The sequence below is a fragment of the Bufo bufo genome, chromosome 3 (assembly GCF_905171765.1).
Source record: "Bufo bufo chromosome 3, aBufBuf1.1, whole genome shotgun sequence".
Classification (NCBI taxonomy): Eukaryota; Metazoa; Chordata; class Amphibia; order Anura; family Bufonidae; genus Bufo; species Bufo bufo.
Genome location: NC_053391.1, coordinates 191896571 through 191968659, shown reverse-complemented (window position 1 = coordinate 191968659; position 72089 = coordinate 191896571). Strand labels below are relative to the sequence as shown.

Here is a 72089-nt window from a genome sequence, read left to right as displayed (position 1 = left end):
TGTAAGAGTGCCTGCATGTATGACAGTGTGTGTATGTGAGAGTGCCTGCATGTATGACAGTCTGTGTATGTGAGAGTGCCTGCATGTATGACAGTGTGTGTATGTAAGAGTGCCTGCATGTATGACAGTGTGTGTATGTAAGAGTGCCTGCATGTATGACAGTGTGTGTATGTAAGAGTGCCTGCATGTATGACAGTGTGTGTATGTGAGAGTGCCTGCATGTATGACAGTGTGTGTATGTAAGAGTGCCTGCATGTATGACAGTGTGTGTATGTAAGAGTGCCTGCATGTATGACAGTGTGTGTATGTGAGAGTGCCTGCATGTATGACAGTGTGTGTATGTAAGAGTGCCTGCATGTATGACAGTGTGTGTATGTGAGAGTGCCTGCATGTATGACAGTCTGTGTATGTAAGAGTGCCTGCAGGTATGACAGTGTGTGTGTGTGTGTGTGTGTAAGAGTGCCTGCATGTATGACAGTGTGTGTGTGTGTGTGTAAGAGTGCCTGCATGTATGACAGTGTGTGTATGTAAGAGTGCCTGCATGTATGACAGTGTGTGTATGTAAGAGTGCCTGCATGTATGACAGTGTGTGTATGTAAGAGTGCCTGCATGTATGACAGTGTGTGTATGTAAGAGTGCCTGCATGTATGACAGTGTGTGTATGTGAGAGTGCCTGCATGTATGACAGTCTGTGTATGTGAGAGTGCCTGCATGTATGACAGTGTGTGTATGTAAGAGTGCCTGCATGTATGACAGTGTGTGTATGTAAGAGTGCCTGCATGTATGACAGTGTGTGTATGTAAGAGTGCCTGCATGTATGACAGTCTGTGTATGTGAGAGTGCCTGTGAGGATGTGTGAAAAAGATCCATTCATTTCAAAGGGGCTACAAATGATGCAGACAGCACACTGCGTGTTGTCCGTATCCGTACTTCTGTTCCGCGGCCCTGCAAAAAAGATAGAACATGTCATATTCCTGTCCGCAATTGCGGACAAGAATCAGCATTTTCTATCATAGGACGCACGTGGGCAGTCTCCGTGTTTTGCGGATCCACAATTTGCAAGCTGCAAAACACATATGGCCGTCTAAATGGTCCCTTAGGCTAGCACCACAAGGGGGCTGTGGCAATGCATTGCAGCATTGTGCTGCTGTGATCCTTGGTTGCATGACACATTGTTGGCCAAAAGCACTATGCAGCCTTATATGCTCCTTGGTCTTCCAGGATTATGCACGTATTGTATATGTTTATGTCTGTATGTGTGGTTTCGGGAGGGTGGGGGCCCAGGCACATTCTTTGCACAGGGGCCCTCTGCTGTCTGTGTCCGCCCCTGGCCCTAGGCACCCCAGTCTGACACTGCTAACTATCTAAAGTGTTTGGGGGTGTCCTGAGTCCTAATCGATGGCAGATGTTGGGGAATAAAAGGCATTGGGCATGTTGAATTTCAATATCCTTTGTTTTCATGAGAGGAAAGCTGCTGCCAGACACTTCCTCATTGATAACATTTTCACCCTCAGCCGAGTATGCATGTGTATGGTCGGGGTCAGTACTGTAGAAATAGCTATCTAAGGTGAACAGCCACTTTAAGACTCTATTGCTTAGTGTTTATGGGGCAGTGTAAGTAGAACTAAAGAGTTGTGTTTTTAAATGATGCTGAACCTTTTAATGACCAGGCCTGACAAGGCCTTAATAACCAGACCCTTTTTTGTGCCTTTTTTTATTTGTTGGGCTACCAAATAATTTTTGAAGCTTTTTTTTTAAGTGACACCTAGGGCTTTTTATTAATATGTACTATTTAATATCTTTATTTGCGGAATACTGTGCAAAAAATAAAAATGTCATTTTATTCTAAGTACAGTATACTTCCTTAGTCTTTAACCCCTTAGGGACCCATGACGTATCGTTACGGCATGGTTCCCGAGTCCTTAAGGACCCATGACGTACCGGTACGTCATGTGTTGCTCCGATCACCGCCGCCCGGCTTTTCTAAGTTGCGGCGGCGGTGGTGCCATCGGGTCCCCATGGGGCTGTGGTGACGAGCCTGTGAGATCCAGCCCCCTGGATCTCACAGGCCGGAAGCTGTATGAGTAATACTCGTATAGATCATACCAGTGTATCACTGTACAGCAGCGGCGGCATGAAGCGCACGGCGTCATAGCAACCAATGACGCTGTGCGCTCCTGCTGTCAGCAGGAATCCCCGCCGGGTTACCACGGACCGCTCTCGGCCGCGGAACACGGCCGTGTGCATGAGGCCTAACTCATACAGCCAATGCATTCCAATACAGAAGTATTGGAATGCATTGTAAAGGATTAGACCCCCAAAAGTTCAAGTCCCAAAGTGGGGCAAAAAATAAAGTGAAAAAAAAAGTTGAAAAATTAAAGTTTTCCCCCAAAAAATTTAAAGTTTCAAGTAAAAATAAACAAAAACGTCATTTTCCCCAAATAAAGTAAAAAATATCACATGACCTAACCCCTCAGATGAACATCGTAAAAAATTAAAAATTAAAAACTGTGCTAAATAAACAATTTTTTTGTCACCTTACATCACAAAAAGTACAACAGCAAGCGATCAAAAAGGCGTTTGCCCACCAAAATAGTACCAATCTAACAGTCACCTCATCCCGCAAAAAATGAGCCACTACCTGAGACAATCGACCAAAAAATAAAAAAACTATGGCTCAGAATATGGAGACACTAAAACATAATTTTTTTTGTTTTAAAAAATCTGTTATTGTGTAAAACTTACATAAATAAAAAAAAAGTATACATATTAGGTATCGCCGCGTTCGTATAGACCGGCTCTATAAAAATATCACATGACCTAACCCCTCAGATGAACACCGTAAAAAATAAAAAATAAAAACTGTGCTGAATAAACAATTTTTTGTCACCTTTCATCACAAAAAGTGTAATAGCAAGCGATCAAAAAGTCACACGCACCCCAAAATAGTGCCAATAAAACCGTCATCTCATCCCGCAAAAATCATACCCTACCCAAAAATTGAAAAAATTATGGCTCTCAGACTATGGAAACACTAAAACATGATTTTTTTTGTTTCAAAAAAGAAATCATTGTGTAAAACTTACATAAATAAAAAAAAGTATACATATCCGTGACAACCTGGTCTATAAAAATATCACATGATCTAACCTGTCAGATGAATGTTGTAAATAACAAAAAAACGGTGCCAAAACAGCTATTTCTTGTTACCTTGCCTCACAAAAAGTGCAATATAGAGCAACCAAAAATCATATGTACCCTAAACTAGTACCAACAAAACTGCCACCCTATCCCGTAGTTTCTAAAATGGGGTCACTTTTTTGAAGTTTCTACTCTAGGGGTGCATCAGGGGGGCTTAAAATGGGACATGGTGTAAAAAAAAAAACAGTCCAGCAAAATCTGCCTTTTAAAAAACCGTATGGCATTCCTTTCCTTCTGCGCCCTGCCGTGTGCCCGTACAGCAGTTTACGACCACATATGGGGTGTTTCTGTAAACTACAGAGTCAGGGCCATAAATATTGAGTTTTGTTTGGCTGTTAACCCTTGCTTTGTTACTGGGAAAAATGGATTAAAATGGAAAATTTGGCAAAAAAATTTAATTCTGAAATTTCATCTCCATTTGCCAATAACTCTTGTGGAACACCTAAAGGGTTAACAACATTTGTAAAATCAGTTTTGAATACCTTGAGGGGTGTAGTTTCTTAGATGGGGTCCTTTTTGGGTGGTTTCTATTATGTAAGCCTCGCAAAGTGACTTCAGACCTGAACTGGTCCCTAAAAATTGGGTTTTTGAAAACTTCTGAAAAATTTCAAGATTTGCTTCTAAACTTCTAAGCCTTGTAACATCCCCAAAAAATAAAATATCATTCCCAAAATGATCCAAACATGAAGTAGACATATGGGGAATGTAAAGTAATAACTATTTTTGGAGGTATTACTATGTATTATAGAAGTAGAGAAATTGAAACTTGGAAATTTGAAATTTTTTTGAAATTTTGGGTAAATTTGGCATTTTTTTATAAATAAAAATGATTTTTTTTTTACTTCATTTTACCAGTGTCATGAAGTACAATATGTGACAAAAAAACTATCTCAGAATGGCCTGGATAAGTCAAAGCATTTTAAAGTTATCAGCACTTAAAGTGACACTGGTCAGATTTGCAAAAAATGGCCAAGTCCTTAAGGTGAAATATCCTTAAGGGGTTAAATATGTAAATTGACACCAATATAAAAATATGCAAAATGACACCAATTTAAACTATTAAAATGGGTTCTCTATTTTGTGTTGGTCATTTGGATATACAGTCCTGATCAAAAGTTTAAGACCACTTGAAAAATGGCAAAAAAATCATATTTAGCATGGCTGGATCGTAACAAGGTTCCAAGTAGAGCTTCAACATGCAACAAGAAGAAATGGGAGTGAGACAAAACATTTTTTGAGCATTCAATTTAATGAAAACAACGAATAAACTGAAATGTTGAAGCATGTTGAAGCTCTACTTGGAACCTTGTTAAGATCCAACAATGTAAAATATGATTTTTGCCATTTTTCAAGTGTTCTTAAACTTTTGATCAGGACTGTATATACAGTATGTATAGTTTACGTTATCAGGGCGACTATGGTAGTAGTTTCAGTTGGTGTGGACATTTTTATTTGTTTTCTCTTATTTGCATTTTATTATTTTAATATATATATATATATTTTTTTTTTATATATATATATTTTTTATATAAAATGTTCCCTAAGAGGTCATTAAACACCTCTAGGCTTCCTATGCAGATTCATACAGGCCATAGGTAGAAGGAGCAAGGCAAGTCTGGGCTGCTTCTGCCTTTGATATGGTCCTCCATTCAAAAGTACTACATAGCAGCTTCATGAGCTGCCTGTATGCCACATACATGCTTAGATCCACATTCTGACACAGCACTTGTGAGGCGCAGAAGAGGACAAGCCTACTTCTTGTATAACTGTTTCTGGGGTTTATCACTTTTTTATGCTAGCCTTTAATAATATTTTCATAAATATGCAGTGATGACTGAGATTGCCATATTAAAAGTGTTGTTTTGTATAGCTGGGAGGTTAGCCAAAGGACCTCGGTGCTAGAGGACCCACAGACCTGGAGTAATTATTCTAATTTAACAATGCAAAACTGATTAAGACTGTCAGCCCACAGGCAAATTTCCTTTTGTGTTTTGTTTCTATTATTAATGTATGAGAAACTACAGAGAGATGACTGTATCATACAATGACAACCAGTTCTTAGCCAAAAATACTGCACTGGTTATATTACTCCCCTAATTCTAGGAGTTCTTCTTGCTCCCAGGCGTTGTTCATAACTCATACATATTAAAGAACAACCACTGCCTGGCAGATAAAATCTTTTTAACACATACGCAATAGAGCAATAAACAGTTACATTACATCCATCTCTTTAATTTGAAGTAAATGCCACACAATATAACTAACAGCTTTTATCCTCTCTGCTGCCAAAACCTGGAAGGAATTCAGCCAGTCACCAAGGAGAGTCATTGTACAGATTTGTATGATGTAGTTGACTGGCATGCAGAAAAAAAACAACACTTGTCAGATTAAGTGGTAATAGCTTTTGGAATGGTTTTACTTATCTAAACCATTCTGAGATACTTTTCTCAAGACACAACATACTTCATGTGAGTGGTAAATTTGAGTTGATATGTTTTACTTTTATTTATACAAAGAGTCAAAAATCTTACAGAAAGGTTTGAAAAATTATTTGAATTTCTCTGCTTTTAAGACAGATGGTGATACCTCATACTTATTAATTAACATTTACCATGTATCTAGTTTATTGGCATCATTTTAATGGCATTTTTTTTTTATGTTTAGGACTTTTTAGAGGACTTTGAATTTTAGAAGCAATTTTTCAAATTTTCAGGAAATGTTTAGTGGAGCAATTCAATTCTGAAGTGACTTTGAGGAACGTACATAATAGAAACCACCGGTAAATTACCTCATTTTAGAAACTACACCTCTCACATTATTCAAAACTAATTTCAGAAACTTTACTAAGCTTTATGTGTTTAGTAAAGGAATTAAAGCAAAATAGAGGTGAAATTTAAAAATTTCATTTTTTAAAAAAGATTTTCCATTGAAATCCATTTTTCTTGTAACACGGCGAAGGTTAACAGCAAAACAAACCTCAATATTTATTTCCCTGATTCTGCACTTTACAGAAGCACCCCACATGGGCCCACAGTAGGGCACCATAAGGGAAGGAGCGCCATATGGTTTTTGGAGGCCAGGTTTTGCTGGAATGGTTTTTGCCTACTATGTCGTATTTGAAAAGACCCTGAGGTACCCATTCAACAGCCACCCACCATTTTAGAAAATGCACCTCCAATGAATTTCTCAAGGGGTGTAGTGCACACTTTTACCCAACAGGCATTTCAGATAATTTATGAACACTTGGCTATGACAATGAAAAATTAATTTTTGTACAATAAAATGTTGAGTTGGGGCCTAATTTTTTTACTTTTACACAAGGTAACATCCCACAGTTGGTTATACATTTTCTTCTAAATATGGTAACATGCATAAGTGGTCATAGATGTTTTATAGGCACACAGCAGGGCTCAGAAGGGTAGGTGCACCATATGGTTTTTGGAAGGCAGATTTTGGTAGAATGGTTTTTGAGCTCTATTTCGCATTAACTACCAACATGTTCTCTTTGAGGAGATCCTTGCTGTCTCCCTTTCTGAGTGGTTGCCAAGCAGAGACCTAGGGAGGCTTCTATGATTTTTGCATACTCTGCTCAAGATACAGTACCTCTGGAACTTAGGGATTTAAACAGTGGACTGCTGGTGTAATACTTATCCATATAGAAGTGGTAACCCTGGTCATGTAAGTCATGCAGTAAGTCCTACACTGTTTTCCCAATAACTCCTAGGACTGTTGGCATTCATAGTGTTCAATCTGTATGTCCCCCTCTTCATAAACCCAGAACCTGTGTGTGTTCCTAGAGATATTCTCACATAGCTTACACACTTTAATACCAAATCTTGCCCTTTTGTTGGGCAGGTAATGGCAGAATTTTACCCTCCCTTGAAAACGTTCAAGGGACACCTCAACAAACTTGGTGTTAAAGAGATCAAGAACTGGCCTAGTTTTAAAGGGTGGGCATTGTGCAGGGGCGGACATACCGCCTGTGCAGCTGGTTCAGCTGCACAGGGGCCCAGAGTGTGAGGGGGGCCCAGCCTGGACTGGCCCACTGGGGAGATCGTGACTAACAAATCAGTTTTATGAGTTGCCGGTAAGCTCCTCCCACTGTGCGATTGCACACAGTAGGAAAAGTAGCTGGCTGCAGTGGGGCCCCCTTCCTGAACTTCAGAGGGACTGAGAGATGATCTGCTGGTCAGGGGCTCAATAGCAGCGCTGATTCATAGGAGGGCTGGCAGGTTATAGTGTAATCAGGACTCCTGGTCAGTAAGGCTGGATCCACAGGGTCTGATTTTTTAAAAATCTAGGCAAAAAACACCGCATTTTGCCGCGATTTTATCAAAAATAGGACCTTGTGGACCCAACCTTACTGACCAGGAGAGCTGATTGGTCTACAAACTGTCACTCAAAAGAACCGACAGCCTCTCCTCCAATGAGCCAGCTCTGCTAGAAGGAAGGGCTGCTGCTGTGTGAAGACCGAGCCCTGCTACTGAGAGGGGGAGGAGCCTGGCTGAGGACACAAGAACCAGCAATACAGCCAGGAGGTGAGGAAGGGATCTGTATGTAATGTAATGTAAAAGAGTGCCTGTGTTCTGCCAGATGTCGATACCTTGCGAAAAGTCTATACCGAAGTGACGCGGCCGCACCGGAATCAGCTGGAATTGCGGACAAGAATCGTCATTTTATATCATAGGACGCACGTGGGCAGTCTCCGTGTTTTGCGGATCCGCAATTTGCAAACTGCAAAACACATATGGCCGTCTAAATGGTCCCTTAGGCTAGCACCACAAGGTGGCTGTGGCAATGCATTGCAGCATTGTTCTGCTGTGATCCTTGGTTGCATGACACATTGTTGGCCAAAAGCACTATGCAGCCTTATATGCTCCTTGGTCTTCCAGGATTATGCACGTATTGTATATGTTTATGTCTGTATGTGTGGTTTTGGGAGGGTGGGGGCCCAGGCACATTCTTTGCACAGGGGCCCTCTACTGTCTGTGTCCGCCCCTGGCATTGTGCATTATCATTACAATGTAAAAATGTTCACATTTTTTTAATCATTTTCAGGTCATGGTCATACAGTAAATTGGAGTGTGGTACAAAATGTTTTTACTCCAATACTTTTGAAATGCTACACTGTACCTTTTCTACAAGGCCCATATGCAGCACAAGACCACAAAAAGTTATAATCTCTGCTTCCTTTACTGGGCTCCACCTCTGGGGTCAAGCAAATGATGATCTTGGATGTTGGGCAATAAATTTCTGTGCATATAAATTAGTTTTGGCAACCATAAAATTTACAAAATCTTCAGAGAAGAATATTTTGAAAAAATCATGTTCTGTGAAGCCCACAGTGTCAACCTAGATTAACGAGATGCTGAATTTGAGGCTAATAAACCTCAGGGGGGTGGGGTCCATATGGGACCATTTTTGGCTTGGCTGTTGTCCTGGGGCACCTTCTTGATGGTCCCTCAACGCTGGACATCCTCTTCTCCGTCATTTGCCATATCAGTGTCAGAGGCAATGATAATTCATGCCTCCTCAGCTTTATACCGTCTTTGGGATGATTGGACCATTTTATTTTTTGGAGAGGTGTGTAAAGTGTGTGATTCAACATGTGTAGAGTTAGTAGTTCATTTTATTTATTCACAGGGGGGCGTATAATGTGATTTGTACACATGAAGGGACTGTAATAAATGTAAAATATAATTTAGGAGGAAGAAAAAAATAAAAGAAAAAGATAATTTAGTAACAAAAAAAGAAATGGAAAAAATGTATAACAATTTGGTAACCAAATTTCCTACAGTAAAAAAGAAAAAAGCCTGCATGGAAAACTGAGCACAGATGTGATCAGTTAGAGATGGTACTGATCAGTGTGCAGCATTTGCAGGACGCATGAAAGCTGATATTTTGTGTGTGCAAAACCTGTGTGTGCAAAACCTGTACAATCAGGAGGTGGTGGAAGAAGTGGAGACAAGTCCCATCAGATTCACCTGTCTCACAGAATGCGCAGGGATCAGCCTGTCAGTGCTTTAAAAGTACTGAATCCTAGACCAGAAGTGACAGCCCACTGAAATCAGCAGTCCAGGGCAGCATAGCGGCCGATTCCTGGCATTCTATGCTAGAACAGCCTACCGAAGAGCACAGCCACAAATGTGAACCTAGCCTTAACTTCTGGAGTAGTGGAAAGGGGCCAAATTCTGCTCTTGCAAGGGGGTCAACTGCTTTAAGTACTTCCACCAACTCAACTGGTAATCATGCTTTCATAGGAACATATACAGAAATGTAGAAATGCTGATTCAATTCTATTTTCAGAAACAATTCTAAATTGCCTGAGAACAATCCATTCATAAAACTGGCTAAATGGAAAAAGGGTAGGCCCTTCTAAGATATAGCTGAGAGGTCTTTCTCTGACCTCCCATTGTATTTCTGAATGCAAGGCTTACAATAGATGTCTAGACTCTTGTGCACCACTCCCCTTCGCTGCACTTTTCCATGAGAAATACATTCATTCTTCTTTTCCCAGCCCTTGATGTTACCCTGATGATCCCTTTTCCTTCATAGTTTTGAACATTGTCTTTCCAATACACTGTTATTCATAAGCAGTAGTGTTCTTTATAAAGCAATAAACATATTGGGGGTAGATTTATTTATACTGTTGTACTTTGCCAAGAATACAAATCACAGTCTTCATATTAGACAGATTTACTATTCTGGTGCATGGACCTTGGAATACCGTAAGTCTTTCGCTAGATTTACACAAAAATTTCATTTGTGCATAAAAAATTTGTCCATGCACCTGAATTTTCTCTGTGTGCCAAAAATGTGTCTGTGCGCAAAAAAAGCCTAGTGTAATTAAACCATCTATAACTTGGCATAGTTTCACTCCAAAAATGCACCAATTTTTTTTTCAGTTTCCCAGGAACCGCTTTGTGACGCAGTGTGGAGGGACGCATTATCCTGCTGGAAGAGGTCACTGGGAATTAGGGAATTCTGTTGTCAGGAAGGGGATACTTGGCATACAACAATGTTTAGGTAGGTGGCATATGTTCAAATTGATAAGAATTCTGCTTATATGAGTATTTATGAGCTGTCAGGGGTGCGGAGGTAAGGGCTTAAAGAGGTTTTCCAAGATTTTGATACTGATGACCTATCCTCAGGATCTGATTGGTGGGGGTCTGACACCCGGGACCCCTGTCAATCAGCTGTTTAAGAAGGCACCAGCACTCCAGTTAGCGCTGCAGCCTTCTCATAGCTTACCAAGAACAGTGCCGTACATTGTATAGCGGCTGTACTTGGTATCGTGCTCAGCCCCATAGAAGTAAATAGGTCTAAGTGCGATATCAAGCACAGCCGCTATACAATGTACGATGCTGTGCTTGGTAAGCTGCAAGAAGGCCGCTGAGCTCACAGGGGCTCTGGTGCCATCTCAAACAGCTGATTGGCAGGGGTTCTGGGTGTCAGACCCCCACTGATTAGATACTGATGACCTAGGATAGGTCATCAGTAGAGATGAGCGAATTTCATATTTTGAAATTCGTTCATGTTTCGTTTACTGGTAAAATGTGAATTGCGTTATGGATTCTGTTACCATGGACCATAACGCAATTCTATGACGGAATGCGTTATTCATTCCGTCATAATAGAAGTCTATGGGCTGCAAAACTGATCCGTCCCGTTTCCGTTATGCAGGGGAGTCCGAGCCTGTGGACACATAATGCACACAGAGACATTTCCTTTATTTGCGGCCCCATTGTAGTGAATAGTTCTACCACAAAAAGTAGTAGTTTACTATTACAGGGGCGTAGCTAGAACTGACTGGGCCCCACAGCAAATTTTTGTGCAGGGCCCCTCCCCAACTTATTGGACGCACTCATACACGCTCTCACCACATACATGGATGCACTCATCACATACATGGACGCACTCATATAGGCAATCACCACATATATGGACGCCATCATATAGGCACTCACCACATACATGGAGGCCATCATACAGGCACCCACCACATACATGGACGCACTCATACACGCTCTCACCACATACATGGATGCACTCATCACATACATGGACGCACTCATATAGGCACTCACCACATACATGGACGCACTCATACACGCACTCACCACATACAGTCAGGTCCAGAAATATTGGGACATTGACACAATTCCAACATTTTTGGCTCTATACACCACCACAATGGATTTGAAATTAAACAAACAAGATGTGCTTTAACTGCAGACTGTGAGCTTTAATTTGAGGGTATTTACATCCAAATCAGGTGAACGGTGTAGGAATTACAACAGTTTGCATATGTGCCTCCCACTTGTTGAGGAACCAAAAGTAATGGGAAAGAATAATAATCATAAATCAAACTTTCACTTTTTAATACTTGGTTGCAAATCCTTTGCAGTCAATTACAGCCTGAAGTCTGGAACGCATAGACATCACCAGACGCTGGGTTTCATCCCTGGTGATGCTCTGCCAGGTCTCTACTGCAACTATCTTCAGTTCCTGCTTGTTCTTGGGGCATTTTCCCTTCAGTTTTGTATTCAGCAAGTGAAATGCTTGCCTAATCGGATTCAGGTCAGGTGATTGACTTGGCCATTGCATAACATTCCACTTCTTTCCCTTAAAAAACTCTTTGGTTGGTTTTGCAGTATGCTTTGGGTCATTGTCATTGTGAAGCGCCGTCCAATGAGTTCTGAAGCATTTGGCTGAATATGAGCAGATAATATTGCCCGAAACACTTCAGAATTCATCCTGCTGCTTTTGTCAGCAGTCACATCATCAATAAATACAAGAGAACCAGTTCCATTGGCAGCCATACATGCCCACGCCATGACACTACCACCACCATGCTTCACTGATGAGGTGGTATGCTTAGGATCATGAGCAGTTCCTTTCCTTTTCCATACTCTTCTCTTCCCATCACTCTGGTACAAGTTGATCTTGTTCTCATCTGTCCATAGGATGTTGTTCAAGAACTGTGAAGGCTTTTTCAGATGTCGTTTGGCAAACTCTAATCTGGCCTTCCTGTTTTTGAGGCTCACCAATGGTTTACATCTTGTGGTTAACCCTCTGTATTCATTCTGGTGAAGTCTTCTCTTGATTGTTTACTTTAACACACATACATCTACCTCCTGGAGAGTGTTCTTGATCTGGCCAACTGTTGTGAAGGGTGTTTTCTTCACCAGGGAAAGAATTCTTCGGTCATCCATCACAGTTGTTTTCAGTGGTCTTCCGGGTCTTTTGGTGTTGCTGAGCTGACTAGTGTGTTCCTTCTTTTTAAGAATATTCCAAACAGTTGTTTTGGCCACGCCTAATGTTTTTGCTATCTCTCTGATGGGTTTGTTTTGTTTTTTCAGCCTAATGATGGCTTGCTTCACTGATAGTGACAGCTCTTTGGATCTCATCTTGAGAGTTGACAGCAACAGATTCCAAATGCAAATAACACACTTGAAATGAACTCTGGACCTTTTATCTGCTCATTGCAATTGGGATAATGAGGGAATAACACACACCTGGCCATGGAACAGCTGAGAAGCCAATTGTCCCATTACATTTGGTCCCTTAACAAGTGGGAGGCACATATGCAAACTGTTGTAATTCCTGAACTGTTCACCTGATTTGGATGTAAATACCCTCAAATTAAAGCTGACGGTCTGCAGTTAAAGCACATCTTGTTTGTTTCATTTCAAATCCATTGTGGTGGTGTATAGAGTAAAAAAATGTTAGAATTGTGTTGATGTGCCAATATTTATGGACCTGACTGTACATGGACGCACTCATACAGGCACTTACCACATACATGGACGCACTAATACATGCACTCACCAAATACATGGACGCACTCATACAGGCCCTAACCACATACATGGACGCACTCATACATGCACTCACCACTTACATGGACGCAGTCATACAGGCACTCACCACATACATGGACGCAGTCATACACGCACTCACCACATACATGGATACACTCACACAGGCACTCACTACATACATGGACGCACTCATACACGCACTCACCACATACATGGATACAGTCATACAGGCACTCACCACATACATGGACCCACTTATACACACACTCACCACATACATGGATGCACTCATACACACACTCACCACATACATGGATGCACTCATACACGCACTCACCACATACATGGACGCACTTACCACATACATAGACGCACTCCTATACGCACTCACCACATACATGGACGCACTCATACAGGCACTCACCACATACATGGACGCAGTCATACACGCACTCACCACATACATGGATACACTCACACAGGCACTCACTACATACATGGACGCACTCATACACGCACTCACCACATACATGGATACACTCACACAGGCACTCACCACATACATGGACGCACTCATACACGCACTCACCACATACATGGATACAGTCATACAGGCACTCACCACATACATGGACCCACTTATACACACACTCACCACATACATGGATGCACTCATACACGCACTCACCACATACATGGACGCACTCACCACATACATGGATGCACTCATACACGCACTGACCACATATATGGATGCATTTATACAGTTGGGACTCACCACATACATTGATGCACTCATACACCCACTCATCACATACATGGATGGACTCACATACGCACTCACCACATATATAGACATATATACTGTTAATACAACTTATTAAAAAAAAAATACTATTCTTTTATAAATTCCAAATCCGAAATGACTAGTTTATAAGCGCTGCCCATGGATACGGCCGCGGCTAGCCGGCCGCATCCATTGGCCGCGCTTGCGCACTCCTTCCCTGGTGATCTAGTGGCGGCTGCAATTCTCATCGAGATCGCGCACGTCTCCGGGCCGTCCGCGCATGCGCAGATCTATTTTCCTTTGAGCCGCGTTGAAGCGCAGCAAAAAGCAAAATAGATCTGCGCATGCGTGACCGGCCGATTACTTCGTGGAAGGAAGAGAGGACTCAGAGAGCAGGCGGCGTGGGAGAGACAGCGGGGTGAGTATTTGTTATATATGAGATTGGGGGCTGATGGAGGCACTTGAGGGGGAAGACAGAGTGACTTTTGGGGTGGATGGATGATGATGGGGGGCTATATGAGGCTGATGGGGGGGCTAAATGAGGCTAATGGGGGAGGGCTAAATGAGGCTAATGGGGGGGCTAAATGAGGCTAATGGGGGCGCTATATGAGGCTGATGGGGGGCTAAATGAGGCTAATGGGGGCGCTATATGAGGCTGATGGGGGGGCTATATGAGGCTGATGGGGGGGCTATATGAGGCTGATGGGGGCTATATGAGGCTGATGGGGGCTATATGAGGCTGATGGGGGACATATGAGGCTGATGGGGGGCTATATGAGGCTGATGGGGGCTATATGAGGCTGATGGGGGCTATATGAGGCTGATGGGGGCTATATGAGGCTGATGGGGGCTATATGAGGCTGATGGGGGACATATGAGGCTGATGGTGGCGATATGAGGCTGATGGGGGCTATATGAGCATGATGGGAGCTATATGAGCATGATGGTGGCTATATGAGGCTGATGGGGGGCTATATGAGGCTGATGGGGGCTATATGAGGCTGATGGGGGCTATATGAGCATGATGGGAGCTATATGAGGCTGATGGTGGCTATATGAGGCTGATGGGGGACATATGAGGCTGATGGGGGACATATGAGGCTGATGGGGGGCTATATGAGGCTGATGGGGGCTATATGAGGCTGATGGGGGTATATGAGGCTGATGGGGGCTATATGAGGCTGAGGGGGGACATATGAGGCTGATGGGGGGCTATATGAGGCTGATGGGGGCTATATGAGGCTGATGGGGGCTATATGAGCATGATGGTGGCTATATGAGGCTGATGGGGGGCTATATGAGGCTGATGGGGGCTATATGAGGCTGATGGGGGCTATATGAGGCTGATGGGAGCTATATGAGGCTGATGGTGGCTATATGAGGCTGATGGGGGACATATGAGGCTGATGGGGGGCTATATGAGGCTGATGGGGGCTATATGAGGCTGAGGGGGGACATATGAGGCTGATGGGGGGCTATATGAGGCTGATGGGGGCTATATGAGGCTGATGGGGGCTATATGAGGCTGATGGGGGCTATATGAGGCTGATGGGGGCTATATGAGCATGATGGGGGACATATGAGGCTGATGGGGGACATATGAGGCTGATGGGGGGCTATATGAGGCTGATGGGGGCTATATGAGGCTGATGGGGGCTATATGAGCATGATGGGGGACATATGAGGCTGATGGGGGACATATGAGGCTGATGGGGGACATATGAGGCTGATGGGGGACATATGAGGCTGATGGGGGCTATATGAGCATGATGGGGGACATATAAGGCTGATGGGGGGCTATATGAGGCTGATGGGGGCTATATGAGGCTGATGGGGGCTATATGATGCTGAGGGGGGACATATGAGGCTGATGGTGGCGATATGAGGCTGATGGGGGCTATATGAGCATGATGGTGGCTATATGAGGCTGATGGGGGGCTATATGAGGCTGAGGGGGGCTATATGAGGCTGCTGGGGGACATATGAGGCTGATGGGGGACATATGAGGCTGATGGGGGCTATATGAGGCTGATGGGGGGCTATATGAGCATGATGGGAGCTATATGAGGCTGATGGTGGCTATATGAGGCTGATGGGGGGCTATATGAGGCTGATGGGGGCTATATGAGCATGATGGGAGCTATATGAGGCTGATGGTGGACATATGAGGCTGATGGGGGCTATATGAGGCTGATGGTGGACATATGAGGCTGATGGGGGGGCTATATGAGGCTGATGGGGGCTATATGAGGCTGGTGGGGGCTATATGAGCATGATGGGAGCTATATGAGGCTGATGGGGGACATATGAGGCTAATGGGGGACATATGAGGCTGATGGGGGACATATGAGGCTGATGGGGGACATATGAGGCTGATGGTGGCTATATGAGCATGATGGTGGCTATATGAGGCTGATGGGGGCTATATGAGCATGATGGCGGCTATGAGGCTGATGGGGGCTATATGAGCATGATGGGGGACATATGAGGCTGATGGGGGCTATATGAGGCTGATGGTGGCGATATGAGGCTGATGGGGGCTATATGAGCATGATGGTGGCTATATGATGCTGATGGGGGCTATATGAGCATGATGGGGGACATATGAGGCTGATGGGGGCTATATGAGTGAGTGTGGAGGGAATTATCTATATAGGACATATATAGAATGGTGGTGCAATAGTACTAGTGTAGGAGTGAAAAACACTGATATGTAGCAGAGCCAGGTATGCGCTGGTACATCCTCAGTGATTGGTGTGGAGGGAATTATCTATATAGGACATATATAGAATGGTGGTGCAATAGTACTAGTGTAGGAGTGAAAATCACTGATATGTAGCAGAGCCAGGAATGCGCTAGTACATCCTCAGTGATTGGTGTGGAGGGAATTATCTATATAGGACATATATAGAATGGTGGTGCAATAGTACTAGTGTAGGAGGGAAAAACACTGATATGTAGCAGAGCCAGGCATGCGCTAGTACATCCTCAGTGATTGGTGTGGAGGGAATTATCTATATATGACATACACTGTGTGCAGAATTATTAGGCAAATGAGTATTTTGACCACATCATCCTCTTTATGCATGTTGTCTTACTCCAAGCTGTATAGGCTCGAAAGCCTACTACCAATTAGGCATATTAGGTGATGTGCATCTCTGTAATGAGAAGGGGTGTGGTCTAATGACATCAACACCCTATATCAGGTGTGCATAATTATTAGGCAACTTCCTTTCCTTTGGCAAAATGGGTCAAAAGAAGGACTTGACAGGCTCAGAAAAGTCAAAAATAGTGAGATATCTTGCAGAGGGATGCAGCACTCTTAAAATTGCAAAGCTTCTGAAGCGTGATCATCGAACAATCAAGCGTTTCATTCAAAATAGTCAACAGGGTCGCAAGAAGCGTGTGGAAAAACCAAGGTGCAAAATAACTGCCCATGAACTGAGAAAAGTCAAGCGTGCAGCTGCCAAGATGCCACTTGCCACCAGTTTGGCCATATTTCAGAGCTGCAACATCACTGGAGTGCCCAAAAGCACAAGGTGTGCAATACTCAGAGACATGGCCAAGGTAAGAAAGGCTGAAAGATGACCACCACTGAACAAGACACACAAGCTGAAACGTCAAGACTGGGCCAAGAAATATCTCATGACTGATTTTTCTAAGGTTTTATGGACTGATGAAATGAGAGTGAGTCTTGATGGGCCAGATGGATGGGTCCGTGGCTGGATTGGTAAAGGGCAGAGAGCTCCAGTCCGACTCAGACGCCAGCAAGGTGGAGGTGGAGTACTGGTTTGGGCTGGTATCATCAAAGATGAGCTTGTGGGGCCTTTTCGGGTTGAGGATGGAGTCAAGCCAGGGCCGGTGCAAGGATTTTTTCCGCCCTAGGCAAAATAAAAATTGCGGCCCCCCCCTTATCAGATGATCTGCCCATATCATGACATCACATATGTTCCACCCCTTTCTCAGCTTTTAAATTAAAAGAACTGCTATGTTTCCCTTAGGGTTAATCCAGCTTCTTATAGCTGTCTCTTTTTGCGGAACGGAATTGCGGGCCCATACATTTCTATGGGATCCGCAATTCCGATCCTGAAAAAAATAGAACATGTCCTATTCTTGTCCGCAATAGCGGACAAGAATAGGCATATTCTCTTAGTGCCCGCAAAATGCGGAACGCACATTGCTGCTGTCCGTGTTTTGTGGATCCGCAAAACACACATGGATGTGTGAATGGACCCTAAATGTGAGGTAAATTAGTCTCCAATGTAGTATTAATAACTAAACAATTACATAATAAACATATTGCATTATCTACTTACCACCAGGACAATAAGATGATCTGGTCTCTGGCTGCAGTCTGGCTCTTGGTCTGGCTCTGGGGACTCCCTTGTCACTCTCTTCTCCCTCCTCCCTTGTCACTCTCTTCTCCCCCCCCCCCCCCTTGTCACTCTCTCCCCCCCCCCCTCCCTTGTCACACTCATTCCAGCCCCCCCTCCCTTGTCACACTCATTCCAGCCCCCCCTCCCTTGTCACTCTCTTCTCCCCCCCTCCCTTGTCACACTCATTCCAGCCCCCCCTCCCTTGTCACTCATTTTATCCCCCCCTCCCTTGTCACTCTCATTGCAGCCCCCCCTTATCACTCTGATTGCAGCCCCCCCTTGTCACTCTCATTGCAGCCCCCCCCCCTTGTCACTCTCATTGCAGCCCCCCCCCCTTGTCACTCTCATTGCAGCCCCCCCTTGTCACTCTCATTGCAGCCCCCCCCTTGTCACTCTCATTGCAGCCCCCCCCTTGTCACTCTCATTGCAGCCCCCCCCCCTTGTCACTCTCATTGCAGCCCCCCCCCTTGTCACTCTCATTGCAGCCCCCCCCTTGTCACTCTCATTGCAGCCCCCCCCCCTTGTCACTCTCATTGCAGCCCCCCCCTTGTCACTCTCATTGCAGCCCCCCCCCTTGTCACTCTCATTGCAGCCCCCCCTTGTCACTCTCATTGCAGCCCCCCCCTTGTCACTCTCATTGCAGCTCCCCCCCTTGTCACTCTCATTGCAGCCCCCCCCCCCTTGTCACTCTCATTGCAGCCCCCCCCTTGTCACTCTCATTGCAGACCCCCCCCCTTGTCACTCTCATTGCAGCCAGCCCCCCTCCCCCCGTCACCTCTAGTGTAGCGTGGCCGAGCTCTGTTCGGTCCGCGGTACAGGAGCATTTGTTTCCTGTACCCGGCCGGACTAACAGGAAGTGCACACTAAGTGAGCACTTCCTGTCAGTCCGGCCGGCCGGGTACAGGAAACAAAAGCTCCTGTACCGCGGACCTAACAGAGCTCGGCCACGGCACGGACACAGCAAAGAGCAGACACAGAATGACAGCAGGCGCAGGCTGGCTGCGCAGCACTGAGCCGGCGGCCGGAGATTCTTTAGAGCGGCAAGCGCTCAGCCGCTCAGGAGGCGCAGCATGAGGGGCGCCGCCGGCCGGCCGAACTTATATAACCAACTTTTTTTTTTTTTACACTGCAACGTGCGCCCCCTGCTAAATGGCGCCCTAGGCGACTGCCTAAGTCGCCTTACTGGTAGCGCCGGCCCTGAGTCAAGCTCAACTCCCAGTCCTACTGCCAGTTTCTGGAAGCCACCTTCTTCAAGCAGTGGTACAGGAAGAAGTCTGCATCCTTCAAGAAAAACATGATTTTCATGCAGGACAATGCTCCATCACACACGTCCAAGTACTCCACAGCGTGGCTGGCAAGAAAGGGTATAAAAGAAGAAAATCTAATGACATGGCCTCCTTGTTCACCTGATCTGAACCCCATTGAGAACCTGTGGTCCATCATCAAATGTGAGATTTACAAGGAGGGAAAACAGTACACCTCTCTGAACAGTGTCTGGGAGGCTGTGGTTGCTGCTGCACGCAATGTTGATGGTGAACAGATAAAAACACTGACAGAATCCATGGATGGCAGGCTTTTGAGTGTCCTTGCAAAGAAAGGTGGCTATATTGGTCACTGATTAGTTTTTGTTTTGTTTTTGAATGTCAGAAATGTATATTTGTGAATGTTGAGATGTTATATTGGTTTCACTGGTAAAAATAAATAATTGAAATGGGTATATATTTGTTTTTTGTTAAGTTGCCTAATAATTATGCACAGTAATAGTCACCTGCAACACAGATATCCCCCTAAAATAGCTAAAACTAAAAACAAACTAAAAACTACTTCCAAAAATATTCAGCTTTGATATTAATGAGTTTTTGGGTTTATTGAGAACATGGTTGTTGTTCAATAATAAAATTAATCCTCAAAAATACAACTTGCCTAATAATTCTGCACTCCCTGTATTCAGAATGGTGGTGCAATAGTACTAGTGTAGGAGTGAAAATCACTGATATGAAGCAGAGCCAGGAATGCGCTTGTACATCCTCACATTGGTGTGGAGGGAATTAGGTATATATGACATATAGAAAATGGTGGTGCAATAGTACTAGTGTAGGAGTGAAAATCACTGATATGTAGCAGAGCCAGGAATGCGCTTGTACATCCTCAGTGATTGGTGTGGAGGCGAATTATCTATATATGAAATATATAGAATGGTGGTGCAATAGTACTAGTGTAGGAGTGAAAATCACTGATATGTAGCAGAGCCAGGTATGCGCTGGTACATCCTTAGTGATTGGTGTGGAGGGAATTATCTATATAGGACATATATAGAATGGTGGTGCAATAGTACTAGTGTAGGAGTGAAAATCACTGATATGTAGCAGAGCCAGGAATGCGCTTGTACATCCTCAGTGATTGGTGTGGAGGGAATTATCTATATAGGACATATATAGAATGGTGGTGCAATAGTACTAGTGTAGGAGTGAAAATCACTGATATGTAGCAGAGCCAGGAATGCGCTTGTACATCCTCAGTGATTGGTGTGGAGGGAATTATCTATATATGACATATATAGAATGGTGGTGCAATAGTACTAGTGTAGGAGTGAAAATCACTGATATGTAGCAGAGCCAGGTATGCGCTAGTACATCCTCATTGATTGGTGTGGAGGGAATTATCTATATATGACATATATAGAATGGTGGTGCAATAGTACTAGTGTAGGAGTGAAAATCACTGATATGTAGCAGAGCCAGGAATGCGCTTGTACATCCTCAGTGATTGGTGTGGAGGGAATTATCTATATATGACATATATAGAATGTTGGTGCAATAGTACTAGTGTAGGAGGGAAAATCACTGATATGTAGCAGAGCCAGGAATGCACTAGTACATCCTCAGTGATTGGTGTGGAGGGAATTATCTATATATGACATATATAGAATGGTGGTGCAATAGTACTAGTGTAGGAGTGAAAATCACTCATATGTAGCAGAGCCAGGTATGCGCTGGTACATCCTTAGTGATTGGTGTGGAGGGAATTATCTATATAGGACATATATAGAATGGTGGTGCAATAGTACTAGTGTAGGAGTGAAAATCACTGATATGTAGCAGAGCCAGGCATGCGCTTGTACATCCCCAGTGATTGGTGTGGAGGGAATTATCTATATATGACATATATAGAATGTTGGTGCAATAGTACTAGTGTAGGAGGGAAAATCACTGATATGTAGCAGAGCCAGGAATGCACTAGTACATCCTCAGTGATTGGTGTGGAGGGAATTATCTATATATGACATATATAGAATGGTGGTGCAATAGTACTAGTGTAGGAGTGAAAATCACTGATATGTAGCAGAGCCAGGTATGCGCTGGTACATCCTCAGTGATTGGTGTGGAGGGAATTATCTATAAAGGACATATATAGAATGGTGGTGCAATAGTACTAGTGTAGGAGTGAAAAACACTCATATGTAGCAGAGCCAGGTATGCGCTTGTACATCCTCAGTGATTGGTGTGGAGGGAATTATCTATATAGGACATATATAGAATGGTGGTGCAATAGTATCTATGACATAAGTAATAAGTCAGTGATAATATCTGAGACCGGGAAAGCTGGGTAATAAGTCAGTGATAATATCAGACACCGGGAAAGCTGTGTAATAAGTCAGTGATAATATCTGAGACCGGGAAAGCTGGGTAATAAATCAGTGATAATATCTGAGACCGGGAAAGCTGGGTAATAAGTCAGTGATAATATCTGAGACCGGGAAAGCTGGGTAATAAGTCAGTGAATATATCTATCTATATCTAGCACAGATCATATGGCTACTAGCTAACATGCATTTGGGCTGTAGTGATTTATTGTTTTTGCTGCACAGAATGGGTTTGTTAGGCTACTTTCACACTTGCGGCAGGACGGATGCTGTTCACCATGTCGGATCCGTCCTGCGGCTATTTCGCCGTGCCGCCGCTCCGTCCCCATTGACTATAATGGGGACCGGGGCGGAGCTCCGGCGCAGCACGGCGAAAGCCGCTGGACTAAAAAGCCTGACATGCAGTAATTTTAGTCCGGCGGCTTTTTGCCGTGCACCGCCGGAGCTCCGCCCCGTCCCCTTTATAGTCAATGGGGACGGAGCGGCAGCACGGCGAAATAGCCGCAAGTGTGAAAGTAGCCTAACACAGGTTTTATGTGTAAAAGTGTATTAGAATGCAGGACAGCTACAAGTTACTACTACATTAGTTCACTAGCATTGGTCTGTGGTCACTGAGTGATTCCCCAGCAGGGGGATGGGCTTTACATACTCTGCAGGCTCCAGAAAGATGACTCATCCACATGAACGAGCACGCAAGGACTGAGCTCTCAGGGTGAGTCATGAGGAGGCGTGGCCTTCACTCAACTGCCGGAGCCAAACCAGGAAGTTATCAGGACATTTACTGCTCGTAAGATTGAAAAGGCAAGATGGGAATACCCCTTTAAGGGAACACAAAAATAACACATCCTAGATCTGAATTAATTAAATATTCTTCTGAAATACTTTGTTCTTTACATAGTTGAATGTGCTGACAACAAAATCACACAAAAGAAAAAAATGGAAATCAAATTTTTTAACCCATGGAGGTCTGGATTTGGAGTCACCCTCAAAATTAAAGTGGAAAAACACACTACAGGCTGATCCAACTTTGATGTAATGTGCTTAAAACAAGTCAAAATGAGGCTCAGTAGTGTGTGTGGCCTCCACGTGCCTGTATGACCTCCCTACAACGCCTGTGCATGCTCCTGATGAGGTGGCGGACGGTCTCCTGAGGGATCTCCTGCTAGACCTAGACTAAAGCATCTGCCAACTCCTGGACAGTCTGTGGTGCAACGTGACGTTGGTGGATAGAGCGAGACGTGATGTCCCAGATGTGCTCAATTGGATTCAGGTCTGGGGAACGGGCGGGCCAGTCCATAGCATTAATGCCTTCGTCTTGCAGGAACTGCTGACACACTCCAGCCACATGAGGTCTAGCATTGTCTTGCATTAGGAGGAACCCAGGGCCAACCGCACCTTCATATGGTCTCACAAGGGGTCTGAGGATCTGATCTCGGTACCTAATGGCAGTCAGGCTACCTCTGGCGAGCACATGGAGGGCTGTGCGGCCCTCCAAAGAAATGCCACCCCACACCATTACTGACCTAATGCCAAACCGGTCATGCTGGAGGATGTTGCAGGCAGCAGAACGTTCTCCATGGCGTCTCCAGACTCTGTCACGTCTGTCACATGTGCTCAGTGTGAACCTGCTTTCCTCTGTGAAGAGCACAGGGCGCCAGTGGCGAATTTGCCAATTTTGGTGTTTTCTGGCAAATGCCAAACGTCCTGCACGGTGTTGGGCTGTAAGCACAACCCCCACCTGTGGACGTCGGGCCCTCATATCACCCTCATGGAGTCTGTTTCTGACCATTTGAGCAGACACATGCACATTTGTGGCCTGCTGGAGATCATTTTGCAGGGCTCTGGCAGTGCTCCTCCTGTTCCTCCTTGCACAAAGGCGGAGGTAGCGGTCCTGCTGCTGGGTTGTTGCCCTCCTACGGCCTCCTCCACGTCTCCTGATGTACTGGCCTGTCTCCTGGTAGCGCCTCCATGCTCTGGACACTACGCTGACAGACACAGCAAACCTTCTTGCCACAGCTCGCATTGATGTGCCATCATGGATAAGCTGCACTACCTGAGCCACTTGTGTGGGTTGTAGACTCCGTCTCATGCTACCACTAGAGTGAAAGCACCGCCAGCATTCAAAAGTGACCAAAACATCAGCCAGGAAGCATAGGAACTGAGAAGTGGTCAGGTCACCACCTGCAGAACCACTCCTTTATTGGCGGTTTGGCGGTTTGGCAGTGTCTTGCTACTTGCCTATAATTTCCACCTGTTGTCTATCCCATTTGCACAACAGCATGTGAAATTGATTGTCACTCAGTGTTGCTTCCTAAGTGGACAGTTTGATTTCACAGAAGTGTGATTGACTTGGAGTTACATTGTGTTGTTTAAGTGTTCCCTTTATTTTTTTGAGCAGTGTATATATATATATATATATATACACACATACATACACACACGAACATACACGTCGTTATACACCTATTTCTACACACAGACACTTACCTTTCCTGTAGACAGTTGATGTCTGGTCCTCACAGGCAGCCTGGAGAAGTAGGTGCCATCACCCCTCTGTGCCATCCAGGGACAGCAGTGGAGGGGTTAATCAGTAACCTACTATGGGGGGGTCAGAGAACAAGACACATGGGGGGTAGGCATTCTAGAGCTCTGAGTGCTAGAGCAGCCAGCCTGCTCTACAGTAGCTTCACACTGGTGGGTGGGGCTTGATCCCATAATGTTCTGCTATTGGCTGGCAGCTGATGTCATAGTAAGCTGCCAGCCAATAGAAAACAGAAAGCAGTACTGGCAAGTGGTGTGCCGGTACTGCAGATCTCAGCCTGAGAATGGCCATAGGAGGAGGAGAAGACGGCAATTATACTGTATCTGCTCCTCACTGAGAAAGGACCTTCAGTGGTAGTAGCTCCAGCACTGCTGCTGTAAGTGGCAGGTGCTTCTATAAAGTGCAGCCCTAGATCTAATGAAAACATTCAGTACTGCTCTGGGGCCCCTTCTGAGCTCAGGACCCGAAGCAGTTGCTTCCCCTGCTTCCCTGATAGCTACGCCACTGGTACAAGCAATGAAAAGATCACAGGTTCAAGTCCCCTATGTGGACTGAAAAGAAAAAAATGTGAGAATAACACAACACATAAATCCAATCCCAATTCTGAAAAAGTTGTAATGGTGTGGAAAATGTAAATCAAAACAAAATGCAATGATTTTCAAATCTCATAGACCCATATTTTATTCAGAATCCAACACAGAACATATATCATATGTTGAAAGTGAGACATTTTACCATTTCATGAAAAAGAATTAACTCATTTAGAACTTGATGACAGCAACACATCTCCAAAAAAGTTGGGACAGGGGCAACAAAAGGTTGGAAAAGTCAGTGGTACTAATAAAATACATGACTGGGTATACAATGAGCATGTTAGAGAGGCAGAGTCTGTCAGAAGCAAAATGGGCAGAGGTTCACCAAACTGCATCTAAAAAGTTCCTCAACATAAAATTGTGAAGATTTTGAATATCCCACCATCCACAATACATAATATCATCAAATGATTCAGAGAATCTGGCGAAATCCATGTGCACAAGGCTGATGGTCAATATTGAATACTCATGATGTATGGGCTTGCATTAATAACATGCATGATTCTGTACTGGAAATCACTGCATGGTCTCAGGATTAGAGTTGAGCGAACACCTGGATGTTCGGGTTCGAGAAGCTCGGCCGAACTTCCCGGAAATGTTCGGGTTCGGGATCCGAACTCGACCCGAACTTCGCCCCGAACCCGAACCCCATTGAAGTCAATGGGGACCCAAACTTTTTCGGCACTAAAAAGGCTATAAAATAGCCCAGGAAAGGGCTAGAGGGCTGCAAAAGGGAGCAAAATGTAGGTAAATCCCCTGCAAACAAATGTGGATAGGGAAATGAATTAAAATAAAAATAAAATAAATTAAAATTAACCAATATCAATTGGAGAGAGGTCTCATGGCAGAGAATCAGGCTTCATGTCACCCACCACTGGAACAGGCCATTGTCAGATATTTAGGCCCCGGCACCCAGACAGAGGAGAGAAGTCCCATAGCAGAGAATCAGGCTTCATGTCATAGCAGAGAATCAGGCTTCATGGCATAGCAGAGAATCAGGCTTCATGGCATAGCAGAGAATCAGGCTTCATGGCATAGCAGAGAATCAGGCTTCATGGCATAGCAGAGAATCAGGCTTCACGTCACCCACCACTGGAACAGGCCATTGCCAGATATTTAGGCCCCGGCACCCAGACAGAGGAGAGAGGTCCCATAGCAGAGAATCAGGCTTCATGTCATAGCAGAGAATCAGGCTTCAAGTCATAGCAGAGAATCAGGCTTCATGTCACCCACCACTGGAACAGGCCATTGTCAGATATTTTTAGGCCCCGGCACCCAGACAGAGGAGAGAGGTCCCATAGCAGAGAATCAGGCTTCATGTCATAGCAGAGAATCAGGCTTCATGTCACCCAACACTGGAACAGGCCACTGTCAGATATTTTTAGGCCCCGGCACCCAGACAGAGGAGAGGTTCATTCAACTTTGGGTTACCCTGCCCTCAGAGGAGCTGGCCGTGACACAGCTGCGTTGGCGACCTCTTGCTCCTCCTCTGCCTTCGCCTTGGGCTTCCACTTGTTCCCCTGTGACATTTGGGAATGCTCTCAGTAGCGCGTCTACCAACGTGCGCTTGTACTCGCGCATCTTCCTATCACGCTCCAGTGCAGGAAGTAAGGTGGGCACATTGTCTTTGTACCGGAGATCCAGCAGGGTGGCAACCCAGTAGTCCGCACACGTTAAAATGTGGGCAACTCTGCTGTCATTGCGCAGGCACTGCAGCATGTAGTCGCTCATGTGTGCCAGGCTGCCCAGAGGTAAGGACAAGCTGTCCTCTGTGGGAGGCGTATCGTCATCGTCCTGCGTTTCCCCCCAGCCACGCACCAGTGATGGGCCCGAGCTGCGTTGGATGCCACCCCGCTGTGAACATGCTTCATCCTCATCCTCCTCCACCTCCTCCTCATCCTCGTCCTCCAGTAGTGGGCCCTGTCTGGCCACATTTGTACCTGGCCTCTGCTGTTGCAAAAAACCTCCCTCTGAGTCACTTCGAAGAGACTGGCCTGAAAGTGCTAAAAATGACCCCTCTTCCTCCTCCTCCTCCTCCTCCTCCTCCTGGGCCACCTCCTCAAAATTCTATACAGTTCGGGTTCGCTCATCCCTACTCAGGATCACTTGTAGAAATCATTGTCTGTGAACACAGTTTGCTGGGCAATTCACAAATGCAAGTTTAGGGTCCATTCACACGTCCGTAGTGTATTGTGGATCCGCAATACACCCGGCCGGCACCCCCATAGAAATGCCTATTCTTGTCTGCAATTGCGGACAAGAATAGGACATGTTCTATTTTTTTTTCCGGAGCTGCGGACCGGAAGATCAGGGGCGCGCTCCGGAAATGGGGACGCGGAGAGCACATAGTGTGCTCTCCGAATCCATTCCATCCCAATAGAGAATGAATGGGTCCGCACCCATTCTGCAAAATTGCGGAACGGATGCGGACCCATTTGCGGACGTGTGAATGGAGCCTTAAGCTGTATCATATAAAGAAGAACCATATGTCAACACAATCCAGAAATGCTACCATCTTCTCTGGGCCAAAACTCGTTTAAAATGGACTGAGACAAAATGGAAAACTGTTCTGTAGTCAGATGAATCAAAATTTCTTATTATTTTTGGGAACCAGAGACACCGTGTACTGCGGACTCAAGAGGAGAGGGACCATCAAGCTTGTTATCAGTGGATAGTTAAAAATCCTGCATTTCTGATGGTATGGGGTTTTCATGAAAATGTCTCACATAGTAATATTCTATGATCTATTGTGAATAAATATGGGTCTATGAGATTTGCAAATCATTGCATCCTGTTTTTATTTATATTCTACACAATGTCCCAACTTTTTGGGAATTGGGGTTCTATATACTGTATAAAAAACAAACAAGCAAGCATAAATAAACTCTAAAAACAATGCATTCTTTTTTTCTGTTGCCCTACCCCCTCAAAAATGTAAAAGGTATACAATACAGTATAGTTACCCCACAATTGGAAAATATCTTCGTACACAAAGTGCTCCACATACCTCCTTATAAAATGATTTTAATTTCCTGGGTTCACATAAAGCATTGTTTGCCAGTTACTATTAACTGTGCTACTGGTTCTCTGTTTACTGCCATCCACATTAATGTGTTGTCCATACAGACATGATGTCATATGATTTTACTGGCAAACTGGATTCACTGTGATCATGTGACATGTCACCGATATGGACCAAACAGTATTGCACGTAACGTAGCTATGTGATTGGGGGAAAGATAGACATCAGCACAGTAATATTTAGAGTGGTACAATATGATATATTCAAAAGTTTTGTATTTCTTTATTATATGACCATGCAAAACTTATTTTACTCACCTTGAATTCCCTTTAAAGTGGTATTTCAGTTTCAGCAATTGAATGCGATTGTTTGCATAATGAACATTTCTAATATTTCCCAATAACTTTATATACCGTGTCAGTCTCTAACACTTTTCAAAATCTGTGCTGTTTTTATATACCGTCCGCACTGAGAGGCGGACGCTCGCTCGGGCGCTCCTTCCTCAATGAGCCTGCGCCGGGTGTAGATGTGACGTCATCGGCGCAGGCGCATTGAGGATGGAGCCACCGAGCGAGCGTCCGCCTCTCAGTGCGCCTGCGCCGACTGAAGACAGGTACGGCGCAGGCGCCAGATTTTGAATGCAACAGGGCCAGCAGAGAAAGATCCCGTCCGCTGGCCCTGTCAATCAGCATGCGGAGGGCGGCGTCTTTAGGATAGAAGGATGCGGCTGCTACCAGCAAGTAGCCGCCCTACTTGCTGGTAGCAAGGTAATTTGCATATTTTAAAAGTACGTTTTTAACAGAATCTGCTGAACGAAAATGATTAATTACAGTATGTATGCATAAATCTCATTATAGGCATTATAAGTAACCAAAAAAAAAAAAAAAAACTGTTTAGTGGGGTGACAGAAGCCCTTTAAGCTGCATATATACGTGATTACTGCAGCAATACACAAGGTATAGCAGCAATCTACCTGTGTATTAATGAGAAATTGAGCATCAAGCCTCAGTCATCCGTTTTCCATTTATTCAGTTTCCACACGGTTGCAATAAAAAAAATTTGTTTGGGGTGGGGTTCAATTTAATTGTTACTTAATATGTAATTACGGCATCAATACCGACATTTACACACTCCTCTAGCTGATTCCGATGAATAGATCTCACCTTGCTGGTGTTGCCCCATCTTTCCACTGTTGCTGTCTGTCTGCATCAATAGGGATAGAATTTTCTACCCTGAGGCTCAACTTTGCCACCCCAGACATACCTACCGTTTCCTGTTACTGCATCAGCCCTGCTATGAAACCAGTGACTATTTTGTTTTGTTAGGCGAGAGCCTGTATTTCTTTTGTTTATCACTAGGGTATTTTCCCTGTTACCCCTAAGTCTAATTAAAGGTAATTTTAGAAGCACGTTTATTTTCCTCAAGAAATTTTTTGATTCTGATGAATAGACTTCGCCTTGCTGGTGGTGCTCCATCTTGCCACTGTTGCTGTCTGCATCAATTCCCAAGGTGTAGCCGCAAACTATCCCTGTGTAATACAGAGAAATTAAGCATCAAGCCTCAATCGTCCATTTACGTATATTCAGTTTCCACATGGTCGCAATTACATTTTTTTGGGACTTGTTGAATTTAATTAAACCAGCATAGAGGTAATCAGTACACCAGTAGACAGGCTAGGGTAACAATTTACATGGGAGTGTTAACGCAATATTAAGGGTCAGGCCTCAATCGTCCATTTACGTATATTCAGTTTCCACACGGTTGGAAAGGAATTATATATTTTTTGGGGACTTGTTCCATTTAATTAATTGAATTAAGCAGCACATATATACGTAATAACTGCCGCAATACCCAAGTTGTAAAGCAATCTGTGTGTATTAACATGAAATTGAGTGTGAAGCCTCAATCGTCCATTTCCGTTTATTTACACACAGTTGCAACTAAAATTTCTTTTTGGGTGGTGGCATTTAATTAAGCAGCATATATACATTATTACTGTATTAATACACAAGGTATAGCAGCAAACTACCTGTTAGTGATAATGTGAAATTGAGAGTCAGGCTTTACAGATAAATATCTCGGCAAAAGACAACTTTTCCCATTTTTTTTATACAAAGTTGGCATTTGACCGAGATATTTCTCTCACCCAGCATGGGTATATGTAAAATGACACCCCAAAACACATTCCCCAACTTCTCCTGAGTACGGCGATACCAGATGTGTGACACTTTTTTGCAGCCTAGATGCGCAAAGGGGCCCACATTCCTTTTAGGAGGGCATTTTTAGACATTTGGATCCCAGACTTCTTCTCACGCTTTAGGGCCCCTAAAATGCCAGGGCAGTATAAATACCCCACATGTGACCCCATTTTGGAAAGAAGACACCCCAAGGAATTCAATGAGGGGCATGGCGATTTCATAGAATTTTATTTTTTTTGCCACAAGTTAGCGGAAATTGTTTTTTCTCACAAAGTCTCCCTTTCCGCTAACTTGGGACAAAAATTTCAATCTTTCATGGACTCAATATGCCCCTCACTGAATACCTTGGGGTGTCTTCTTTCCGAAATGGGGTCACATGTGGGGTATTTATACTGCCCTAGCATTTTAGGGGCCCTAAAGCGTGAGAAGAAGTCTGGAATATAAATGTCTAAAAAAATGTACGCATTTGGATTCCGTGAGGGGTATGGTGACTTCATGTGAGATTTTATTTTTTGACACAAGTTAGTGGAATATGAGACTTTGTAAGAAAAAAATAAAATAAAAAATTTCCGCTAACTTGGGCCAAAAAAATGTCTGAATGGAGCCTTACAGGGGGGTGATCAATGACAGGGGGGTGATCAGGGAGTCTATATGGGGTGATCCCCCCCTTGTCATTGATCACCCCCCTGTAAGGCTCCATTCAGACGTCCGTATGTTTTTTACAGATCCACGGATACATGGATCGGATCCGCAAAACACATACGGACATCTGAATGGAGCCTGACAGGGGGGTGATCAATGACAGGGGGGTGATCAGGGAGTCTATATGGGGTCATTGATCACCCCCCTGTAAGGCTCCATTCAGATGTCCGTATGTGTTTTGCGGATCCGATCCATGTATCAGTGGATCCGTAAAAATCATACGGACATCTGAATGGAGCCTTACAGGGGGGTGATCAATGACAGGGGGGGTGATCAATGACAGGGGGGGTGATCAGGGAGTCTATATGGGGTAATGTGGGGTGATCAGGGGTTAATAAGGGGTTAATAAGTGACAGGGGGGGGTGTAGTGTAGTGGTGCTTGGTGCTACATATTACTGAGCTACCTGTGTCCTCTGGTGGTCGATCCAAACAAAGGGGACCACCAGAGGACCAGGTAGCAGGTATATTAGACGCTGTTATCAAAACAGCGTCTAATATACCTGTTAGGGGTTAAAAAAAATCACATCTCCAGCCTGCCAGCGAACGATCGCCGCTGGCAGGCTGGAGATCCACTCGCTTACCTTCTGTTCCTGTGAACGCGCGCGCCTGTGTGCGCGCGTTCACAGGAAATCTCGGCTCACGCGAGGTGACGCCAATCGGCGTTAGCGTAGCCTGGGAGAGCCGCCGCAATGACGCCTTTCGGCGTTACATGTGCGGCAAGCGGTTAAGCAGCATATGTACGTGTTTACTACACCAATACTGTCATGGTCTTACCTTCTTGCTGTTCTCCTTCGTTTGACATGTTCTGGCGGCCATCTTGGTTTTTGGGTTTCTTGTAGCCTCCCACCCTGCGGCTCCTCCTTCCCACTGGGAGGAGCTGGATGCCCAGCTCATATATATAGGAGGTCTGTGGCTTCAGTTCCTTGCTTGGTCCTCCTGTGTTCACATGCTTCTAGACTGCTGCTGCTTCTGGTTCCTGATCCTGGTTTCGTCCGACTACCCTGCTGGTTCCTGATCCTGGTTTCGTCCGACTACCCTGCTGGTTCCTGATCCTGGCTTCGTCTGACTACCCTGCTGGTTCCTGATCCTGGCTTCGTCTGACTACCCTTCTGGTTCCTGACCTCTGGCTTCGCAAAGACTCTGCTTCGGTTTCGCCATCCGTTTGGACTTTTGCTTTACAGCTTTATTTTTAATAAAGCCTTCTTATTTTCACTTATCCCTTGTTGTACGTCTGGTTCATGGTTCCGTGACATTAGGACCAAGCCATGAATTCTGACGGTACAGGGCCATCCTCGCTACCCACGCTGGTTGCCAGGCTTGATCAGCAGGATCACCTGTTGGGTCGGTTCGCTGTGGCGTTGCAAACCCTGCTTGAACGCACGGCTCATTTCGCTCCCGTTGCCGATGGGTCGGTTGTCGCTCCTGGGCCCGCTCCTACTGCCGCTCCGGTTGTTGCGCCAGAGTCTACCCCGACACCTGTTGTTGCACCTGCGGTGTTTCGGGGTATGACCGGTTCTGCCCCTCTTCCACAGCGCTTTGGGGGAGAGCCAACTCAGTGCCGAGGTTTCCTTAACCAGGTGGGCATTTATTTCGAGTTGCTGCCACATGCCTTTCCCACTGAGAGATCAAAGGTGGGCTTCTTGATCTCGCTGCTCTCGGACAAGGCCTTGGCCTGGGCCAGCCCTTTATGGGAGAACAACAATCCGGTGGTTGCCGAGTTTTCCGGTTTTGTTGCTTCTCTTCGGAAGGTATTCGATGTGCTGGCTCGTGCTGCCTCTGCTGCGAAGCTCCTTATGTCCATCAGACAGGGTTCACGATCCGTAGCTGAATACGCCATTGAGTTTCGTACCCTGGCAGCAGAGGTGGGCTGGAATAATGAGGCTCTGGTCGCTGCTTTCTCTCATGGTCTCTCGGATGCCTTGAAGGATGAGGTTGCAGCTAAGGACCTACCAGTGGAGCTCGAGTCTCTTATTTCTTTCCTGATTTTGATTGACACCAGACTCAGGGAGAGACCTTCCTTTAAGGAGAGCCTGCGGAGGTTTTCTAACAGATTGGCGCCTACGTTTGCTGTCCCACCCGTGCCTCCCTCTCCTCCCACGCCTCCTGGGGATGACTTGTCTGGGGGTGAACCCATGCAGCTGGGGTTTGCTCGCCTGTCCGAGGGGGAGAGGGTACTCCGGAGACGCGAGGGCCGATGCATGTACTGTGGTCTCGGTGGGCATTTTCGGTTGGCATGGCCGAACCGTCCGGGAAACGCTCGCACCTGAGATCCTGTCGGGGGCAGATCTTGGGTGGAGTCTCCTCGTCCCCGGTTTCCCGTGTTGACAAACCACTGATCACTGTTGTCCTCTCCTGGGTCGGGGGCTCGGTGACGACCCAGGCGTTGGTGGACTCTGGTGCTGGTGGTTTGTTCATTGATAATGTGTTCGCTGCCGCCAATTCCATTCCTCTGCAGGCTCGAGGTTCCCCACTGGCTCTTGAGGCGATAGACGGCAGACCCCTTCTGCCGCCACACGTGACTCATGAGACCCTTCCAGTGGGGATAGCCATTGGTGCCGTTCACAGAGAGTCGGTCTGCCTCCAGGTTATTTCGTCTCCACACTACTCGGTGGTCTTGGGGTACCCCTGGCTCCGGAAGCATAATCCGACTTTCGATTGGAGATCGGCCTAGATCCTCTCGTGGTCACCGCAGTGTGGGGCTAGTTGCATCCATGGGTCTGTCAAGTTGCTGTGTACTTCCTCGGACTCTCTGTTGCCTCCTGAATACGAGGAGTACCGGGATGTATTCGATAAGGTGCGCGCGGTTGCCCTACCTCCGCACCGCCCATACGATTGTGCCATAGAGTTACAATCTGGTGCCGTTCCTCCTCGTGGCAAAGTCTATCCACTGTCGGTAGCGGAGAATGAGGCCATGGAGGAGTACGTGAGGGAGGCGCTTTCACGCGGACACATTCGCAAATCCTCGTCCCCGGCAGGGGCTGGATTTTTCTTTGTGAAAAAGAAGGGCGGTGAGTTGAGGCCTTGCATCGATTACAGGGGTCTCAATCGCATCACGATCAAGAACGCTTACCCGATACCCTTGATTTCCGAGCTGTTCGATCGCCTTAAAGGGGCCACGGTCTTTACCAAACTCGACCTGAGGGCGGCATATAACCTGGTAAGGATCAAGGCGGGCGATGAGTGGAAGACCGCGTTTAACACCAGGACCGGTCATTATGAATCCTTGGTTATGCCCTTTGGGTTGTGCAATGCGCCCGCAGTCTTTCAGGAATTCATCAACGATGTTTTCCGTGACCTGTTGCAGCAGTGTGTGGTGGTCTATTTGGATGACATCTTGGTATATTCTGAATCCATGGAGGCCCACATTCTGGATGTCAGACGAGTGTTGCAACGGTTACGAGAGAACAAGCTGTTCGGTAAGCTTGAGAAATGCGAATTTCACCGATCCCAGGTAACCTTCTTAGGTTACATCATTTCCGCTGAGGGGTTCTCCATGGATCCTGAGAAGGTTTCGGCTGTCTTACAGTGGCCCCAGCCCAGTGGTCTTCGTTCCCTGCAGCGCTTTTTGGGCTTCGCCAATTATTATCAGAAGTTCATCAGGGACTTTTCCATGCTAGCCAAGCCTCTCACGGATCTGACCAGGAAGGGCAGTAATTCCCAGGTCTGGCCGCTCGAGGCCATCCGAGCTTTTGAGGCTCTAAAGTCCGCCTTTGTGTTGGCTCCGATTCTGTCGCATCCCAACCCTGGGTTGCCCTTTGTCCTCGAGGTGGACGCGTCTGAGATGGGAGTAGGCGCCCTTCTGTCTCAGCGTAGAACACCAGAGGGTCCTCTGCTTCCTTGTGGGTTTTACTCCCGGAAACTGTCTTCCGCGGAGTGCAACTATCAGATTGGTGACAGGGAGTTATTGGCCATCGTGCAGGCCCTTAAAGAATGGAGGCACTTGCTCGAGGGTTCGGTGGTTCCGGTCCTCATCCTGACGGACCACAAGAATCTGACCTACCTTTCTGAGGCCAAGAGATTGACACCACGTCAGGCCAGATGGGCTCTGTTCTTGTCACGTTTTAATTACGTGGTCTCCTACCTACCCGGTTCCAAGAACATCAGGGCGGATGCCTTATCACGGCAGTACTCCGAGCTGTCCAGGGAGGAGTCGATTCCGACTTCGGTCATACCTCCGAATCAGATCTTGGCCGTCATTCGCACCAGCCTGACCTCTCCCCTGGGTGAGCAGATTTTGGCGGCTCAATCTGGTGCTCCCTCTGGGAGACCCAACGGCAGATGTTTTGTGCCTGAGGAGTTGCGCACTCGGTTGTTGCGAACCTACCATAACTCCAAGACCGCGGGGCATCCTGGAAAGAATCAGCTGTCCTGGGCTGTTTCACGTCTGTTCTGGTGGCCTTCCCTACGTTCCGACATCGCCGCATATGTAGCGGCATGCTCCGTTTGTGCCCAGAGTAAGTCCCCTCGGCACCTTCCGTTGGGCCTTCTGCAACCCATAGCCACCGGGGAGCGCCCATGGTCACACCTGGGGATGGATTTCATTGTGGACCTCCCTGCATCCCGAGGCCATACGGTCATTCTCATGATTGTGGATCGGTTTTCCAAAATGTGCCACTGTGTTCCTCTCAAGAAGTTACCCTCTGCACAAGAGTTGGCCACGATTTTTGCCAGGGAGGTCTTCCGGTTGCACGGTTTGCCCAAGGAGATTGTGTCGGATCGGGGGAGTCAGTTTGTGTCCAGGTTCTGGCGCGCCTTTTGCTCCCAGTTGGGGATTCATCTCTCCTTCTCCTCGGCCTACCACCCTCAGTCCAATGGGGCCGCAGAACGATCCAATCAGGCCTTGGAGCAATTCCTTCGTTGCTATGTCTCCGATCACCAAGACAATTGGGTTGACCTCCTGCCTTGGGCTGAGTTTGCCAGGAACACGGCGGTGAACTCTTCCTCTGGGACGTCTCCCTTCATGGCCAATTATGGGTTCCAACCTGCCGTGTTACCGGAGGTATTCTCTCCCCAGGATATTCCGGCTGTGGAGGATCACCTTTCCGTCCTACGTGCTTCTTGGGTACTGATCCAGAAGTCCCTTGAGGTCTCTGCGCAGCGCCAGAGACTCCAGGCTGATCGCAGACGAGCGCCTGCTCCTTCCTACCAGGTCGGAGACCGTGTATGGTTGTCCACCCGCAACCTCAACCTTCGAGTGCCCACTCCCAAGCTGGCGCCTCGCTTTGTTGGTCCCTTCCGAGTGCTTCGCAGGGTAAACCCGGTAGCCTATGCCCTTGCGCTTCCTCCTGGCATGCGGATCTCCAACGTGTTTCATGTCTCCCTGTTGAAGCCACTGGTGTGTAATCGTTTCACTTCCTCGGTTCCTCGGCCTCGTCCGGTCCTAGTGGGTAATCGTGAGGAGTATGAGGTGAGCAATATCCTGGACTCACGCCTGGTCCGCGGTCGGGTGCAGTTTTTGGTCCATTGGCGTGGTTATGGTCCAGAGGAGCGTTCCTGGGTTCCCTCCGCAGATGTCCATGCTCCTGCCTTGCTCCGAGCCTTCCACGCACGCTTCCCTCAGAAACCGTTTACTCCGCGGAGGAGGGGCCCTTGAGGGGGAGGTACTGTCATGGTCTTACCTTCTTGCTGTTCTCCTTCGTTTGACATGTTCTGGCGGCCATCTTGGTTTCTGGGTTTCTTGTAGCCTCCCACCCTGCGGCTCATCCTTTCCACTGGGAGGAGCTGGATGCCCAGCTCATATATATATAGGAGGTCTGTGGCTTCAGTTCCTTGCTTGGTCCTCCTGTGTTCACATGCTTCTAGACTGCTGCTGCTTCTGGTTCCTGATCCTGGTTTCGTCCGACTATCCTGCTGGTTCCTGATCCTGGTTTCGTCCGACTACCCTGCTGGTTCCTGATCCTGGCTTCGTCTGACTACCCTGCTGGTTCCTGATCCTGGCTTCGTCTGACTACCCTTCTGGTTCCTGACCTCTGGCTTCGCAAAGACTCTGCTTCGGTTTCGCCATCCGTTTGGACTTTTGCTTTACAGCTTTATTTTTAATAAAGCCTTCTTATTTTCACTTATCCCTTGTTGTACGTCTGGTTCATGGTTCCGTGACAAATACACAAGGTAGGGCATATCTGAGAGGCCCAAGAATGTCTGGGCTACGGAAAGGATCCAAACCAAAGATCCAGAGCCAGAATGTGGGTAGTAGCAGCACCAACTATCCATCCAGAAGCCGTAGTAGGCCACAGTTGTCCCTGCTGGTTTCGGAAAGGCACAAGATTATAGTTGAGGAGAAAGAGGATGAGATTTTGGATTGGATGGCTCACTCCTCCCCTCAGTCGCAGCAGGATGACGTGGAGGTGAGAGTCAGACAAAGGGGTCACAAAGAAGGCTTTCAGTGGAGTCCTCCCAGTCTTCACTTCTCCTTCCTAGAGGGCCACCTTCCATTTTCCTAAGAAGTGACAAGAAAACCCCACCACGCCCGAAAGCACATAGTCAAGAGAATCTCCCTGCTGATGACTTGTGTGAGAGCAGTCAGTGTTTGTACTGCTAGGAGGAGGAGGCTGCAGACCACAGGCAGAAGTAGTAGCCCCTGTAACTGCGCTATTGGCATTGGGTGCAGCGACAGTGGCATTCGGGGAAGAGCAGGAGAAGGGGCCAAAGAACCCACCATGATATCCCAAAGTCTGATAGAAGCAAAAGGGAGGTTGAGGACTCTAATGACTATTGTGTGCTGGACAGGACCTGGGAGCCGGATCAGGGTGCTTAGGAGGAAGCAACATCCGCGGAAGAGGGTGATAGTGGCAGAAATAAAGAGCAGAGGCCACATACCTCCCAAACAACAACCAGGGCCATATCTGCTTCAAGATCTAGTGATGCTACTGATGCTGTGGGTGGGTTAGGCCCAAAATGTGCTAGAGCTAAGCCCAGACTAACTGCCTCTACCTCTGCTGTGTGAGTATCTCACATCTGGAATTTTTTCTCCACACTGCTGGAAGACAAAAGCATTGCCTTGTGCAACCTGTGCAAGAGCAAAATAAGACATGGGCAGGCAAACGTAACATAGGCACCACAGCTCTATTGATCCACAAGAAGTGGCATGACCCCTTCCTGTAGGCAAATAGAGGTGGCAGCCAGCCACTGCAGCAGGAGTTTGCTCCTTCTTACGGTCCTCCTTGTGCCAGCTAGGCCACATCCATGAGCAGTAGATCTGCTGCAGTTAGGGAGCTAATGGCATGCGCTCAGCCTAGCTGGAAGATTCCTAGCCAGGATTATTTATCCCACAAAGCCTTCCTTGCCTTGTACTCTCATGTGGCAGACGTGAGCCGCTCCCTGTGAGACTCACTATGCGGCAAGGTGCCCACCACAGTGGACACCTGGAGCAGCTCTTAAGGGCAAGGACAGTACATGTCTTTCTCGACCCACTGGGCCAATGTTTTTTTCTGGCAGTGGCGAGGCAGCACCTCGGCAACGAGGCCAGGTCCTTTTGATCCCATACGATTGTGTCAGCCTGGCTACCACACCAGGCATTTATCTGCCTCCTCCTCCATGGACACATTCCCATCCCAAACAGCAGCTGGGCACAGGATCACTCACACTACCCCTCCTTCTGGTCACATGTGTCAGGTCAAGTGTTGCCACGCCGTGTTGGAGCTGATCGGCCTGGGAGAGAGTAACCACACTGTCGAGCAGTTGCTCAAATACATCAAGCAGAAAACATTCCGCTGGCTGTCACCCCGCCAACTCCAACTGGGCAACGTAGTCAGTGACAATGGGCGCAACATCGTGGCTGCCCTGAACCTGGGCAAAATAGCACATGCTCCCTGCATGGTGCACGTCATCAACTAAGTGGCACAACACTTTCTAAATAAGTACACTGGCGAGGAACACTCTCCTGAACCTTCAGCGACAGAACAGCCTCCTGCTACACCGCTTAATCAGCAACCTAACAGGTAAAATTTAGCGTAGGTATGTGGAATCTACACTCCCTGAAGTGTATGGTAGCCGTCATGGCACCTAACAGGTAGAATTTAGTGTAGGAACCCGTCTAACAGAGATCACCTTGACGCTCGGCAGACGGGCTCAAATAATTTTGTACAAAACGATATGCCAAGTATCTCGCACTTATAGTGTAGCACTTATTATTATGCAATTTTGTACTCTATATTGCAGTTAATTGTCGCATTGCATGTTTCTGTCTTTCAATGTTGTTCCCTGCCATAGCAATGTGCTTCTGCGTTTTGGTATGTGCTGACTGACCCCCTTTTTTGGTTTTTCTTTGCAGTTTGTACTGGAGGTGTGGCTGCCTCCTCAGTCTTGCACTCCTGTCTGCCCTATAGGCTGATTTTAATTAGTGTTAGTACATAGTCAGGCCTGCTCCCCTTCACTCACTGAAGCCATGGCACCAGGAGTGGGATAGTTTGTGGACTCTCACTGCAGTCCTTGGTAGCCATTTGGCGCCGGTGATGTCGTGGAGTGGGCATGCTGTGTAACCTACACTCCCTGAAGTGTATGGTAGCCGTCATGGCACCTAACAGGTAGAATTTAGCGTAGGAACCCGTCTAACAGAGATCACCTTGACGCTCGGCAGACGGGCTCAAATAATTTTGTACAAAACGATTTGGCAAGTATCTCGCACTTCTAGTGTAGCACTTGTTATTATTATGCAATTTTGTACTCTATATTGCAGTTAATTGTCGCATTGCATGTTTCTGTCTTTTAATCAGCAACGTGCCAAAATCGCTGGAATTCGACATTGCACATGTTCGAGCATCTGTACGAGCAGTAGAAAGCCCTGAACTATTTTGTCATGCACCAGACAGCCCAAGCAGCAGAGAGCTATTCAAGGGTGTTGCTTTGAGGTCAGGCAGTGGCAGCTCATCTGAGATGCCTGTTGGGTGCTGAAGCCCTTCGAAGAGGCCACAAAGTTTGTCAGCAGGGATAACTGTGGCATGAACAACGTCATGCTTCTTATAATTATCTTAGAACATACACTGACGCTCACCCAAACAGACCACGTTGTCTTCCGCCAGTGTCCAAAACATCACTTTTGTCGAAATGAACCAAGTCTGGATTCAGGAGGATTTTCACACTCCTCCGGCTGATTCCGATGTAAAGACCTTGCCTTGCTGATGGTATCTCATCTTGCCACTGTTGCGGCCTGTCTGCCTACCATCATGTTCTGTACGACTGCTGCTGCGGCCTGCATTGTGCCACTAATGCCACTTTCCAACCATCACTCTTTGTACGGCAGCTGCCACCGCCTCCATCATGTCACTGCTGCAACCTGCTGACCATCTTCCATAAGGCTGCTGCTGCCTTTCTGCCAACATGTACCATATGGCTGCTGCTGCTACTTCTTGCTGTTAATCCCTTACTACCACCACCATTAACGCAAAGCATCTGCCGCCACTATCACTACTACTAATACAACCCATAGAGACCCTTGTATGTTAACATGCTATACTGCTCCTGCTGCCACTATATCCAAGCAAGTTCGGTTCAACCTGAACTGATTTGGGTCTGAACCGAACATTTAAGAATTCAGCGAACCAGACCTGAAACAAAGACTGGTTCGCTCATCTCTAATCTAGTTCCATCTAGAATAGCCCACGCAGTACCGGGCTACTCTCCCAACTGCTTCAGGGTTTATCAATCTGTAGGCGACGTACTGCGTATCTTGTGGGCCTGCCCTTAGGTTAAAAGGCTTTGGATCATAGTTTATAACCTCATTAACAGGTTATAATATTCAAAAGGACCCATGGCATGCATTACTTAACAAGATAATTTTAATACCAAGAATCCCCCCAATCTCCTGAAGATTAATAGGTTTCCTTTTCTTGGACACAAAACAAACAATTGCAGTGGCCTGGAAAAAACCCTCCCTGGACTTTTCAGAAGTGAAGCACAGACTAGATTTTTATATGGTCAACTAAAAATTTACCTCCATTTTTGCAGACCTTCATGATCAATTCTTAAAAATATGGGCACCTCAGGTGGAATACTCCCTTCTTAGGGTACTTTCACACTAGCGTTTTTCTTTTCCGGCACTGAGTTCCATCATAGGGGCTCAATACCGGAAAAGAACTGATCAGTTTCATCCCCATGCATTCTGAATGGAGAAAAATCCGTTCAGGATGTCTTCAGTTCAGTCACTGAACGGCGTTTTGGACGGAGGAAATACCGCAGCATGCTGCGGTATTCTCAGTCCAAAATTCCGGATCATTAATTTACATTGAAATGTATTAGTGCCGGATCCTATCCTTTCCGGTCTGCGCATGCGCAGACTGGTAAAACTGAATAAAAAATAGAAACTGATCCGTTTGTCCATATGACAAAGGAGAGAGGGATCAGTTCTTGCAATGCATTTGTAAGACTGATCCGCATCCGGATCCATCTACAAATGCTGTCCGTTTGCATGCAGATTGCCTGATCTGGCAGGCAGATCCGGCGACGGAACTGCTTGCCGGATCACTCTGCCGCAAGTGTGAAAGTAGCCTTACTCTTTCTAATGGACCTCTGCTAATTACGAATCTACCTATACGTGCTGGTGAGTGCCTACCTTGAGTCTGCCACTCCAAAGGAGATCCCTTTCCCTTCCCCGTGGCTTGTCTGGCACCACCTGATATGATTAAATAGTGGTAACGACAGGATACTGGCCTATACATAATGCTTTATACCACTGTCATTTCTACTACCTCAATACGGTTTTGTCATTAGTTCTTTGGCCGACCTGATGATGGAACACTGAATTGTAACTTCCAATTGACCAAATACTAATCATGGTGCCTGCCACCCGACAGAAGCCTCCCCCTTAGTTTGTTTTTAGTCTACTTCCCCTGTTTGTCGGTTATCCGTGTTTCTTTTCACTATACTTCCTTCGTTGGCCATAATAACCATTTTCAATTGGCCACATAGTGGCTAGGGACATTATGCACCGTTTGTCCCCACATAGTTCTACTCTGACAGAATTGTTCCTACCACACCTTACAATGTCTTATTTTTGGTGGTTCTTACTTATATAAAATGTTTAAAATCTTAATAAATGAATAAATAAAAAAACTAAGCCAGAACAGCTTTTTTTCCACCTCGCCTCCCAAAAGCAAAATATCAATAAAAAAAATCTTATGTACCCCAAAATGGTACTAATAAAAAGTACAGTCTGCAAGAAAGCCGCTTTGATTAATATGGCGTAGAAAATAAATAAAATGCAGTGACACAGGCAGTTACTTGTAGTTCTTTATTCATAATAAATAGATAAATCATATATCTGTTATCCAAAAAACTCTTTCAAACCTATGTACAAAATAAAACTTAGTGCTAGTTGTGGCATACAAAGTGCTTCATAGTAAACAAGGGCATCAAAAGACTGCAGGAGATGGAAACCATATGTACTATCCCCTCCACACTCCAGAATTCTCACAATAAGGGCCTGTTCACACCACGTATCCGTATGTTCTCAACGAGGCTTCCGTCACAGTTCACAACTGTGTTGGTTATTTCCACTGCTCTGCTCAGTCACAAAGAAAATAATGGGTGCGCCGGATCCCCGACAAGATGGAGACCAACGGCACCTGGCAGACTCCATTAACCATAACTGGTCCATTGGGTTTCCTTCATGGTGTCTGGCATTTTATCGAGAAAAACAGTAGAACATACTGGACATTGAATTATGATAGGGCCTTCTAAAGGGGTCCGTTTGTCTCCAACAGGACAGACAAACTGTTTTTTTAGACAATGAATGTCTAGGATGCTACAGGTCAGACATCCCCTTACAGCGTCTGTCTGCAACCATTTTTTGTTCATGATAAAAAAAAATTACAAATTTCAACAGAAAGAGAAAACGTGGTGTGAACTTAGCCTTACAAATATGTTGTAAAAACTAGAATCCCTGGTGCTTCCATTACTCCAAATCCTCCTGCTCCGAGTACATAGAATCATATGTAGATATCTCTACATACTTTATCCGTTGCCTCCCCTAGCTTCCTTTTTTAACGGAGGCGAAGGGACAGAGTGGAGAATGGATAACACCAATGGATATACAGTACACTATAGAGATGGACACAACGCCAGCCAAACTCCTGCAGTTTCCAGAGATTTATTCTGAACCCAAATATGAGAATGTCATATCTACATTGCTTGCTCCAATGTGATCCTTGAGACTGCTTAAAATCCAATCAAAGAGGACCCTTCAGCTCCCCCGACATGTCGGTTTTTGTCAACTGTATACCCCATGAAATAATTCTGGAGTTTATTTTCTTAGAGCTCTGCTTTGTGCCATTCCTTTGTTATTCCTCCTAGAAATAGATGAATAAATTGGGTGTTACCAATGAGGGATGTGTCCCTGCACAGTCTGCCATTGTCCAATCGTGATGACACACTCCTCCGATAAGGGGAAATATGAATTCATTTATACATTTCTAGGTGGAATAACAGATGAATGGCACAATGCAGAGTTAGAAGAAAAGATGTTCCAGATTTGTTATTTTATGGGGAACACAAGTGTGTCAGGCGAGGTGACCGGTCCTCTTCAACCTACAGAATAAAGATTCAGCTTCAGAATTGGGGGTGCACTTAATAAATGGGCCTGCTGGGGAAAAAAAGTGAAGTAGCCCATAGTAAGCCGCTAGTTTCTATAGGATACAGCAATTGCTTTCATATTGCTGTGCTAGTGTACTGCAAGCAGCGCTTTTTTCCCCCAGCTAAACAATGTAAACATGATGGAACTTTACTCCATTATAAATCAATGGGGCCCTATTGGCGTCATGTGACAGATCCGGCACAGTTTCAAGGCTTCCATTTTTAATCATGCAGAGTTGGGCACATCCCAATGTAGTATTGCATTGTAGTGTCTATTATCGTTCAGATCTATAAAAATAAAAATAAAGTGCTCATGCAAAACATACAGATGCAGCACTCCTTAACCTGGCATGCTATTCAAGCAGCGTGCCATGATGCAGCTACGCTATTAATGTATCATAGCTGCGTGACATTAATGATGTAGCGCCCTGCGCTGATCAAGGTAATAACTGCTACACATCTGTAAGTCGCTGCTACTGGAGAAAAATAATATTAAAAAAATCTGGCCATCTATCCATCTAATTTTTATTTTTTTTCCGGAGTTTACATTCATATGTCTGAAAGAAGACCAAAAAGCACAACAACAAAAAAAATTACAAAAAAAAAAAACAAAAACAGAGGACAAAGGAATGGGAATATTAAAAAACCCATTTACAGAGGCCCTAAGTAACCCTTTGAGCCTTACTTAGGGCTCAAGCACACGGCCGTTGATTGGCCGATCCGTGCATTGGAGACCGCAATCTGGCAGCATCAGTGTGGATTTCGGCTGAAGACCCATTCAACTTGCATAGGTCTGTGATCTGTCCGCAGCGTAAAAAAGTAGTGCATGCACTATTTTGCTGTGCGGAGGCATGTAAAGAAACCTACGGAGTGCTTCTATGGAGTTCCGTGCCTCCGTTCTGCACCGACCTTCCAGATTGCGGACCCATTTAAGCGAATAGGTCCGCATCCGTGACGCGGGGTGCACACTGTTTGTGGGCAGCAATATGGACACGGCCGGTCAACGGCCATGTGCATGAGCCCTTATAGTGCTGAATTCTAGATTATAAAAGCCTACAGTATCTGTTTACTATGCACATGTGCAATTCGGCAGGAGTACCATACAACAAATTAAAGGCGTATGGTGTGTAATCTCCATATTTCCTTACTGGGATATCTTCCCATCTTTGGCAAAAAAAAAAAAACATACGGAACGTATAAAGGACAAAAAAAATAAATACAATAAAAAACTTCTGTAAGCAAGCAGCCATTTGTAGTTCACACCACACAAGCAATCTAGAGATCCATATCTCATATTTGAGAGCCCTTATACATAAGGAAATAATTCCACATATTGAGAGTGCTGCCACAGTCATAAAAAGAACTTAAATTAATAGGTTTTAATAAAATACACCCCCTTACCTTACATTAGCAAGAGTTCCAAAATATTACCCTACATAGAAATCTCCAGTTCATAAATAAGATAATTACCTTTTCAGAATATACAGACGAGACAGTAGTCGTACATAAATTTACAAAACTAAAAGCCGAAAAACAAAGAAATCTTAAAATGGGGTTTGTCATCCAGACTTGATCATTCATGGTGGAAGCTGCAGGAAGCCATACATAACTACTTTCCCGGAAAAGAGTAGTATTGCATGCCGGCCACTGAAGTAAATGGCCAAGCATACATTGCATGGACGGGATGGCTTTATCTCTCTGCTCTCGAGAACACAGGGGTCCTGTGCGCCCCTTTCTATGATTTCCATATACCCTAATACGGGCAGGGCTTGTAAGTCAAAATGAAAACATTTGTACCAATCTACAAAATGAAGGCAAACAAACCACAGTAAATCCCATAGCCAATTTCAATTAATTTTTGAATTAAAGTATGACGTGTTGCGTGTTTATGCATTTCTATCTAGCACTATCACTAAGCACACTTGATGGGGTTAATTTGGTCATGGGATCCTAAATGTATGGAAGACAAGGCAGTTAGAGAAGCACTCTAGTAATCTCTTTTCTATATAGTGCAGCTTTTATAATATAGAGGGTCGTATGTATGCTTTGTATATGCCTGTTTCAGTTGGTGTCATTTATGTGCTGTCTGCCATCTTGATTCCCCCCCCCCCCCACTAATATGGATTCCCTAATGCACCCTATCTTTCCCATTATGCCTCATCATGGAGCACTTGCTCTGCGTGTTATTGGATGGCAGCAAATGATAAATCAAGTGTCATAGAACTGTTGTCCCATAACTCACACTGCAGAGTCTATCTCTTCATATGTGATGCAGCTTCAGGCCGTCTCCCCTGTCTCCTTGTGGGAGGGGAAAGCAGTGTGAAGATGCCACTCATAGAAATACACTGATAATTCTGCACACAGCACACACACACAGCATAGACTTTTAGCACGAGTCGGGGGGGGTTAAACTGTGCCCTGTGATGAGATCTGGCTGCAGTTTTCCCTATATTGCACAGAACCACAATGTTTCTGGACCAGTACAAGTTGTTGCCGTGTTTTGAACCACACCTATCCCTGTCATTTTTATGACATTTAGCTCCATGGACTTCAATAAAGGAAAAGACACCAGGGAAAACTTGCATAAAAAAAAAAAATATATACCACATGATGTGATATTCAATAGCGGCTCTGCCCTGAATGCTTTCCCAGTCTTTAGGACCTAGAATTTTTAACACTATCCTTTCCAGGGAGTGCGGCTTAGACTGGTCGGGGGTTAAGAAGCGGACAGGAGATGACAAAGCAAGCGGCACCTTCATCCAGCGGTTTTGCCAACCCAAAATAATGGCAGGCTGTATTCTCCGCCTGCAAAAACTAAGCTGCTGACACTCCCCACAACCCGCAGTGTTTCCTTACATACATACATACAATATATATATATATACACATGGATACAACACATATTCCCTTATGGAGAATTTTCTTCAAGCACACAAATGAACAGACTCCGTCTCAGCTAAATTTTGTTGCCGAGGCAACTAAAGTGGTTAATTGCTCTCCAGGGCCCTTATGAAGTGCATCAACATTTCCACCTCTCCAGGTTATGTCTATGGATCTTCAAAGTAAAGATTTACTTCCTGAAACCGAGATTCTTGTATGGAAAGTTTTGACTTGTCTTGAGGAAGGTCTCTTGGAAAAGAACATATGTATAATCTGGAACAAATCCAATCACGGGCTACAGTGACATGGCGAAGGAAGTGGAGAACAGCGGCGTTTCACTTGATAGAAATCTGAGGACGGAGCAGAGGAAAAAAAATAAAGAGATCACTAGAAGTTGGGTTTGAATCATACCAACATGACTTTGCCATTGTCCCAAATAAAATAAAAATGTAGCTCCGTTTTTTTTAGAAATCATTATATAAGCGTATAAAGCTTTTTAACCAGCTTAAAGGGTCACTTAGATTTCAAAAAAACTTTGTTATGTCACAGAGACATATCAAAAGTTTTGATCAGTGGGAGTCTGAGTGCTGAGACCCCCACCGATCCCTAGAACGAGGAGAGAGAAGCTCTCACATATGGTGCTCTTTCTCCTGGCTGCAGAGGATCGAATTGAGACGGGTCCATAGAATATATGTGAGCGCTTCTCTCCCCTCATTCTAGCGAGTGGTGGGAGTCTCAGCACTCAGATGCTCACTGATCAAGACATTTGATACATCTCTAAAACTCAGTGACCCTTTAAAAGGACTTCTCCAAGAGTTTGCAAAATTTGGCAGGGAGCAGGGGCAATAAATAAAAAATAAAAAGCTTAGATTTAAAATCTCCCCATGATCCCACACCACAGCTCCAGTCCCCACTGCCTCGATCCTTGCTGACCCTGCAACAGTCACATGCCATTTATCATTCTCATAACTGCTGCAGCCAATAACTGACCTCAATGATCATGTGCCAAGCACACTTGACCGCTTAGGGAAATGATTGGCAGCATTGGTCACAGGACGGATAATTATGATACAATCAGTACAGTGGGGAATGGGGCAGCTGTGGGGACCATTTAAAAGACAATTAAGGTTTTTTTATTTTTCATTTTATATTGCCTCCAGTTCCCTACAAAATTTTGCTTTTTAATAATCTGTATTATCTTATATGGTAAAGGTGCTGTTGGGCCCCTTGGCCACCAATTGTGACTTCAACCCACATAATTATGCCCCAGCATAGTCCTCAGCTTGTCACACTTGTAATAGATATCCGTTTTCTGCAAAGCCAAAGAGTCAAAAACAATATTCTTTTCTATTTCGATTTTGCCATGTTCCTTTCAAGCATATATAGGAACATCTAAAGCAGTTCTGTTGTGTGAGGACCCCACCATACAACTTTCCATGGTCAGCCTCATGGGCCTTTGTTTGGCTAGAGTAGGATATTCAGATTAACTTTTCTTTAAACTGAGGGATTTAAAGGAAATCTTCAAAGCACAAATCATTTGGCTTGTTAAGCCTAGTGCGGGGCCTAAGGGGTTTGTGCACGGCACAGGATTCTGGAGGATCATACACTGCCCCTCAGGCCCTGTGCTCGGCACAACACAGTATACTGCCAATAAACCCTGCAGCATGTTTTAATTACCGGTAATGAGCATTTGCTTTCGCTTGCAAGAATTTGATCCTCTACTTTCAAGTTCCTGGATCGATACAAGGCTGGGCGTTGTGTCACCTTCTTCTGTTGTAGTCTCCTGCTGTTGGCCTTCCACTCTTTCCCACACATATTCCCCTTCCAATGGAGTCTCAGCCACAAAGTCAAAGTTCCATGTGCGCCTGGCTTCCTCCAAACCGTTGCTCATAACGGTCTCAAAGTCCTTTTTAAGTTGTTCATGGTCCACTTCTCCAAAAAGCTGCCGACAAACCTTTTCACCACCACCATTAGTCTGTAAGATGGCCCTGGCAGAAAACATATTGTCTGGAAAACAGAATAAATTGTGAAGGTAAGAAATCCAAATATCACAAACATTAATAATACTTGACTAAACGGTGATCAAAAAAAAATTATATATATATATATATATATATATATATATATATATATATATATATATATATATATACATACATACATACATACATACATACATATACACACACATACACAGACCAAAAGTTTGGACACACCTTCTCATTCAAAAAGTTTTCTTTATTTTCATGACTATGAAAATTGTAGATTCACACACTGAAGGCATCAGAACTATGAAGTAACACATGTGGAATTATATACATAACAAACAAGTGTGAAACAACTGAAAATATGTCATATTCTAGGTTCTTCAAAGTAGCCACCTTTTGCTTTGATTACTGCTTTGCACACTCTTGGCATTCTCTTGATGAGCTTCAAGAGGTAGTCCCCTGAAATGGTTTTCACTTCGCAGGTGTGCCCTGTCAGGTTTAATAAGTGGGATTTCTTGCCTTAGAAATGGGGTTGGGACCATCAGTTGCGTTGAGAAGTCAAGTGGATACATAGCTGATAGTCCTATTGAATAGTCTGTTAGAATTTGTATTATGGCAAGAAAAAAGCAGCCAAGTAAAGAAAACCGAGTGGCCATCATTACTTTAAGAAATGAAGGTCTGTCAGTCAGCCAAAAAATTGGCAAAACTTTGAAAGTAAGGGCTATTTGACCATGAAGGAGAGTGATAGGGTGCTGCGCCAGATGACCTGGCCTCCACAGTCACCGGACCTGAACCCAATCGAGATGGTTTGGGGTGAGCTGGACCGCAGAGTGAAGGCAAAAGGGCCAACAAGTGCTAAGCATCTCTGGGAACTCCTTCAAGACTGTTGGAAGACCATTTCATGGCTACTTTGAAGAACCTAGAATATGACATACTTTCAGTTGTTTCACACTTGTTTGTTATGTATATAATTCCACATGTGTTAATTCATAGTTTTGATGCCTTAATAGTCATGAAAATAAAGAAAACTCTTTGAATGAGAAGGTGTGTCCAAACTTTTGGTCTGTACTAAATATATATATATATATATATATATATATATATATATATATATATATATATATATAAAGAGAGAAAGAGAGATTAAAGACAAGGCTGGCACTAAGTAGATTTGTAGGATGCCTAATGGTATAAATGATGTTCCTGGGCCCAGCTGTGAGGTGCCTTTGTGCACTATGGCATCTCACTGTAAATTTGAAAAGTGAGTCACGTGTATGGTATAATATTCAATTATGGCGCTGCCTATGACAATGCAACTGCAGCCCCAGAACCATGTATGCCCATTCTGTGAAGCCCCCAATCATCAGGCTGGCGCTGTTGTGGGGGACTCCTGGTCTGTGTTATGACTAATACTCTTTCTTCAGTGATCTTAGAATGCCTGTGGCCCAACCTGTCAGGCCCACTACGGACAAACCTGATTCCTTTATCATATTATCTTTACTGTGGCTGAGGGACTATCTTTAACCACCTCAGCCCCCCTAGTTTAAACACCCTTAATGACCAGGCCACTTTTTACACTTCTGACCTACTTTCACCGTTTATTGCTCGGTCATACAATTACTGTTATTAATCGAAATTTAACGAAATTTTTGCAAAAAAAAGTCATTTTTCAGTTGTAAATTTTTTTAAAAAAACGACATCCATATATAAATTTTTCTCTAAATTTATTGTTCTACATGTCTTTGCTAAAAAAAAAAAAAAATGGTTTGGGTAAAAGTTATAGCGTTTACAAACTATGGTACAAAAATGTGAATTTCCGCTTTTTTAAGCAGCTCTGACTTTCTGAGCACCTGTCATGTTTCCTGAGGTTCTACAATGCCCAGACAGTAGAAAACCCCCACAAATGACCCCATTTCGGAAAGTAGACACCCTAAGGTATTCGCTGATGGGCATAGTGAGTTCATAGAACTTTTTATTTTTAGTCACAAGTTAGCGGAAAATGATGATTTTTATTATTTATTTATTTTTCCATACAAAGTCTCATATTCCACTAACTTGTGACAAAAAATAAAAAAAACTTCCATGAACTCACTATGCCCATCACAAAATACCTTGGGGTGTCTTCTTTCCAAAATGGGATCACTTGTGGGGTAGTTATACTGCCCTGGCATTTTAGGGGCCCTAATGAGTGAGAAGTAGTTTGAAATCAAAATGTGTAAAAAATGCCCTGTGAAATCCTAAAGGTGCTCTTTGGAATGTGGGCCCCTTTGCCCACCTAGGCTGCAAAAAAGTGTCACACATGTGGTATCGCCGTACTCAGGAGAAGTTGGGCAATGTGTTTTGGGGTGTCATTTTACATATACCCATGCTGGGTGAGAGAAATATCTCGGCAAAAGACAACTTTTCCCATTTTTTTTATACAAAGTTGGCATTTGACCAAGATATTTATCTCACCCAGCATGGGTATATGTAAAATGACACCCCAAAACACATTGCCCAACTTCTCCTGAGTACGGCGATACCAGATGTGTGACACTTTTTTGCAGCCTAGATGCGCAAAGGGGCCCAAATTCCTTTTAGGAGGGCATTTTTAGACATTTGGATCCCAGACTTCTTCTCACGCTTTAGGACCCCTAAAATGCCAGGGCAGCATAAATACCCCTCATGTGACCCCATTTTGGAAAGAAGACACCCCAAGGTATTCAATGAGGGGCATGGCGAGTTCATAGAAAAATTTATTTTTTGGCACAAGTTAGCGGAAATTGTTTTTTTTTTTTTTTTTTCTCACAAAGTCTCCCTTTCCGCTAACTTGTGACAAAAAATTTAATTTTACATGAACTTGCCATGCCCTTCACAAAATACCTTGAGGTGTCTTCTTTCCAAAATGGGGTCACATGTGGGGTATTTATACTGCCCTGGCATTTTAGGGGCCCTAAAGCGTGAGAAGAAGTCTGGAATATAAATGTCTAAAAAAATTTACGCATTTGGATTCTGTGAGGGGTATGGTGAGTTCATGTGAGATTTTATTTTTTGTCACAAGTTAGTGGAATATGAGACTTTGTAAGAAAAAAAAAAAATATATATATCAATTTATGCTAACTTGTGAAAAAATAAATAAATGTCTGAATGGAGCCTTACAGGGGGGTGATCAATGACATGGGGGTGATCAGGGAGTCTATATGGGGTGATCACCACCCTGTCAGTCTCCATTCAGAGGTCCGTATGTGTTTTGTGGATCCATGGATCGGATCCGCAAAACACATATGGACGTCTGAATGGAGCCTTACAGGTGGGTGATCAATGACAGGGGGTGATCAGGGAGTCTATATGGGGTGATCACCCCCCTGTAAGGCTCCATTCAGACGTCCGTATGTGTTTTGCAGATCCAATCCATGTATCCGTAAAACACATACGGACGTCTAAATGGAGCCTTACAGGGGGGTGATCAATGACAGGGGGGTGATCAGGGAGTCTATATGGGGTGATCAGGGGTTAATAAGTGACAGGGGGGGGGTGTAGTGTAGTGTGGTGCTACTTATTACAGAGCTGCCTGTGTCCTCTGGTGGTCGATCCAAGCAAAAGGGACCACCAAAGGACCAGGTAGCAGGTATATTAGACGCTGTTATCAAAACAGCGTCTAATATACCTGTTAGGGGTTAAAAAAAATAATTGCATCTACAGCCTGCCAGCAAACGATCGCCGCTGGCAGGCTGTAGATCCACTCGCTTACCTGCAGTTCCTGTGAACGCGCGCGCCTGTATGCGCGCGTTCACAGGAAATCTCGTGTCTCGCGAGATGAAGCACGGATGCGCCCAGGAGGAATGAATCGACCGCCGCCAGGACGCATCCGTGCGTTAGGCGGTCGGAAAGGAGTTAAAAAGCATCTGTCAGCAGATTTGTACCTATGACACTGGCTGACCTGATACATGTGCACTTGGCAGCTGAAGGCATCTGTGTTGGTCCCATGTTCATATGTGTCCAAATTGCTAAGATAAATTATTTTAATATCTGCTAATGAGACTGGGGGCATTGCCGTTACTCCTAGAGCCTCAGCTCTCTCTGCAACTGCTGCGCCCTCTGCACTTTGACAGGGTTAGGCCTCATGTGGTCCGCAAAAAACGGAAGCCGCCCGTGTTGCCTTCTGCAATTTGCGGAACGGAAGCCGGCAATATAAAGCGCGGACAAGAATAGGACATGTTATTTTTTTTTAGCGGGGCTGCAGAACGGAGCAACGAATGCAGACAGCAACGGTCGTGTGCATGAGGCCTTAGGCAGTGAAAACATCAGAAAAAGCTTTTGAAAATATCTATAAAAAAATAAAAAAATATATATACGGTATTTAAAAACAGAAAAATTCTAAATCACCCCCCTTTCCCAGAAACATAAAAAATAAATAAAAATAAAGACCCCCACATCCCAAAACCCCTTAATATTTAATTATAAAAATATTTATCCTATATGGTGAAAGCTGTTAAGTTAATAAAAATAAAAAAAAATCTAAATGGCTGATTTGTTGTTTTCTCATAGTCTCCCCTCCAAAAAATTGAATAAAAAAAGTCATACATACTTTATGGTATCAATAAAAACTACAGATTGTCCCGCAAAATATTAGCTTTCACACAGTTCATATACACACAGTGTGTATAATATATTTTGTAGATATGGGGGGGTCGGAAGCACAAATATGTTGCCGAAATTTCTGCGAGTGAAAAAAAAAATCAATTTCGAATGGGACTTGCAGAAAAATAACGTGCTTCCCGCCAAACAACCCCATTCAGCTGGAAACTTTGGAAACAAAATCTGCAGCTTGTGACAGCGTCCTACTGTAAATGTACTTCTACCAGTCCTTCTGGTAAAAATGTAGAGTTTTGCAAAGGCAGAGCGTGAAATGGACCTCCATTTCACAGAAGGCTTGTATAAGAGTCATCCCTTTTGTAGAGAAAAGAAAACAAGACAGTGCGCCATTAGCTGCATTGCCGAGGAAGAGGAAAACAGAGCAGATAAAAATAGTCCTGTGTGCCGGTATCCTATTACTACTGCCCCCACCCAGTCCTGACATCAGCGCACAGTGAGTCAGTCATGTTCCAGCTTGCTCAAACATGCACCTTGTCCTCACACTTGAAGGAACTTGTCTGAACAAGCCTCATGAAGATTACCAGATGCAGCATCAGTATAGAACTACAGCTCCCAGCAGGCTCTGTACTACTCGCCCTGTTCTCGGTTATTAAGTACAGAAACACTATTCATTTCTAATACCTATCCATCTCGTATCTAGCATTTACCCATCTATCCCTTCCAACTTTTAAAAAAGCCCAAAGTGGTGGCTTTTTTTTCTTTTTACACTAAGCCATGCGTCTAACTCTGCCCAATGCCTATCTATACACGCTCAGTTCCCTTTATGCCCCCCACACAATAGTTATACCCCTTAGTGCCCCCACACAGTATTTATGTCCTGTAGTGCCCCCACACACAGTAGAATAACCCCTTAGTGTCCCCTCAACAGTGCTGCTCTGTTGCCCCCTTAGAGCCCAACTTACAATAATGTAGCCCCCTTACAAGGGTGAAGCCCCTGTGCCGTTAATAACACTCACCCGGCCCCTTTCCCCCAGTGAATGGAGCATATCCTGCTCTCCCTTGCAGCAGGTGCAAGAAAGTGATGTCATCGCACCTGCTGAGCTGGGCACAAGAGGGCACAGGCCGGGAGATGCTAATCATTCCCCGGCCTGTGCACTCCCTCGCACAGCCCAGCAGGCGCAATGATGTCACTTCATTGCGCCTTCCTGCCGGTGAGAGTACCAGCCAGTCAGTGGTGGAACTAAGGGCTCCCTACATCCCCACTGCATTCAACTGTATCGGCGCCCTCAGGACCCAGATACAGTTGAAAGTGAGACATGCCTCAGAACCCCTGGCACTGCAGGGCAGCCGCCAAAATCCAAGATGGTTGGGAGGTATGATCTATCCCATATCCATCTATCTACACACAATGAACGCTGCTACGTAGCGATCTGTGCAGATGGCAATAGACTACAGAGAGTAGTAATATCCATCACATGGTGCAGATAAGAGTAGTGTTAGGGTTAATCTATGGACCAATTCTTACAGTATGTTCATAGAGACTTTTAACACTTAGAACTTACAACTAAAGCAGAAAACCCCTATAACACGAGCATTCGTAGCAGACACCATATAGAGTCCCATCTCACGAGCTGTGTGTCCAGACTTATTTATATCTATAGTAACCAAAACAGCTGGAAGCTATGGAAAACCCCTCTGATGTCTATGATAAACTGGAACATTCTGCAACATTAGTGATGTCATCTCCACCACATTGAGACACTTGTTTTCAATGTCTATAACCGAAGGAAATGCCGAATATAGGATTTCAAGGACGGACTGGAAGATTATTAAATTGAGGAAATTGAATGTGAAAGAGCAGAGCATAAGGAACCAGTCTCAGCGACTACCCAGTGTAGAACCAGTGCCGCAACTCTGGAGTCGGACCACCGCCAACCTGAGGCCTCTTTCACACGGGCGAGTATTCTGCGCGGATGCAATGCGTGAGGTGAACGCATTGCACCCGCACTGAATACCGACCCATTCATTTCTATGGGGCTGTTCACAGGAGCAGTGATTTTCGCGCATCACTAGTGCGTTGCGTGAAAATCGCAGCATGCTCTATATTCTGCGTTTTTCACGCAACGCAGGCCCCATAGAAGTGAATGGGGCTGCGTGAAAATCGCAAGCATCCGCAAGCAAGTGCGGATGCGGTGCGATTTTCACGCACGGTTGCTAGGAGACGATCGTGATGGAGACCCGATCATTATTATTTTCTCTTATAACATGGTTATAAGGGAAAATAATAGCATTCTGAATACAGAATGCATAGTAAAACATCACTGGAGGGGTTAAAAATGTATTTTAATTTAACTCACCTTAGTCCACTTGATCGCGTAGCCCGGCTTCTCCTTCTGATCTCTGTGCAGCAACAGGACCTGTGGTGACGTCATTCCGGTCATCACATGATCCATCACCATGGTAAAAGATCATGTGATGACCGGAGTGACGTCACCACAGGTCCTGTTGCTGCACAGAGATCAGATGAAGACAGAAGGAGATGCCGGGCTACGCGATCAAGTGGATTAAGGCGAGTTAAATTATTATTATTATTATTATTTTTAACCCCTCCAGCGATTTTACTTTGCATTCTGTATTCAGAATGCTATTATTTTTCCTTATAACCATGCTATAAGGGAAAATAATACAATCTACACAACACCGATCCCAAGCCGATCTGTGAAGAAGTTTGGGTACCAAACATGTGCGATTTTTCTCACGCGCGTGCAAAACGCATTACAATGTTTTGCACTCGCGCAGAAAAATCGCGGGTGTTCCTGTAACGCACCCGCACATTTTCCCGCAACGCCCGTCTGAAAGAGGCCTGATACTAATGGACTGACCTAAGGATACATCATCAATACTACGTCCTGGAGAACACCCTTCATGATCATTTTCACTTTTACTCATATCACGATGCAGATACAAGTTAGGTATGGTGTAATATTTTCTGCGAGATAACACATTATGTCTTTCTTACATAAAAGTATTTGACAGTCTACCAGCAGTTGCTGGATGAATGGCGTTGGCGACGTGCCATTGGCCAGCGCTCAAATTCTCTTGCAGCTGTTTTTTCAGGAATGTCAGGCTGTCAGATATCAAAATTATTAAGCCCTAAACAGTACATAGTCATCTGACCATTTTCATTCATAAAAACTGACGAAAAACACAAATACCAGATTATGTTTTCATTTAAAATGGTTTTACTGGTAAGAAGACAAAAAAAAAAATTACGGATATTACTGATCTATTACAATGGCCTATACTTGTTTTATCTGTCTTAGGCCTCCTGCACACGACCGTTGTGTGCACCCGTGGCCGTTGTGCCGTTTTCCGTTTTTTTTCGCGGACCCATTGACTTTCAATGGGTCCGTGGAAAAAAATAAATAAAAATTAATCGGAAAATGCACCGTTTTGCAGCCGCATCCGTGATCCGTGTTTCCTGTCCGTCAAAAAAATATGACCTGTCCTACTTTTTTGACTGACAACGGTTCACGGACCCATTCAAGTCAATGGGTCCGTGAAAGAACACAGATGCACACAAGATTTGCATCCGCGTCCGTAGGTTACTTTCATACAGACGGATCCGAAGATCCGTCTGCATAAAATCTCTTTCAGAGCTGAGTTTTCACTTCGTGAAAACTTAGAACCGACAGTATATTCTAACACAGAGGCGTTCCCATAGTGATGGGGACGCTTCTAGTTAGAATATACTACGAACTGGGTACATGACTGCCCCCTGCTGCCTGGCAGCACCCGATCTTTTACAGGGGTCTGTGATCTGCACAATTAACCCCTCAGGTGCTGCACCTGAGGGGTTAATTGTGCATATCATAGCCCCCTATAAGAGATCAGGGGCTGCCAGGCAGCAGGGGGCAGACCCCCCCTCCCTCCTCAGTTTTAATTTCATTGGTGGCTAGTGCGGCCCCCCCTCCCTCTATTGTATGATTTTCATTGGTGGTACAGTGTGCGGCCCCCTCCGCCCCCCTCTATTGTATTATTTTCATTAGTGGCACAGTGTGCGGCCCCCCCCCCCCTCCCTCTATTGTATTATTTTCATTGGTGACACTTAGCAATATTAGAAGCATCATACTTACCTGCTGCGCTGTCTGTGACCGGACGGGAGCTCCTCCTACTGGTAAGTGACAGATCATTAAGCAATGCGCCGCACAGACCTGTCACTTACCAGTAGGAGGAGCTCCCGGCCGGTCACAGACAGCGCAGCAGGTAAGTATGATGCTTCTAATATTGCTAAGTAACCAGAACTGCAGTAGCGTCCTGGTTGCCATGGTTACCGATCGGAGCCCCAGCGATTAAACTGGGACTCCGATCGGAACTCTCCACTGCCACCAATGATCGGGGGGGGGCCGTGCTCCTCCTACTGGTAAGTGACAGGTCTGTGCGGCGCATTGCTTAATGATCTGTCACTTACCAGTAGGAGGAGCTCCCGTCCGGTTACAGACAGCGCAACTATTGCTAAGTGCCACCCATGAAATGAATACAATAGAGGGAGGGAGGGGGGGCCGGGGGGGAAGGGCAGCACACTGGCCACCAATGAAAATAATACAATAGAGGGAGGGAGGGGCCGCACTGGCCACCAATGAAATTAAAACTGGGGAGGGAGGGGGGGTCTGCCCCCTCCTGCCTGGCAGCCCCTGATCTCTTATAGGGGGCTATGAAATGCACAATTAACCCCTCAGGTGCAGCACCTGAGGGGTTAATTGTGCAGATCACAGACCCCTGTAAGAGATCGGGTGCTGCCAGGCAGCAGGAGGCAGTCATGTACACAGTTCTTAGTATATTCTAACTTGAAGCGTCCCCATCACCATGGGAACACCTCTGTGTTAGAATATACTGTCGGATCTGAGTTTCACGATCTAACTCATATCCGATGGTATATTCTAACAGAGGCGTTCCCATGGTGATGGGGACGCTTCAAGTTAAAATATACCATCGGATTGGAGAAAACTCCGATCCGATGGTATAGGGACTCCTGACTTTACATTGAAAGTCAACGGGGACGGATCCGTTTGCAATTGCACCATATTGTGTCAACGTCAAACGGATCCGTCCCCATTGACTTGCATTGTAATTCAGGACGGATCCGTTTGGCTCCGCACGGCCAGGCGGACACCAAAACGACTTTTTTTTCATGTCCGTGGATCCTCCAAAAATCAAGGAAGACCCACGGATGAAAAAACAGTCATGGATCACGGACCCCGTTTATGCAGACCTTAAAAAAAAAAAAACGGTCGTGTGCAGGAGGCCTTAGTTATCTGCTTATTTTTGTTAAATCTTCATTTTCTGTTATCTTGGATGACATTTTGGGGCTTTGGAACCAATTACTCAAGTTACAATGGTTTCAACATAAAATTGTCATCCTGGAACCAATTAATATTGTATCTTGAGGGACCACTGTATTATCAATGGAGATGCTGGAATTAATGCTGTAACTACAGCACCACAGTATGGATCCATGGGAGGTCTGGTGAGGTCTACCTGTAAATGTTATGTTCTTCTATCCAGCAAAGCCCTGATTAGGTCAAGTCCGCACTTCAGGTATTTGGTCAGTTATTTCCATCAGTTAGGGTCCATTCACACGTCCGCAATTTTGCGGAACAGGTACGGACCCATTCATTTTCAATCAGGCCGGAATGTGCTGTCCGCACTTCCGGATCCGCACTTCCGTTCCGCAAAAAAATAGAACATGCCCTATTCTTGTCCGCAATTGCAGACAAGAAAAGGCATTTTCTATGAGAGTGCCGGCGATGTGCGGTCCGCAAAATGCGGAATGCACATTGCCGGTGTCCGTGTTTTGCGGATCCGCAAAACACATACGGACGTGTGAATGGACCCTTATTGTGAGCCAAAACTCAGAACAGGTGGAAATCTTTCCATTATTCCTGATCTCTGGTTAGGCTTCACTACTGGTTTTGGCTCACAATAACTAATGAAAATAACCGACCAAATAACTGAAGTGTGAACAAGGCCTTACACCACTAGACCACCATGGCTCAGGCCGTTGTTGGCCTCTGCCCGTGCTGCAGACTGCAAATTGCGGTCTGCAATGCACGGGCACCGACCATGTGGCTGCTGTATGCAGACACAGACCCATTCACTTGAATGGAGTCTGCGATCCATATCCGATGGTCCACACCGCAAAAAAAGTACCCCGTAGTGCTTCTGTGGGGTTCCGTGCCTCCATTCTGCACCGCACCTTCCGGACTGCAGACCCATTCAAGTGAATAGGTGCATCCGTAATGCAGTGCACAAACCGGCAGTGCCCGTATATTGCGGACCGCAATACGGGCACTGGCCAACAAGAGCCGTGTGCGGGAGGCTTTATGCAAATAAGGTTTTCACTGCATCATTACATTTGGGGCACCATGGCTCTGCAAGTAACACCGCCCTGGCCTCCCTCTACTCCGATTGACAGTCCCCAAACTTCATTGCTGGTAGCAATGACACAGGGGAAATCAGGTGCACCCAATGGAGCAGCTCCGTCCACTGAAAACCTTATTTGCCCAAACATATTTCTCAGGATTAAAGGACCAGATTATCACAAGAAAGTTAAGATGTGTGGCATCTACTCTACACCAGGATTACCGATTTTGAAGGTGACAAACTCCCTTTAAAGGCACCAAGGGGGCACATATGCCAGGCATTAGATTTTGCTCTCGATATTGCCAAGTGTCGAGACGCGTAAGTAATGCTGCTGATTATTGAAGTCAATATCCTACTTTGCCCACAAGATGGCAACACGTAGCAGAATACTAAACGTTAATGTTATTATTTGAAAATTCACCTTCCTTTTCGATATACTGACCGTAGATGGACACGTGAATCCTACAAGATCCTAAAAAAGGTTTTATCTATTTGTTAATCAATGGCTATGAAAGTTTTTGACATCTTTTGGTACACAATCGACGTGTAGTGATTGACTGTAGATTAAGTTGACCTATGGACATGAATCATGACATTATACCACATTAACGTATATTTGATATCACCACGCCGGTATAGCTGATGTCACCAGGTCATACAGTCATTTTCTTAACTGTTTATACAATTGTGTTGTTTCATGTTCTACCGTTTGTGCCGCTTTGTGTTCTACTGTTTGTGCCGTTTCGCGTTCTGCAGTTTTTCCCTCCATTTTTAACTGAAGATTAAAAATGGAGGGGAAAAAAAAAAAAAAAGAGGAATTTCCCTTTCCATGAGTTGTCAAACTCCTCTTTGTCATTCACCACAAGGAAGAATAAAAGTTCAGCAGACAGGATTACACTTGTTTACAACAAATCATATGTTCTTATCTCCACTTTGACCTTGGACTCCAACACTATCTGCAGTCTGGCAGGGACACTGTATCATGGTAAACTGCCGTAATAACGCATGCTAACGGGCAATTATGGTGGTTTTTATTACCTGTAATGTATATTGCTCCTTTCCATTTAATGCTTTAGAACACTGACCTGGTATGACACTGATAGGGGATAAGTATGGAAGAGGACTGATGGCTGACACACAACCGTCTCATATACCTGTATGTAGACCCTGAACAGTATGAAACGGGACTTGTCTGGTATGCAGAAAAGTTAACTCAAATGAGGGACGTCTACGTTAATAGTTTATAATGAATGTGCCGTGGTCATTCCGTGCAGGGAACAGATCTCATGGACTGCGGTTACAAGACGTAAGCAGTTGCATGGGCATAGTCTGTCATCACAGATTACAGGCAATGTTAGGTCCAGTTAACTTAAAGGGGTTGTCCAAGTTCCAATTTGGGGGCCAAACTGCAGTAAGGCAGTTGAAAGGGTTTTCTGAGATTTTAATACATCTGGGACCTCCATCGACGCGCTTACGAGTGCCGCGGCCTACTCCATGCTCACCAAGCACAGCGCCATACATTGTATAGTGGTTGTGCTTGGTATCGCAGATCAGCCATTCCCTTCAATGGGGCTGAGCTGTGCCTAAGCCACGTGGCCAATGAACGTGTCCTCACGCGTCCTAGGGAAAGCAGCAAGAAGGCAGTGTCGCTCATTGGAGAGCTGGAGCCTTCTCAGCTGATCAGTGGAGGGTCCTGGGTGTAAGAACCCCTCCGATCAGATACGGATGATCTTTCCAGAGCATAGGTCATCAATATCAATATATCAGAAAACTTCTAATTAAAAAATTAAACACACTTTCAAACCCCCTCCTTTCCAACGCTGCAGGTTCAGTGATGTCCTGTATACCACTCATGACGCTGCAGTCAATTACTGGCCTCAGCAGTCTTGTGCTGTACACCGCTCAGACTAGTGATTGACTGCAGCCAAAACATTACAGCTTCAGCCTGACCCCCTGCAGTTTGCCCCCCAAAAACTGGAACGAATACAGCCCCTTTCAGGACTCATCTAACACTGCTATATTGATGGCCTATACCTGAGGACAGACCATCAATATAAAAATCTTGGAAAACCCCTTTAAGCAGCTTTTCAGTCTTGGTTACTACTATTTTGTGCCTATAGCTCCTACATAACGCAGATCCCTGTGTCTTCATGGTAACAAACGCGTGGGAGACGGATGAAAGAGTTAAATGCAGGCCCAAAATGACAGAATATTTTTTATTGAAGACTGCTTGCTTTTTTTAAATTTAGATGCATTGAAGTATACATCTAAATTAGTTGTAAAAATGCAAAGCTATAAATCAAGAAAATTTAGAATTTACCACTAATGCTAATCACCTTTATACTGTCCATACTAACAGCAGAATAAGGCCTCATGCACACGGCCGAGAGCGGTCCGTGGTAACCCGGCCGGGATGCCTTCTGACAGCAGGAGTGCGCTTCTGCAATGCCAGTCCGGTATCTCACAGACGTCTGCATGAGGCTTTAGGAGTAAACTGTAGGACCAGTCTTAGGAACTGTGTACCCATGAGGTAATCTCCAGTAGATTGGCCTCTTGCCCGTTGTTGACTTTTTATCTCAAGAAATTAAACAGTAGGGTGTACTCCATCTTATGTTAACTCCTTTACAATAGATAACACTATCACACTTTTATTACCAGCAATCATGATACCGAAACCCCCTAGATGTCAAACTTCGCGTTCCAGATTTATTTCAGAATAACAGCAACACGAGGAAACCTAGTGTACAGAGGGGCATCCCAAATCTGACATTATGAGCCATGCATTGCTGGCTATTGAGACTTTTCTATCCTTCACTATTTTCATAGAAATGGGGGAGATTTATCAAAACTGGTGTAAAGTAGAACTGGCTTAGTTGCCCACAGCAACCAATCAGATTCCATCTTTCCTTTGCCTAAACTAGCATTGAAAAATGAAAGGTTGCTATGGGTAACTAAGCCAGTTCTACTTTACACCGGTTTTGATAAATCTACCGCATTTCTATGAAAATAAGGATAGAAAAGTCTCAATGGCTTCTAAGCCCTCAATAGCTAGCAATGCATGGCTCATATGAAGTGTCATAGCAACCAATCAGATTCCACCTTTCATTTTTCAACACTCCTTTGGAAAATGAAAGATGGAATATGATTGGTTGCGCTGGGCAACTAAGGCCTCTTTCACACTTGCGTTGTTGGGATCCGGCATGCACTTCCGTTGCCGGAGGTGCCTGCCGGATCCGGAAAAACGCAAGTGTACTGAAAGCATTTGAAGACGGAACCGTCTTCCAAATGCTTTCAGTGTTACTATGGCACCCAGGACGCTATTAAGGTCCTGGTTGCCATAGTAGGAGCGGGGAGCGGGGGAGCGGTATACTTACAGTCCGTGCGGCTCCCGGGGCGCTCCAGAATGACGTCAGAGCGCCCCATGCGCATGGATGACGTGATCACATGGATCACGTGATCCATGCGCTTGGGGCGCCCTGACGTCACTCTGGAGCGCCCTGGGAGCCGCACGGACGGTAAGTACACTGCTCCCCCGCTCCCCACTACACTTACCATGGCTGTCAGGACTTTAGCGTCCCGGCAGCCATGGTAACCACTCTGAAAAAGCTAAATGTCGGCTCCGGCAATGCGCCGAAAACGACGTTTAGCTTAAGGCCGGATCCGGATCAATGCCTTCCAATGGGCATTAATTCCGGATCCGGCCTTGCGGCAAGTGTTCCGGATTTTTGGCCGGAGCAAAAAGCGCAGCATGCTGCGGTATTTTCTCCGGCCAACAAACGTTCCGTACCGGAACTGAAGACATCCTGATGCATCCTGAACGGATTACTCTCCATTCAGAATGCATTAGGATAATCCTGATCAGGATTCTTCCGGCATAGAGCCCCGACGACGGAACTCTATGCCGGAAGACAAGAACGCAGGTGTGAAAGAGCCCTAAGGCTACTTTCACACTGGCGTTTCTGGGTCCGCTTGTGAGATCCGTTTCAAGGCTCTCACAAGCGGCCCAAAACGGATCAGTTCAGCCCCAATGCATTCTGAATGGATAAGGATCCGTTCAGAATGCATCAATTTGGCTGCGTTTGGTCTCCTTTGCGTTTTTTAGACGTCACTAACACGCAGCTTGCAGCGTTTTGGTGACCGTCTGACTATGCGGAGCCTAACGGATTTGTCTAGACTTACAATGTAAGTCAATAGGGACGGATCCGTTTTCACTGACACAATATGGTGCAAATGAAAACGGATTCGTCCCCCATTGACTTTTAATGTAAGTCAGGACGGATCCGTTTTGACTTAGACTTTTTTTTTAAAGAATAATGCAAACGGATCCGTTCTGAACGGATACAAGCGTTTGCATTATCGGTGCGGATCCGTCTGTGCAGATACCAGGCGGATCCGCACCGAACGCAGGTGTGAAAGCAGCCTAAGGCTACTTTCACACTAGCGGTTTTTGCGGATCAGTCATGGATCTGCAAAAACCCTTCCGTTACAATAATACAACTGCATGCATCCGTCATGAACGGATCCGGTTGTATTATGTCTTATATAGGCAAGACGTATCTGTCATGAACTTCATTGAAAGTCAATGGGGGACGAATTCTATTGTGTCAGAGAAAACTGATCCGTCCCCATTGACTTACATTGTGTGCCAGGACGGATCCGTCTAGCTCCGCATCACATCGCGGACAGAAAAAACGCTGCTTGCACGATTCGGAGCAAAACAGAGTCAGCAAGAAGAGACCACTAGATAATTGAAAAATCTCAAAAAGTAGAGGCATCTAATGTGAATTACATGAAAAAGGGTAGTAAAAATGAGCCCATCTAACTCACACCAACATGACTACTTCACTTTCCTGTTCCTATAAACGGGCCGTTTCCCGGGTTAATGTAAAGGCTGACTCAGCTAGCTGCAGGCCACGCTACTGCGTCATCCGCTGTCATCTGGGTCACAGTTTAGTCACCCTTCTTATGGAGGCGAGAGACATGGTCTAGACTTTAGGGCATGCCCGAGCATATTACCCCACACCAATACAATATACCGAATATAGTACAAATAGGAGACAAGTACACAGCTATTCCAAGTGCCATGTGAACCGCCAACCTCTCTTTCTAATAATGGATTATCACAATTAGGCCTTTTGCACGCGCCCGTGTGCGTAACGGCATCGGTGATGAAAGGGTCAGTGGTTCACCCGTGAACTGATCCGTTTTGGACCGCATGTGAGAACCCTGAACGGATCTCAAACAGAAAGCCAAAACGCCAGTGTGAAATTAGACTTAGCGTTATTTTTCACGCATCATCTTAACATTCAAGAAAAATCTCAGCATCTTCTATATATTGTGCACCCTTAGGTCTTACGCACACAAAAGTATTTTTGGTCCGTTCCGGTTTTTTTTTCCCATTCATTTCAATGGAGCGCTATAAAAAAAAAAAAAAACGGAAAGGACTCCATGTGCATTCTGTATCTGTATGTCCGCAAGTCTGTTCTGCGGACAAGAATAGGCATTGTTAGAACGGATCCACCAAAAATACAGATGTAACACGGGCGCTTTTTTAAAAAAATTTATGGCGGACTGCAAGATACATACGGTCGTGGGCATGAGCCCTTAGGCTAGGGCTCTCACCACAGTAAATCGCTGTCCATAGACATGCACTTAGTGGATTGGAAAAATTCTTCAAAATCCCTGCTCCATCAATTGCTATCGTTTCCCTTCATAGCGTAATATGAAAATGGCTTGTTCAGGTTTGTAATACTCTACACTACAAATAGTGTGGGTGTAGCCCCTGCCTAAGATAACGACATAATAAAGATCAAGCACAGAGTGAAAACCGCTTCCGTTTCAGGGATGTCTCCAAAGCACCTGCCATTAGACGTCGTCAATTGAATATATAATGACTACATTGTGCCATTATGTGGAAATCAGCATCTCCAGGGAGGAGCCGTCTCGTTAATCTAGTCTTACCATTCTCACAGATACAATCTGCAAAGCTCTAAATGACATGTTTAGGATGGCGTGCACGATAATTTGGGGCGTCACCTCTAATTAAGGCTTATGCAGAAGTTACCATGAGGTTCCTACAAGCCACAGGAGACTCTGCACTGGCCACACTTGGGTTCTGTAGCCAGGCAGATTTTCCCCCACTTCAAGAAATTATGGGTTGTTATTACCAAAAAGTCTAAGGTTAAAATGTAAATTAGAGATCTTGATCGTTGTGGATGAGAGACATGTAAAAGGTTTCATGTTTTGTAGACACCAAGACTTGGAAATCTCAAAGGAAAAAAACACTGAGGTTTAGAAGAGGTTTGCATGAGAAGGGATAACCAGGATTTCTATAGAAACCATGAAGATTAGGAGAAGTCTCGTAGACGTTACACAATGGTATATTCATTACCAGCAGAAGAATCAAAATCAGCTTTCAACCGGTGACCGGATAGCTTCTATAGGTTATTGAACCAGTGCTTGACTTCATATATTATCAGCCCTTCAATGTTAGGGGTTGGTCAGATTACTAGCTGGACATGTGCTGGGAACAGGACATTAAACCATCAGCACCGATGTCCACATTTACATGCAGGCCTCCCGAACATGGGCTGTTGGAGGGTTCCGTCCATCCACGGCTTCTATTCATTTATGGCCAGGCAGCCGTTTTTTGTCCCGACCAACCTGCTGGAGGGCCGTGCCGTGAATGTGAAACTAGCATTGGACATTGGCACCAATGGTTTAATAAGGTTTATTACTAGCTGCATACCAGTGTTGTTCCCAGCACATCTACAGCTAGGCTAACCCCTTTATGAAAAAATCATTTTTTAAGAAAAAAAAATAAAAATCTATTTTTGGAGGTTATGTAACCAACAGTTAAATAGATAAGGGAACCTTGGAGGAGCAGTGCCTTAGGCGGGTTTCACAGTAGCGCTAAAAGGATCCAGCGGTTTTATCTGATAGAGGAACATCGAGTTCATTGTATTCAGCACAGCCAGCTACTACTCTAATGGGACCCGACGGGGATACGGCCTGTTGGTGGCATCAGTGCATTGCTTGCACCGGTATTTGTTCAGCACCAATGCTGCAAACAGGCCGGATCTCCACCAGGTCCCATTATAGTCGGTGGAGCCTGGCGGTGCCCTGGCAGTTTCTGGCTATGCCGGATGTGATAAACTCGGGCAGACTGTTCCTCCACCAGAACAGCCTCCTGGAACATTTTAGCGCTAGTGTGAAACTAACCTTACGAGTAATTTCTTTATATTGACACAAGGGACACAAAAAAGGTCTGTTTTAAGAATGGCCATTCACATTCAATAGCTCGGCCAACAGCTATGTCTCCTGACTCCCTCGCGGCTTCCCCATACACATACATTTTTCGGCTCGGCCAAACGTGTAGAGTGGAGAAAGCCTCTGCCAGACAGTTCTAGTGGCTTTTCTCTTGGGAACAAAGGGATCGGTCAAAAATATAATTTTTCGCCCGATCCTAGTCTACACCCCGACATCATCTGTTGGGGGAGAGGCAGGAGCCCCCCACATACGTTAGCGTCAGCCAAATCCTCCATTCTCAGCAGGTTCTGGCGACAAAAAATCCATCCATAATACGGCATGCGGTGGAATATGCCCCATAAGGTCTCTCACTGAGAGCGCACATAAGTAAAGTATGGGCCGGAGATTTCTATGGGCGACATATAATGGATCTGTACATAATATACACATCATATAGCCATATATAGCTGGGTACTACTGCTATAAATGAGCCAATATAGAAATGACTGGTGGGTAGAAGGTTAAATGTAATGGATTAGAAAAGTAAGGATTAAAGGGGTATTACAAAGAACTATTCGATTGGGGGGTGGGGGCGCTGACTGCTTACATCTACGCAACGACTATTTATGGATTAACTTGACTTTGGGTTAGGGGATATTCACACAACTGTATTTTCGGCCCGTGTCCAATCAGCAGGACGCGGACCCATTTATTTCTATGGGGCCACACCCAAGCCACAAGTTATAGAACATGTCCTATTCTTGTGCATTTTGCAGACAAGAATGTGCATTTTTTCAATGGGGACCGATCCCAAGTTTGCTTTAGAAATTCGGGTCTTGAATAAAACCATGAATCTTTTATTTCAAATATAAAAAAAATAAAAAATCCAAAATAGCACACAGCAGGACATCTCCCCACCCCATTCAACGAGTTTCGGACTGAGCTCAGTCCTTATTCACAAATTTGCGGACTACAAAATGGAGACGGTCGTGTGAATGCCCCCTTAATGAGATCAGGGGTAGTTAAAGCATAGCATGCCATATAGTCAGGGTAGTCCATGCCTATATGGAATATGTCATTTCAAATCCTCAAATCAGCAATGACAGAAGGCTCCACCAAGTCTTAGAAACCGATATATCATAGTCCAGGGCCTCCAGACATTTACAATCCTGTAACAAGCCTGATGGCATCGCTCCATGTCAAATACAAGACTAAAATCATATATAAAACCCTCGTTATGATGGTGTCTTAACTACTCAGACCGTGTGTCACCCCATACTGGCTGGGCTTTGGGTGTAGACAGTGTCCACTCCAGGTTAAGTCTTCTAAAGCCTAAGGGTGCCGCCACACGTTCAGGTTTTTTGAAGCCCAAATCAGGTGTGGATCATAAAAGGAGAAAAAGCACAAAAGGACAGGTATGACTTCTTTTGTTTGAATCCACTCCTCGTTTTGGCTCCAAAAAAACCTGAACGTGTGGCAGTACCCTCAGCTCAATGCATTACTACATGCCAAGACATGCCCGAAGGGTGGACATACACTCTACAAACGATGATATGACAACTGTGTCTTGCGAAATAGTTTCTTTATGTGTAACCTAAGTTTTAGTTACTCTTCGTATTTCTGGAGAACTTGAACAGACCTCTCGCATGTCTCAGCTGATATATGCCCACCCCACTGGGTGCATTATCTAGAGAAGATCTAGACCACTATCTGAGATCTCCTGATAGAACGCTTTGTAGGACACAAGCAAACACATGAAATATATAGACGTATGACTGAGCGCCTGGGGAAACCAACTGTTCACGTTTGATTTAGATCACATAGCGCGCCTGCAAAAAGAGGAATCAAGTCATAATAGCCTTCAACCAGACATATTGTTGTTTTACAGACCGAATGTTTGAAATGCCTCGTCACGCAAGCAACGAGGTGTGGGATTACCTGACCTCAACTCTGATACCTGAGTATTTAATGTACAGTACTACGGCAGTAATATTTTCCACCTGTCTGTTTACTGCAGGTCTAGGAGCGAGGAAGATTATCTTTATGATGTGTAATGTGTAGCCTGAAACAAGTCAAGGCAAAGCCTCAATGTGCTGCTGAGGAACCTCAAGCGCCAGTGTGCCCCTCGGCTGGCTGAGCTCAGCATCTCGACGTACTCCTCTAACTGGGCTAGTACTGGTCACTGTCACATCTTTACTTCGACTCATTTATACATATATTTGCTACTTGCTGTGACTGAATCTCTCAGTCTATTTTCACACTGGCGTTTTGGCTTTCCGTTTGCGAGATCCGTTCAGGGCTCTCACAAGCGGTCCAAAACGGATCAGTTTTGCCCTAATGTATTCTGAATGGATAAGGATCCGCTCAGACTGCATCAGTTTGCCTCCGATCAGTCTCCATTCCGCTCTGGAGGCGGACACCAAAACACTGCTTGCAGCGTTTTGGTGTCCGTCTGATGAAACAGCCAAACGGATCCGTCCTGGCACACAGTGTAAGTAAACGGGGATGGATCCGATTTGGCTATGTTAAAGATAATACAAACGGATCCATGATAGATCCGCACCAAACGCGAGTGTGAAAGTAGCCTTATACATTAGTAAATATCCCTGCCGATATTATACCTCCAGACGCTATCTGCACGAGTACCTGAAGAAATATCTACAGCACTCCAAGAGATGGGCTGACTGACAGATAACTAGACGGATAGATCTAAACCGAGACAACGAGATAGATAACAACATGTACAGGGAAAGAGACAGATAACGTGTACATAGATAGGTAGACAGATCGACGGATAGATCTAAAGAGAGAGACAGACAGACAGCTGGCATGTAGATATATAGAGATAGATAAACATGTACAGAGAAAGATGGACAGACAGAGGGACAGATAAGTACAGACTGACCAATAGACAGTCTAAATCTGCACTGAATGGTAACATTGCCATTATCAGATAGGTAATCCAGAATATTGTAGGATTTGCTTTGACATTGCCAATATTTCTCTGGTCTTGAAGACAACTGAGCTGTCCCGGGTGAAGGGGCAGGAGGACCCGAGCTGTCCCGGGTGAAGGGGCAGGAGGACCCGAGCTGTCCCGGGTGAAGGGGCAGGAGGACCCGAGCTGTCCCGGGTGAAGGGGCAGGAGGACCCGAGCTGTCCCGGGTGAAGGGGCAGGAGGACCCGAGCTGTCCCGGGTGAAGGGGCAGGAGGACCCGAGCTGTCCCGGGTGAAGGGGCAGGAGGACCCGAGCTGTCCCGGGTGAAGGGGCAGGAGGACCCGAGCTGTCCCGGGTGAAGGGGCAGGAGGACCCGAGCTGTCCCGGGTGAAGGGGCAGGAGGACCCGAGCTGTCCCGGGTGAAGGGGCAGGAGGACCCGAGCTGTCCCGGGTGAAGGGGCAGGAGGACCCGAGCTGTCCCGGGTGAAGGGGCAGGAGGACCCGAGCTGTCCCGGGTGAAGGGGCAGGAGGACCCGAGCTGTCCCGGGTGAAGGGGCAGGAGGACCCGAGCTGTCCAGGGTGAAGGGGCAGGAGGACCCGAGCTGTCCAGGGTGAAGGGGCAGGAGGACCCGAGCTGTCCCGGGTGAAGGGGCAGGAGGACCTGAGCTGTCCAGGGTGAAGGGGCAGGAGGACCTGAGCTGTCCAGGGTGAAGGGGCAGGAGGACCTGAGCTGTCCAGGGTGAAGGGGCCGGAGGATCTGAGCTGTCCAGGGTGAAGGGGCAGCAACAACTGTCCCGTCCAGGGTGAAGGGGCAGCAACAACTGTCCCATCTGGAGGGGCATCCCTGTGAGGAGTCTTGGATGAGCAGGGAGAAAACAGAGCTGGAGGTGGAAGGCAGGGGTCCTGGTTGGGAAATAAGTGATGGGATTAGAAGAACAGTCCTGGACTGGAGGCAGAAGGTGGGCAGAGAAGACAACATCCAGTGAGGTGGGCAGGAATGCCAGTGTCAGGTGAGGTGGGAAAAAGGGGCAGAAAGGAAGGAGTGGGTAAGATACTGAGAGGTAAGCCCGGGCACGTCCTCCTCCTGCCAGCTACCGATGCCCCTAGGAGTGGGTAAGATTCTGAGAGGTAAGCCCGGGCACGTCCTCCTCCTGCCAGCTACCGATGCCCCTAGGAGTGGCAGCACAACATGACCCAGCACTGCTCCCTACCTGTCAGCTGATCCGCGGTCTACGTGCGCTCCTCGGCAGCTCTCCCTGGACTCCGCTGTACGCTCTGGATGGATGTGTACGGAGCCGGCTATATAAGCGAGGATTACGTCAGATAACAGGAGATCCCGGGGAGGGCGGCCTGTGTGTGAGCCGGGCTCCTCCCTGTCTGCTCCCAGGCTGTCACACCCCTCCGCGCCGTGCGTGCGGCGCCGCATCACCCTCCACCTGTCCGCACAGCGGCTGGGGACACTTGTCTACATCACCTACAGACAGGTGACATGCCTCATGAAAGGGGCCCCCGCAGAGCAGCACTGCTTGGGGGACACATGCCAAAGCTGTCCCTGAGGGGTTAATAGTGCATGCATGTGTGTCAGCTGATGGCAGCGTACGACTGTCTTCATTACAGGCTGCCTGAGGGGAGCGCGGCTGTGCAGGGGGCGGGGCTTCCAGGGTCAGCTGACCAGAGCATCGGCTCCTGCACATGGAGTTAACTCTTCATGTCCTGGATCTTCGATTCAAGCAGCAGCGCTCTATGATGGATTCTCTGCCTGTTGGTGAGGAAACCCATGTCTCAGTCTGTCCGTTTTGTTCCTAAACCTGCTGTTTCTAATCCTGTTGCTAATGTCTGGGTTCCTTTTTGTTACTTAAAAGGGTTAATTGTGCTATTCCCAGTGCTTGATAAAGGGACTGGGACTCCATGTGAACTGTCTCCTTAGGGTTATTACCATTTATGTTTCAGCGTCAGGAATTTATTGATGTTTTATCGCTTTTACTTTCTGCCGGAGAAGTAGTAGATACAAAAGGCGATCAAGTAAATGATGAAAAGAAGCGCGCGGTACCTAAGGCTAACAATTGGCTGCGAGCTTTCTGTATCTATGCAGCTGTGTTGGGCTACTTTCACACTGGATCCGGCAGGGTTCAGCCAAAACGCTTCCGTTACTGATAATACAACCATCTGCATCCGTTCTGAACGGATCCGGTTGTATTATCCGGGTCTCAATACCAGAGAAAAACGCTTCCATTTTGTCCCCATTCATTGTCAATGGGGACAAAACATAACTGAACAGAACGGAATGCTCCAAAATGCATTCCGTTCCATTGTCATACCGGAGAGCAAACCGCAGTATGCTGCCGTTTGCTTTCCGTCCTGGGAGGCGGAGCAAGATGGATCCGTCATGACCCGCAATGCAAGTCAATAGAAAACGGATCCGTCCCCCATTGACTTTTAACAGAGTTCATGACTGATCCGTCTTGGGTATGTTAGGCTGAGTTCACATCAGCGTTCAGCCGCTCCGTTTAGGAGCAGGAGAACAGAAAGGACGGATTCGGCACATAACTGAGCCTGCGGACCTCATACGCTGTAATAGGATCCGTTAG

General features: G+C 45.6%; 1 long non-coding RNA gene across 1 annotated transcript; it reads right to left on the bottom strand.

Moving 5' to 3' along the window:
• Positions 1-42597: 42597 nt before the first annotated feature.
• LOC120994949 lies at positions 42598-62178 on the bottom strand. The gene is made up of 4 exons (XR_005777502.1): positions 62168-62178; positions 60767-60775; positions 58900-58906; positions 42598-43962 (listed from the first exon to the last, which is right to left on the bottom strand). It is a non-coding gene; the product is annotated as an uncharacterized LOC120994949 (long non-coding RNA).
• Between the last annotated feature and the right edge of the window lie 9911 nt (positions 62179-72089).